Here is a 72,089-nt window from a genome sequence, read left to right as displayed (position 1 = left end):
ACTGGGCTTTGCTCTACCCTCTGAACGGTTCATACTGGGATAGTGGTGCCCATGGTTCAGTCCTCTTTTTTTGCCACAGCGATATCCACTTTCTCTCTGTCTGTCAGTGGTGATTCTCTGATCAGAAGTTTACATAGACTAAGTTGACTGTGCCTTTAAACAGCTTAGAAAATTCCAGAATATTATGTCATGGCTGTAGAAGCTTCTGATAGGCTAATTGACATAATTTGAGTCAATTGGAGGTGTACCTGTGGATGTATTTCAAGGCCTACCTTCAAACTCAGTGCCTCTTTACTTGACATCATGGGAAAATCAAAAGAAATCAGCCAAGACCTCAGAAGAAGAATTTTAGACCTCCACAAGTCTTGTTCATCCTTGGAAGCAATTTTCAAACGCCTGAAAGTACCACGTACATCCGTACAAACAATAGGAAGCAAGTATTAACACCTTGGGACCACGCAGCCGTCATAACGCTCAGGAAGGAGACGCATTCTGTCTCCTAGAGATGAATGTACTTTGGTGCGAAAAGTGCAAATCAATCCCGAAACAACAGCAAAGGACCTTGTGAAGATGCTGGAGGAAACGGGTACAAAAGTATCTATATCCACAGTAAAACGAGTCCTATATTGACATAACCTGAAAAGCCGCAGCAAGGAAGAAGCCACTGCTCCTAAACCGCCATAAGAAAAGCCAGACTACAGTTTGCAACTGCACATGGGGACAAAGATCGTACTTTTTGGAGAAATCTCCTCTGGTCTGATGAAACAAAAATTGAACTGTTTGGCCATAATGACCATCATTATGTTTGGAGGAAAAAGGGGGGGGCTTGCAAGCCGAAGAACACCATCCCAACCGTGAAGGACGGGGGTGGCAGCATCATGTTGTGGGGGTGCTTTGCTGCAGGAGGGCCTGGTGCACTTTACAAAATAGATGGCATCATGTTGGAGGAAATGTATGTGGATATATTAAAGCAACATCTCAAGGCATGAGTCATGAAGTTAAAGCTTGGTCGCAAATGGGTCTTCCAAATGGACAATGACCCCAAGCGTACTTTCTAAGTTGTGGCAAAATGGCTTAAGGACAACAAAGTCATGGTATTGGAGTGGCCATCACAAACCCCTGACCTCAATCCCATAGAAAATTTGTGGGCAGAACTGAAAAAGCGTGTGCGAGCAAGGAGGCCTACAAACCTGACTCAGTTACACCTGCTCTGTCAGGAAGAATGGGACAAATTTCACCCAACTTATTGTGGGAAGCTTGTGGACGGCTACCCAAAACGTTTGACCCAAGTTAAACAATTTAAAGGCAATGCTACCCAATACTTTTTGAGTGTATGTAAACTTCTGATCCACTGGGAATGTGATGAAAGTAATAAAAGCTGAAATAAATCATTCTCTCTACTATTATTCTGACATTTCACGTTCTTAAAATAAAGTGGTGATCGTAACTGACCTACGACAGGGAATTTTTACTAGGTTTAAGTGTCAGGAATTGTGAAAACTGAGTTTCTATGTATTTGACTAAGTTGTATGTAAACTTCCGACTTCAACTGTAAGTTTCTTTGCCATAGATGAATAGTGTAAACTTTTAATTATATTTGCTGACACCCTGTATTTGCTGACACATTGGCACCAGTAGAGCAGATATCGAGCTATATAAACCACCCCTCCGCAAACACTCCTTCTCCGATATTGATTACAAGGCAGTACCTATTTAAATGAAGTTAGAGAATATCATGTTGCCATTGGTGTATTAAAATTACAAGTATTTGACATGGGGGGGGGGGGGGGGGGGGGGGGGGGGGGGGGGGACCAGTCATTTTATGATCAAACTTTATCAATGTAGAAGCAACAGTCCTTTTTCAGACTTTGGTCATCATACTGTATATTGATCTGTTTTCATCCAGATATCATCCAATTTCATGAAAAACTTGATTTGGACTGTTCATGGAATTTGAAGGTTATATGTTGTTCTCAGGTATTTTGTTTCCCACAATTATTTTTCCGTATTGCATTGACACAAGCCTATCTGCACAATGGGTTTTTCAGTTGAGATGTATACTCTGTCTCCAACCAAAGAGTGACAGAGATGTTTACAGCATTTTTGGAAGAAGCTTGCTCCTAGTGTTTGAGTAGTAGTTCCTACTATAGGTGTCTGTCTGTTACTGCAGATGAGAAGTTCTGTTAACACCAACCTCCTCTCCTTCTCCTTCTCTATTTCTCCTCTTTCTTTGTCTGTTGAGTTATGGGAGGGTGTGCGTAACAAAAAATCCTCTAAAAATGTTTGGACAGGCAAGAGGAACAAAGAGGCATTGTGGCTGTGTCAGACTCACAGCCACTGATACGGGACAAATGGGAAAGGAGGCTCCTTGGGGGATGTCCATTAAATCACATTCACAACCTATAACAACCCCCACCTCCCAACTCAGGAGGCTGGCCTTCTAGGCAGAGTTGCAAAGAAAAGCCACTTTCAGACTGGCCAATAAAAAGAAAAGATGAAGATGGGCAAAAGAACACAGACACTGGACAGAGGAACTCTGCCTAGAAGGCCAGCATCCCGGAGTCGCCTCTTCACAGTTGACGTTGAGACTGGTGTTTTGCGGGTACTATTTAATGAAGCTGCCAGTTGAGGACTTGTGAGGAGTCTGTCTCTCAAACTAGACACTCTAATGTACTTGTCCTCTTGGTTAGTTGTGCACTGGGGCCTCCCACTCCTCTTTCTGTTCTGGTTAGAGCCAATTTGCACTGTTCTGTGAAGGGAGTAGTATACAGCGTTGTATGAAATCTTCAGTTTCTTGGCAATTTCTTACATGGAACAGCCTTAATTTCTCAGAACAAGAATAGACTGATGAGTTTCAGAAGAAAGGTCTTTGTTTCTGGTAATTTTGAGGCTGTAATCGAACCCACAAATGCTGATGCTCTAGATACTCAACTAGTCTAAAGAAGGCCAGATTTATTGCTTCTTTAATCAGAACAACAGTTTTCAGCTGTGCTAACATAATTGCAAAAGTGTTTTCTAATGATCAATTAGCCTTTTTAAAGTGATAAACTTGGATTAGCTAACACAACGTGCCATTGGAACAAAGGAGTGATGGTTGCTGATAATGGGCCTCTTGTATGCCTATTTAGATATTCCATTAAAAATCAGCTGTTTCCAGCTACAATAGTCATTTACAACATTAACAATGTCTACACTGTATTTCAGATCAATTTGATGCTATTTTATTGGTGCTTTTCTTTCAAAAACAAGGTCATTTCTAAGGGACCCAAACTTTTGAACGGTAGTGTACATGTACTGTAGGTAGAGTTAAAGTGACACCACACTGCCAGGTCTCTGACCTCCTCCCTGTAGGCTGTCACATCATTGTTGGTGATCAGGCCTGCCAATGTTGTGTCAATGGCAAACTAAATGATTGCGTTGGAGTCGTGCCTGGCCATGCAGTCATGAGTGAACAGGGAGTACAAGAGGGGACTGAGCACGCCTCCCTGAGGGGCCCCGTGTTGAGGACCAACCTGGAGGATGTGTTAGTACCAACCCTTACCACCTGGGTGCGGCCCGTTAGGAAGTCCAGGATCCAGTTGCAGAGGGAGGTGTTCAGTCCAAGGGTCCTTAGCTTAGTGATGAGTTTTTAGGGCACTATGGTGTTGAACTCCAGTCAACGAATAGCATTATACTGTAGTCAATGAATAGCATTCTCACATAGGTGTTCCTTTTGTCAATCAATCAATCAATCAATTTTATTTTATATAGCCCTTCGTACATCAGATAATATCTCGAAGTGCTGTACAGAAACCCAGCCTAAAACCCCAAACAGCTAGAATGCAGGTGTAGAAGCACGGTGGCTAGGAAAAACTCCCTAGAAAGGCCAAAACCTAGGAAGAAACCTAGAGAGGAACCAGGCTATGAGGGGTGGCCAGTCCTCTTCTGGCTGTGCCGGGTGGAGATTATAACAGAACTATGCCAAGATGTTCAAAAATGTTCATAAGTGACAAGCATGGTCAAATAATAATCATGAATAATTTTCAGTTGGCTTTTCATAGCTGATCATTAAGAGTTGAAAAACAACAGGTCTGGGACAGGTGGCGGTTCCATAACCGCAGGCAGAACAGCTGAAACTGGAATAGCAGCAAGGCCAGGCGGACTGGGACTCGCGGACTCTCATGCATGCTTTAGTGTTGTCCAGGTGGGAAAGGGCAGTGTGGAGTGCAAGATTGCATCATCTGTGGATCTCTTGGGGCGGTTTGCAAATTGGAGTGGGTTTAGTGTTTCTGGGATAATGGTGTTGATGTGAGCCATGACTAGCCTTTCAAAGTACATCATGTCTACAGACGTGAGTGCTACGGGTCGGTAGTCATTTAGGCAGATTACCTTAGTGTTCTTGGGCACAGGGACTATGGTGGCCTGCTTGAAACATGTTGGTGTTACAGAATCAGTCAGGGACAGGATGAAAATGTCTGTGAAGACACTTGCCAGTTGGTCAGCGCATGCTCGGCGTACACGTCCTGGTAATTCGTCTGGCCCCGTGGCCTTGTGAATGTTGACCTGTTTAAAGGTCTTACTCACATCGGTTACGGAGAGCGTGATCACACAGTCATCCGGAACAGCTGATGCTCTCATGCATGCTTCAGTGTTACTTGCCATGAAACGATTATAGAAGTAATTTAGCTCGTCTGGTAGGATCGGGTCACTGGGCAGCTCGTGGCTGTGCTTCCCTTTGTAGAATGTAATAGTTTGCAAGCCCTGCCACATCAGACGAGCGTCGGAGCCAGTGTAGTACGATTCAATCTTAGTCCTGTATTGAAGCTTTTCCTGTTTGATGGTTCGTCGGAGGGCATAGCGGATTTTTTTTTAAGGTTCCGTGTTAGAGTCCCACTCCTTGAAAGCAGCAGCTCTACCCTTTAGCTCAGTGCGGATGTTGCCTGTAATCCATGACTTCTGGTTGGGGTATGTACAAACAGTCACTGTGGGGGGATGTCATCGATGCACTTATTGATGAAGCCAGTGACGGCTGTGGTGTACTCCTCAATGCCATCGGAAGAATCCCGGAACATATTCCAGTCTGTGCTAGTAAAACAGTCCTGTAGCTTAGCATCTGCTTCATCTGACCACTTTCTTATTGATCGAGTCACTGGTGCTTCCTGCTTTAGCTTTTGCTTGTAAGCAAGAATCAGGAGGATAGAATTTTGGTCAGATTTGCCAAATGGAGTGCGAGGGAGCTTTGTACACGTCTCTGTGTGGAGTAAAGGTGGGCTAGAGTTTTTTTCCTCAGGTTGCACATTTAACATCCTGGTTGAAGTTAGGTAAAAAGGATTTAAGTTGCCCTGCATTATAGTACCCGGCCACTAGGAGCGCTGCCTCTGGATGAGCGTTTTCCTGTTTGCTTTTTTATTTTACTAGGCAAGTCAGTTAAGAACAAATTCTTATTTTCAATGATGGCTTAGGAACAGTCAATTAACTGCCTTGTTCTGGGGCAGAACGACAGATTTTTACCTCGTCACCTCGGGGATTCGATCTTACAACCTTTCACTTACTAGTCCAACACTCTAACCACTAGGCAACCTGCCGCCCCTGTATGGCTGTATACAGCTCATTGAGTGTGGTATTAGTGCCAGCATCGGTTTGTGGTGGTAAATAGACAGTTACAAAGAATATAGATTAAATCTCTCTTGGTAAATAGTGTGGTAAAGAGCTTATCATGAGATACTCTACCTCAGGTTGGCAAAACCTCGAGACTTCATTAGATTTCATGCCCCAGCTGTTGTTACCAAATATAGAGAGACCACCACCCTTTGTCTTACCAGAGGCTGCTGTCCTATCCAGCCGAAAAAGCATAAAACCAGCCAGCTGCATGTTATTCATGTCGTCGTTCAGCCACGACTCGGTGAAACATAGGATAGTACAATTTTTAATGTCCCGTTGGTAGGATATATGTGCTCGTAGTTGATCTATTTATTATCCAATGATTGTACGTTGGCTAATAGGACCGATGGTAAAGGCAAATTACCCACTCGCCGTCGGATCCTTACAAGGCACCCAGACCTACGTCCCCGATATCTCCGTCTCTTTCTCCTGTGAATGACGGGTAGAGGGCCTTGTCGTGTGTCTGGAGTAACTCCTTCGCGTCCGACTCATTAAAGAAAAAATCTTATTCCAGTACGGGGTGAGTAATCGCTGTCCTGATATCTACAAGCTCTGTTCTGTCATAAGAGACGGAGTAGAAACATTATGTACAAAATAGGTTACAAATAACACGAAAAAACACACAATAGCACCATTGGTTAGGGGACTGTAAAACGGCAGTCATCTCCTCTGCAGCTTGCAGGGTGCTGCTATTATGTTACCCATAGCATCAACATCACAATGCAGAACATACAGTATGTGGCTACAGCTTTGATGCTATTGTACCTATGACGTTGTTGCTAAGGATCAATGTGGTGTCAACAGAGAATGTGACAAGAGTTCCATCCCTCATGTCAGGGTGCCATGGAATTCTTCATACACTAGACTAGAGGAATGAACTGGCCATTCATTATCACTGATATTCATCACTAAAATATTCACTACCATGGTATTCAGTTACAACATCATCTTGTTATCTCTCACTCAGTTTCTGTCTTTTTTCTTCTTAATTTTCCCTCTGTCAAACCAAAACACATACAAACACACACACACAACGCACACACACAGGCTGTGGGGACTGTAAGAGTCATGGGAGAGAAGATGGGGCATAGTTGTTATTTTATTTGGACCCTGCGGACAAGCATATGTAGCATGAAGCACAGTAGAGGCTCTGTTTTAGGGGGGATAGTGGATGGGGTCAATGTCCCCTCAATTGTTTAACATCCAGTAAAGAAATGTCTTTACTTGAATTAGGTGTGCTTCTTGAAAGCAAGGAAAACTTTATAAATCCGACATACTTCTTATTTACCTTCCACTGGCACCTGTAGAGTCAAACTGTAAAAGCTAGCTTAACCCTCTCACCACAGGCTCAGATAAATAAAAACAGTAAGTATGGTGAAAAGGACACTAGGTATATGTGACCGACCGCCTTGATTCGGTCTTATGTAGCAACATTTGAAATTGTGTTTTTTACATTGGATGAAAGCAGAGACACAGACCTACAAAATGATATATCATACACGGCATTTGAGGAATAATGGGAAAGTAATTCTGCTTTGAAAGTTGATAAACTTGTAACCTTTGAATGTTTCGGTACACCTACTGAAGAGCTTTTCTTTGTCTATTAAAACCTTTTTTGTAAGAACATAGTATATGGGATTGATTTGCAGAAATTTAGCTTAATTCATTTGATTAATATTATGGTGTTTCTATTCCAAGAAAAATGAAAAACGAAGCCTCAGGGTTTCCGTTAGGAAAATATGGCGTTGTACAACGTGACCTGTCGCTCTATGGTCCTCGGTTCTGCACTTGTTAGATGGCCCTCTGACCTGCAACCGTTTTGTACAGTTATATATGTTCCCTTTCTTGTAGTGTATCTTATTGCCCGTTTTACTATCATCCTGGGCTTATAGATCGAGTCAATTGTTCATCAGATGAATCGCATGTCGGCTAAAGCGATTTAATTCATGAATGCATTTGAACGTTTTTAATATTGTGATAAAGAGCAAAACTCCTCAAGAGAATTAACATTACAGTTACACGAACTGGCAGGTTAATCACACAATTGTAAGAGAACTGGTGAAGAAAGTTACCACTCTACAAACACATTTCTTTACCGGAATCTCTAAATGAAAACGCTGGCAGATCCATAACATTTCCTTCTACAGTATTAGATCTAATTACATTTAAAGGATTCTAAATTAATATCTAAGGGGCTTTAATACAATTATAAGCAACAATTTGTTTACCTTCAATATTTGTTACAATATTTCTGTCATTCAGTGATGTTAATTCCCATAGTATTTCGTCATGGATCCATAACGAAATAAACATCTGCATTTTGAAAGAGTATTTTTATCATTATTTTAGTAACAAAAGCATAAAGATGTTGATGACGAAAAACAGTACTGTACAGTATATGCTTGATCCAACATTTTGCGGTTGCATGAGGTTGCCCACACGCACTTTAAACATTGATAATAAAGCATTTAAAGCATATTGAAGAGAGAACCCGCCTGCATATGTTTATTAGGATACTGTGCAAGTAAACAAGTAAACATAGTCTACAGTACATATAGTAGTAAACATAGTAAAGTGCCTAATTCCTTACATAAGGGAGAGCGGCCATGTCTAGACTTTCTCTGTGACTTCAAGTACTCATTAACTCGGTCTTTAATGCTTTTTCGGGCTACATCAGTCATGGACAGAAACTTCTGACACACAGTATTAATGATAAACACCGGGAGGTTTACTGGTAAGCCACATTTGCCTCAGGATCCATCCCAGTTGGTATTCTGTGTCCACTTGTGGTATTCCTCTTCAGTTACACACCCCTGGAACAGCAAAACAGCATAACGGTCCAGACGGCCCTTGCTGTGTCTGGTGAGCAGTTCATCAAGTTCTGGTGTCAGAAGAGGAATGGAAATGTCAGGGTGAACCAAAAACCTGACAAACCCGCCAGGTATGATGACTCTGCCTGTCGGAGGTGGAGTTCCAGAGCTTACAGGTGTGTCTGGCATGGATTGTGACTCCATCTCATTCCTCGCCCTCTTCAATGCATCATTCTCTGCCTGACTCTCCGCCAATGACGAGTGACTCTCCATCGATACTTCCTGGCTCTAGAACAATGCATCAGCTGTCCTCTGTATCTCTACGCTCAGATAATGTTTCTATTTCTTCTGGTCTGCCTTCAATGATTCAATCTTGGTTATCAGAGTTTGAATCTGACCCATGTGCACTGTCATCAGATGAGCAGAATGGTACCGCCCTGAGCCACCATCAATTACAGTGGCCTATGAAACCCTGGAACGGGTAGCACCATAGAAAGAAGCTGGTGGTTACAGTCCTAACCCTGGAACGGGTAGCACCATAGAAAGAAGCTGGTGGTTACAGTCCTAACCCTGGAATGGGTAGCACCATAGAAAAAAGCTGGTGGTTACAGTCCTAACCCTGGAACGGGTAGCACCATAGAAAGAAGCTGGTGGTTACAGTCCCAACCCTGGAACCGGTAGCACCATAGAAAGAAGCTGGTGGTTACAGTCCTAACTCTGGAATGGGTAGCACCATAGAAAGAAGCTGGTGGTTACAGTCCTAACCGTGGAACGGGTAGCACCATAGAAAGAAGCTGGTGGTTACAGTCCTAACCCTGGAATGGGTAGCACCATAGAAAGAAGCTGGTGGTTACAGTCCTAACCCTGGAATGGGTAGCACCATAGAAAGAAGCTGGTGATTACAGTCCTAACCCTGGAACGGGTAGCACTATAGAAAGAAGCTGGTGGTTACAGTCCTAACCCTGGAATGGGTAGCACCATAGAAAGAAGCTGGTGGTTACAGTCCTAACCCTGGAATGGGTAGCACCATAGAAAGAAGCTGGTGATTACAGTCCTAACCCTGGAACGGGTAGCACTATAGAAAGAAGCTGGTGGTTACAGTCCTAACCCTGGAACGGGTAGCACCATAGAAAGAAGCTGGTGGTTACAGTCCTAACCCTGGAACGGGTAGCACTATAGAAAGAAGCTGGTGGTGTCAGTCCAAACCCTGGAACAGGTAGCACCATAGAAAGAAGCTGGTGGTTATAGTCCTAACGATGTCTATTTCGCCTGATCTCTTTGGTCGCAGTTTATTTTTTAGATAAACAGCTCGTTTTTGAATGGTAACTGTATTAAGGGTGGAGTTTGGGTCGGGTGAGGAGTAGTGGAAAGGTATGACTTTCAGGTTACATTAGGCCACTAGTATACAGTAGATCGACGATTATCACTTTGATTATGCTGTAACAACATATTGTAGCACCATGACTAGGATATCTATTCACTTAAGTGAGCCGATTAGTGCTTTCAGGAGGAACGGAAAATCTATTGAAGACATTTCAAAAATACTGGAAGACTTGGGGATTTTGGTCACGGACAGTGCTATTCGCAAAAACTATTATCAGATGCCTGTGTTACACCAAAAGCGAAAGCCCTGGAAAATGAACAGGTACAGTAGGCTACAATACTGTAAAGTAGGCCTAATAATGCAAAAAATAAAGTGCCTTGCAAAAGTATTCACCCCCCTTGGCGTTTTTCCTATTTTGTTGCATTACAACCTGTAATTTAAATGGATTTTTATTTAGATTTCATGTAATGGACATACACAAAATAGTCCAAATTGGTGAAGTGAAATGAAAAAATAACTTGTTTCAAAAGATTCTCAAAAAAAAAAATGTAAAAGTGGTGCGTGCATATACAATCATCCCCTTTGCTATGAAGCCCCTAAATAAGATCTGGTACAACCAATTACCTTCAGAAGTCACATAATTAGTTAAATAAAGTCCACCTGTGTGCAATCTGTGTCACATGATCTGTCACATGATCTCAGTATATATACACCTGTTCTGAAAGGCCCCAGAGTCTGCAACACCACTAAGCAAGGGGCACCACCAAGGAAGCAGCACAATGAAAACCAAGAAGCTCTCCAAACAGGTCAGGGACAAAATTGTGGAGAAGTACAGTTCAGGGTTGGGCTATAAAACAATATCAAACTTTGAACATCCCACGGAGCACCGTTAAATCCATTATTAAAATGTTTTAAGAATAGGTTTCACAGATGACTCCTTCCGATGACTCCTTCCTGCCCCCAGTCCACCTGGCCATGCTGCTGCTCCAGTTTCAACTGTTCTGCCTGCGGCTATGGAACCCTGACCTGTTCACCGGACGTGCTACCTGTCCCAGACCTGCTGTTTTCAACTCTCTAGAGACAGCAGGAGCAGTAGAGATACTCTGACTGATTGGCTATGAAAAGACAACTGACATTTACTCCTGAGGTGCTGACCTGTTGCACCCTCGACATCCAATGTGATTATTATTATTTGACACTGCTGGTCATCTATGAACATTTGAACATCTTGGCCATGTTCTGTTATAATCTCCACCCGGCACAGCCACCCTTCATAGCCTGGTTCCTCTGTCGGTTTCTTCCTAGGTTCTGGCCTTTCTAGGGAGTTTTTCCTAGCCACTGTGCTTCTGCACCTGCATTGCTTGCTGTTTGGGGTTTTAGGCTGGGTTTCTGTACAGCACTTTGAGATATCAGTTGATGTAAGAAGGGCTTTATAAATACATTTGATTTGATAGGGTTTGAGGCAGAGAATCCCAGTGGAAAGAGGGGAACCGGCCAGGCAGAGACAGCAAGGGCGGTTCGTTGCTACAGTGCCTTTCCATTCACCTTCACACTCCTGGGACAGACTAAACCTACCTATCTTTCCAAATCGGAAAGATAGGTAGGAGCAAGCCCATGTAATGCTTTGTAGGTTACCAGTAAAACCTTGAAATGAGCCCTAGCCTTAACAGGAAGCCAGTTTAGAGAGGCTAGCACTGGAGTAATATGATCACATTTTTTTGGTTCTTGTCAAGATTCTAGCAGCCGTGTTTAGCACTAACTGAAGTTTAGCCGGAAAGTAGAGCATTGCAGTAGTCTAACCTAGAAGTGACAAAAGTATGGCATCACTTTCGGACAGAAAGTTTCTGATTTTGCAATGTTACGTAGAAAAAAGCTTGACGCAGTCTTTTTATGTTCGTCAAAAGAGAGATCAGGGTCCCGAGTAACGTCGAGGTCCTTTGCCGTTTTATTTGAGACGACTGTACAACCATCAAGATTAATTGTCAGATTTAACAGAAGATCTTTTTGTTTCTTGGGACCTAGATCTAGCATCTCTGTTTTGTCCGAGTTTAAAAGTAGAACATTTGCCGCCATCCACTTCCTTATGTCTGAAACATAGGCTTCCAGGGAGGGCAATTTTGTACATCAAAATGTACAGCTGTGTGTCATGCTCATAGCAGTGAAGTTAACATTATGTTTCCGAAACGACATCACCAAGTGATAAAATATATAGTGAAAACAATAGTGGTCCTAAAACAGAGCCTTGAGGAACACCAAAATGTACAGTTGATTTGTCAGAGGACAAACCATCAACAGAGACAAACTGATATCTTTCCGATAGATAAGATCTAAACCAGGCCAGAACTTGTCCGTGTAGACCAATTTGGGTTTACAATCTCTCCAAAAGAATGTGGTTGTCACGTTCCTGACCTGTTTTCTGTTGTTTTGTATGTGTTTAGTTGGTCAGGACGTGAGCTGGGTGGGAATTCTATGTTGTGTGTCTAGTTTGTCTGTTTCTATGTCAGCCTAGTGTGGGTTCTCAATCAGAGGCAGATGGTAGTCGTTGTCTCTGATTGAGACTCATATATAGGAGGCTTGTTTTGTGTTGGGATTTTGTGGGTGTTTGTTACCTGTCTCTGTGTTTGTGTTCTGCACCAGATAGGTCTGTATCGGTTTTGCACATTTGTTATTTTGTATGTTTGTAGTGTTTTACTGTTTCTTTATTAAACATGTTTAACACTAGCCGCGCTGCACTTTGGTCCTCTCCTTCACCCCTGGAAGAAAACCGTTACAGTGGTGATCGATGGTATCAAATGCAGCACTAAGGTCTAGGAGTACGAGGACAGATGCAGAGCCTCGGTCTGACGCCATTAAAAGGTAATTTACCACCTTCACAAGTTCAGTCTCAGTGCGGTCTAAAACCCCGCTATGATGCGGGCTAAAACCAGACTGAAGCTTCTCATATACATTGTTTGTCTTCAGGAAGGCAGTGAGTTGCTGCACAATAGCTTTTTCTAAACTTTTTGAGATTAATGGGAGATTTGATATAGGCCGATAGTTTTTTCTATTTTCTGGGTCAAGGTTTGGCTTTTTCAAGAGAGGCTTTAGTTGGAATAGGGTCCAGAATGCAGCTTGAAGGTTTAGAGGCCATGATTATTTTCATCACTGTGTCAAGCAATATAGAATCAATTTCTCACCAGGGACCAGGCTCATATTTGATTTTTGATGGTAAGTTTAGCTATTAAAAAGCTAAAGGTACATAAAATATTGTAGTCTACACCTCATGGACTGCTATGTGTTCCACAATAATTCACTTTTGCCTCCTTTTTCAGGTATCATGGCTTGAGATTTCTTTGAGGAAGAAATTATCAAGAGATATGCTGGACCCTATGTCAGAGAAGTGTTTCTGGGACCACATAGTTTCTTTCAAGGTAGGATTATAGCGATATTTTGTTATGTTTAGGCCTATTTGCATGTATATTTCTAGTATTGTACCTAATGTTGGTTGTTAGGCTAAATGTCTTTTTTCTCCAAATGCAGACAATGACCCAAAACACACTGCTGCCCGGGTTTGCATTACAAATGAGGGCATAAACTGGGTCAAGATGCCAGCAGACTAAGTAGACCTTTATGTAGTAAAATAAATATAAATAAATAAATCAAAGACCTACAACACCTACGGTAGGCCCACTGTATATCTGAAAATATTTTTTCATCTCTACATGTAGGTCTCCTGATTTAAACCCGATCTAACCCGATCTTGTTTGGCATCAACTGAAAACATTAATCCGTAAATCTGCCAAGCCTACAAGCAAAGATGAACTGTTGAAGGCCATCAAGACCTTTTGGCTTGAGAAGTTGACGATACAACAATGCAACCAATACGTTGATCATCTCAGCAAGGTTTTACCCGTGGTCGTGAAGCTGGAACTAAAATGTAGTTTAAATAAACATCTGCATTTTGAATGTATTTTTTCTAGTTATTTTATTAATGAAAGCATAAAGATATTGATGAAGAACTGTTTGGGCTACACCTGCTACAGTACACTTGTGAAAAACAAGTGTTTGAAACCCTGTTTTCAAAATGCCTCCAGCTGTCCATCACTACTGTAAATAAACACACAGCATCTTGTTTACATTCTTTATTGTAACCACAATGTCACAAAGAATTTGTATCTACCTTTCAAATTACTTTTAGAGTTTGTGATTTAAAAATGTGCGTTTTTCATGTCATTTTTTTGTTAAATCCAGTTCGGATTTAAGTATAACTTTGCATGACTGACACCTTTAGTGAGAGGTCTAATGCTTTAATATTTAATCATTTCTGCCCTTTGAATTCATACAGTATCTAAGGGGCATTTTTCGTTGGAGCAAATCTGCTCTGTGAGAATATCTAATAAAAATAATAATCACTTTGTAAATAAGGATGCATTATGAAAGCAAAATGCGAAAGAGACAGAGGTAATATTTTTCCTTTTAGAGACTATAATACATGGCATCCCGGTTGTTTTAGTTTCTTTTAGAATAAAAACCTTAGTGTAACAACAGTTTTAGTAAGTAATACACTACAATCCAGTTACAACTTCTTCTGGCCGAGTAGAAACAAAATAAGTGTCTCTTTTCGGGTGTGCGTGCAGGACAGAGGAATAGCAATTCTTACACTATTGTTCTAAATTCAATCACCTTCATCCTCCTCATTCAGTTCATTGGAATTACATTTGGAAGTCGTGCACAATTATCAGTTTCTATTTGGTTTATATCGCCCATTCATTGTCAGTTAGAGATATATTAGTGCCTTGGGACCCACGAGCATAATCAGTGCTCTAACTCCCCCTTGCAGTGGTCTGGAGCATTAAAGCAGTCACGCAGGGCAACGTATTAAACCACAAATGACCTCTAAATCCCATGGCATAATCTCAAAACTTTTAATTGAGGAACCACTGTAACGTTAGCTAGCGAGCCAGCCAGCTAACCTTAGCTAGCTAGTTAACATTACACTTTAACTTGAAATGAAAACAACTTTCTGACAAAATTAGAAACGTGAAATAGCTGAAAATGTAGCTAGCTAGACTATCTTACCCGTATACATGGATGGAAGCTTCTCGCTCTCTGTCACGGATGCCATGGTTGCCATTAGTTTGAAGATGTAATCCGGAGACAGGTGTTTTCTCCATCCCCTTAGCTATCATGCTCTAATTCCACTGATTTCTAAACTCAGTCCTCCAGAAAGTGGAGAATAACAAGTATGCAGTTTTACTACGGATATATATATTTTTTAAAGCAGCGTTAGACAGGATTACCTACACATACTGACCAGCTCAAATAGACAGAAGCTCGCTACATGGCAGACCAATCTGAACTCATCTCTCGGCTTGTCCAGCCCACTCATTATCTCAGCCAATCATGGCTAGTGGGAATTTTGCTGTCTTTATCTGTGGCTTAACCAACTAGGCTCGTAATTTAACAATTGTATTCATATTTACAGATGGCTTAGCAGTTTTTTATTAAGGCACATGAAAGTTCACATGTTCCAGAAGGCATTTCTGCCAAAAAAACGCATTTTGATTAAAAAATCAGTTTATGTTCAAATGGCTCTCCTGTGAAGTAGTGATGCGTGACATGCATCTAGTTTCATGAAAATAGTCACGTGTCAACAGATTGTAGTCGGTTCTCCCCTTCAAACCTTGTTTTGTACAGGTAATTGTGCAGTTTGTCAACTACGGCCCACTTTAATGCTAGATATCCTAATTTATGAACAGGGTAATTGCACTCAGAAGGGGATAAACTTTGAATGACAAATGCAACTGGATGCAGATGTTGATCCTTGTCTTCTTGGCACAATACTCCAACTAACCCTTCACTGCTTCCATCGACATATGACTGTTGAGGGTTTGCAAAAGCCAGCACCGGAGCTTTAGTGAGGCTTTCCTTCAGTTTCTCAGCCATTTCAGGGGTTCAGAGGGCTTGAAGTACACTTCATCTGTTTTTTCCTTGGGCTTTCTTCCTTTCTTGGCTGAGGGAAGGTAACCATGCAGGAGTTGATTCAAAGGGTAACTTACTTTTGAGTAGTCTTACACAAATATTCTATAATACCCACAGAATCCGAGAAAAGAATGTAGAGTAGACACAGTGTCTGGTCTCGGCTATGTGGTTACTGCTTCGATCTTCGATGGGTCTGTAGCCACTCCCTCCTGGGATACTATGTGTCCCACATAGTCAACTGACGTTCGGCAGAATTGACACATGTCCAAAGACAACTTCAGTCCTTTTTATTTCAAGCAATCCAACATCTTGGGAAGCCTCTCTTTTCGTGTTCTTCCATTGTCTTTCCGAACACTATCAGGTCATCTAAGTACACTAGAACTTCAAGTAGGTTCACGTCTCCAATGGTCTGTTCTTTAACACGTTGAAAGTTGCTGGTGCTCCTGACACACCCTGTGGCATCCTCTCAAACTGATAGAATCCAGCAGGACATATGAAAGCAGTCTTCTCTTTGTAAAAATCCACTTCTGAGATCCAACACGCTTAACCATTTGTTTCCATTCAAACTGGGCAGTGCATCTTCAATTCGTGGAACGGTGTAGTGGTCATAAACTGTACATCTGTTGAGTGTTCTGTAATCCACACACATCCGTATGTTTACGTTCTTCTTCCTCACCACTACAATTGACAACGCATAGGGGCTTCTTGACGGAGAGATGATTTCAGCATCTTTCAGGTTCTTCAGATGATTCCTTATGTCTTCCACATCAGCTGGGGACAGCCGTCGAGACCTCTCCCTAAACGCTTTTTTCGTGTCATCAATATCAGTTGGGATCTCTTTCAGCCTATTTGATAACAGAATGAACTCATAGTGTGCTCAAGAAACCACTTTCTTTCACTTTGCAGGCCATCATCAGCCTTCTCACCACAGAAGTGTTTGTACCAAACAGTATAGAGACTTTACCTTTCATGGCCGGGCCTGGACAAACCAACACAAGTGCTTCTATGGTCTCTGTTACCCCCACTACTGATACTGAAAACTCCAACTTAAACAACAAAAAGCCATCATAGGGGTATTGCTCTGAGCTAAGGCTTCACGGGGACAGCAGGCTGCTCCTTTACTGGGTCCGGCTGTAGTTTCCCATTGACTGTTTCTGGCTAATGAGACACTTGTTGACTTTCCTACGATTTTCTTTGCCCTCGCAGTCTCATTTCAAGTGTCCATCCTCTCCACATGTATAGCATAAGATACCAGGTCGGCTTTCATCCTTAGTGGAACCTTGAGATGGATCAGCGTTCTTCCTTCTGCCTTTGAATGCGGAATCTGTCTTCTGAGAGAGTGTGTCAGGCTTACCTGTGGTGACAGCAGCAGAACTAAGACGAGTCATATCAGTTTTCAAACCATTCAGTTCTTCCTTCAGCAGCTCCATGACTTCTGTCGGTGCAGCAACAACTGGAGTGACAGCTGATGACATCACAACACATGTGGGAACAGTCCTGTCTTGAATCATATCTTCCTTCTCCCTTACCTCGTGAAGCAGCTCAGAGAAGGTTGGTGGATCACACAGCTTTTAGGTCATCCGTATGCAAAGCTCAACCATGTCAAGTGACAGTGCACCTCTCACAACCTGTTCAATGCATTTGCTATTCATCTCAGACAGTTCAATTCCAACTTCGCAAAACACACTGTGCAGCAGTTTGTTCAGTGTAAGCAAATATGCAGAAAGTTTCTTTCCCTCATTCTGGAACATATTTCTGAACCTTGCCATAAGATCAGATGCACTTTCAGATGCAGATTCCAAATGCAGTTTCAAGAGGGTTCATGTAATCATGATTTCCAATCTTCAAAAACATCACAATGTCAGCATCAAATCAAATGTTATTGGTCACACAGAACACGTGTTTGGCAGATGTTATTGCGGGTGTTGTGAAATGCTTGTGATTCTAGCTCTGACAGTGCAGTAATATCTAACAAGTAATATCTAACAATTACACAACATTACCCACAAATTTAGTAAAGGAATGGAATTAAGAATACATAAATACACTACCTGTCAAAAGTTTTATAACACCTACTCATTCAAGTGTTTTTCTATATTTTTACTATTTTCAACATTGTAAAATAATAGCGAAGACATCAAACTATGACATAACACATAAGGAATCATGTCGTAACCGAAATAGTGTTAAACACATCTAAATATATATTATTTTTTTAGATTCTTCACATAGCCACATTTTGCCTTAATGACAGCTTTGCACACTGGGGGGGGGGGGGGGGGGGGGGTCAATGCAAATTGTTCTGGTAGCCATTTGATTAGCTGTTCAAGAGTTTTATGGCTTGGGGGTAGCAGCTGTTAAGAAGCCTTTTGGACCGAGACTTGGTGCTCCGGTACCGCTTGCTGTGAGGTGCCATGCGTAGTAGCAGGAAGAACAGTCTATGACTAGAGTGGCTAGAGTCTTGGCAATTTTTAGGGCCTTCCTCTGACACCGCCTGATATTTGAAGTCCTGGATGGCAGGAAGCTTGGCCCCAGTGATGTACTGGGCCGTACGCACTACCCTCTGTAGTGCTTTGTGGTTGGAGGCAGAGCAGTTGCCACACCAGGTGTTGATGCAACCAGTCAGGATGCTCTCAATGGTGCAGCTGTAGAACCTTTTGAGGATCTGAGGACCCATGCCAAAAATGTTCAGTCTCCTGAGGGGGAATAGGCGTTATAGTGCCCTCTTCACAACTGTCTTGGTGTGTTTGGACCATGTTAGTTTGTTGGTGAAGTGGACACCAATGAACTTGAAGCTCTCAACCTGTTCCACTACAGCCCCGTCGATGAGAATGGGGGCGTGCTCAGCCATGCAGTCATGGGTGATCAGGGAGTACAGGAGGGGAATGGCAAGCACCCCTGAGGGGCTCCCGTGTTAAGGATCAGCGTGGCAGATGTGTTGTTACCTACACTTAACACCTGGGGCTGCTGTAAGTCCAGGATCCAGTTGCAAAGGGAGGTGTTTAGCCCCAGGGTAGCTTAGTGATGAGATTTGAGGGCACTATGGTGTTGAATGCTGAGCTGCAGTCAATGAATAGTATTATTACATCAAGTTCAAGTCGGAAGTTTACATACACCTTAGCCAAATACATTTAAACTCAGTTTTTCACAATTTCTGACATTTACTCCTAGTACACATTCCCTGTCTTAGGTCAGTTAGGATCACCACTTCATTTAAAACAATTTAAATGTCAGAATAATAGTATAGAGAATGATTTCTTTGAGCGTTTATTTCTTTCATCACATTCCCAGTGGGTCAGAAGTTTACATACACTCAATTAGTATTTGGTAGCAATGCCTTTATATTATTTAACTTGGGTCAAAAGTTTTGGGTAGCCTTCCACAAGCTTCCCACAATAAGTTGAATTTTGGCCCATTCCTCCTGACAGAGCTGGTGTAACTGAGTCAGGTTTGTAGGCCTCCTTGCTCGCACACGCTTTTTCAGTTCTGCCCACAATTTTTTTATAGGCTTGAGGTCAGGGCTTTGTGATGGCCACTCCAATACCTTGACTTTGTTGTCCTTAAGCCATTTTGCCACAACTTTGGAAGTATGCTTGGGGTCATTGTCCATTTGGAAGATCCATTTGCGACCAAGCTTTAACTTCCTGACTGATGTCTTGAGATGTTGCTTCAATATATCCATAATAATTGTCCCTCCTCATGATGTAATCTATTTTGTGAAGTGCACCAGTCCCTCCTGCAGCAAAGCACCCCACAACATGATGCTGCCACCCCCGTGCTTCACAGTTGGGATGGTGTTCTTCGGCTTGCAAGCTTCCCCCCTTTTACTCCAAACATAACGATGGTCATTATGGCCAATCAGTTCTATTTTTGTTTCATCAGAACAGAGGACATTTCTCCAAAAAGTATGATCTTTGTCCCCACAGTTGCAAACTGTAGTCTGGCTTTTATGGCGGTTTCGGAGCAGTGGCTTATTCCTTGCTGAGTGGCCTTTCAGGTTATGTCGATATAGGACTCGTTGTACTGTTGATTTAGATACTTTTGTACCTGTTTCCTCCAGCATCTTCACAAGGTCCTTTGCTGTTCTGGGATTGATTTGCACTTCTCGCACCAAAGTACGTTCATCTCTAGGAGACAGAACGCGTCTCCTTCCTGAGCGGTATGACGGCTGCGTGGTCCCATGGTGTTTATACTTGCGTACTATTGTTTGTACAGATGAACGTGGTACCTTCAGACGTTTGGAAACTGCTCCCAAGGATGGACCAGACTTGTGGAGGTCTACAATTTTTCTGAGGTCTTGGTTGATTTCTTTTGATTTTCCCATGATGTCAAGTAAGGAGGCACTGAGTTTGAAGTTAGGCCTTGAAATACATACACAGGTACACCTCCAATTGACTCAAATTGTGTCAATTAGCCTATCAGAAGCTTCTAAAGCCATGACATCATTTTCTGGAATTCTCCAAGCTGTTTAAAGGTCACAGTCATCTTAGTGTATGTAAACTTCTGACCCACTGGAATTGTGATACAGTGAAATAATCTGTCTGTAAACAGTTTTTGGAAAAATGACTTGTGTCATGCACAAAGTAGATGTCCTAACCGACTTGCCAAAGCTATAGTTTGTTAACAAGAAATTTGTGAAGTTGTTGAAAAACAAGTTTTATTGACTCCAACCTAAGTCTATGTAAACTTCCAACTTCAACCTAAAGTGTTCCTTTTGTCCAGGTGGGAAAGGGCAGTGTGGAGTGCAATAAAGGTTGCTTCATCTGTGAATCTGTTGGGGCGTTATGTAAATTGTAATTGGTCAAGGGTTTCTGGTGTCATGGTGTTGATGTGAGCGTGACCAGTCTTTCAAAACACTTCATGGCTACAGACGTGCGTGCTACGGGTCGGTAGTCATTTAGGAAGGTTACCTTGCTGTTCTTGGGCACAGTGACTATGGTGGTCTGCTTGAAACATGTTGGTATTATATACTCGGTCAGTGACAGGTTGAAAATGTCAGTGAAGGCACTTGCCAGTTGGTCAGCGCATGCTCAGGATACACATCCTGGTAATCCATCTGGCCCTGCGGCCTTGTGAATATTGACCTTGTGAATATTGGTCTTACATCGGCTATTGAGAGCATGATCACACAGTTGTCCGGAACAACTGTTGCTCTCATGCATGCTTCAGTGTTGCTGGCCTTGAAGCAAGCATAGAAGTAATTTAGCTTGTCTGGTAGGCTCGTGTCACTGGTTAGTTCGCGCCTGTGCTTCCCTTTGTAGTCCGTAAAAGTTTGCAAGCCCTGCCACATCTGACGGGCGTTGGAGCCGGTGTAGTACGATTTTATCTTAGTCCTGTATTGATGCTTTGCCTGTTTGATGGTTCGTCGGAGGGCATAGCGGGATTTCCTATAAGCATCCGGGTTAGAGTTCCACTCCTTGAAAGCAGCAGCTCTACCCTTTTGCTCAGTGCGGATGTTGCCTGTAATCCATGGCTTCTGGATGGGGTTTGTACGTACGGTCACTAAGGTGACAACGTCATCAATGCACTTATTGACAAAGCCAGTGAAGGATGTGGTGTACTCTTCAATGCCATCGGAAGAATCCCGGAACATATTCCAGTCCGTGCTAGCAAAACAGTCCTGTAGCTTAGCATCTGCGTCATCTGACCACTTCTGTATTGATCGAGTCCCTGGTACTTCCTGCTTTAGTTTTTGCTTGCAAGCCGCAATCAGGAGGATAGTGTTATGGTCAGATTTGCCAAATGGAGGGCAAGGGAGAGCTTTGCACACGTCTCTGTGTGTGGAGTAAAGGCGTTTTTTTCCCCAAGTTTTTTTCCTCTGGATGCACATGTAACGTCATGGTAGAAATGAGGTAAAACGGATTTAAGTTTTCCTGCATTAAAGTCACCAGCCACTAGGAACGCAGCCTCTGGATGAGCATTTTCTTGTTTGCTTATGGCTTTATACAGCTCATTGAATGTGCCAAAATCGGTTTGGGGTGGTAAATAGACAGCTACGGAAAATATAGATGAAAACTCTATCGGTAAATAGTGTGGTCTTCAGATTATAATGAGATACTCTACCTCAGGCGAGCAAAACCTTGACTTCCTTAATATTCGATTTTGTGCACCAGCTGTTATTTACAAATAGACACAGACCGCCACCACCCCTTGTCTAACCAGAGGCAGCTGTTCTATCTTGCCAATTTATTGAACACCCAGCCAGCTGTATGTTATCCATGTCGTCGTTCAGCCACGACTCGGTGAAATGTAAGATTTGACAGTTTTTAATGTCCCGTTGGTAGGATAGTCTTAATCGGATCTCATCCAATTTATTATCCAATGATTGCACATTGCCTAATAGGACTGATGGTAGAGGCGGATTAGCCACTTGCTGTCGGATCCTTACAAGGCACTCTGACATATGTCCCCAATATCTCTGTCTCTTCTTCATGCGAATGACAAGGATGTGGGCCTTGTTCAGTGTCTGAAGTAAATCCTTTGCGTCCTACTCGTTAATGAAAAAATCTTTGTCCAGTACGAAGGTGAGTAATCGCTGTCCTGATATCCAGAAGCTCTTTTCGGTCATAAGAGATGGTGTTAGAAACATTATGTACAAAATAAGTTACAAATAACACAAAAAAACACACAACAGCACAATTGGTTAGGAGCCCGTAAAATGACAGCCATCTCCTTCGGCGTCATGGTTACCTAGAACTAGTTCTACTGTACTGTTGCAGCTATAAGCACTTCACTGCACCTGTTATAAACAACTGCAAATCTGTGTAAGCGAGCAATAATCTTTGACTTGATAAAAATGTTGAGGCTTGAATTAATTAAGGTATTAGCAATTAAGCATGTTGGCTTCGAAGTACTGCATCTCTCTTCCCATAACAAAAGTGATTACCTGGAACTAAAACTCTGGGGCCACAACATCAAAGCCACAAAATTGGTCTAGATTAGAAGAAGTGTGAAGTAAATACTGAGATAATGATACCCAACTTGAATGCCCATGCAAACTAATGGCTATCACTGTTCTGCTTCATGATTTGGCTGCTCTAGCAATGAAGGAGTTACCTGGGCAATCTCAACTGCAGTTAGTTACCAGAGCTTAATAAAACAATAGTAGCACCAGTCATATGAATAGCACATATAAGCATAAAAAATAAGGAAATTAAACATTGAGGATAGATTATTAAGAATAAAGATAATTTGATGTTTCAGCTTTGTTTCAGGTGTTACATCCTTTACTGAAAAAAAGCAGGTACCTGGTGCAAAAGTTTAGTTGATCTGGACCATATGTGCCACTTGAACCTATTACAAAATAATCAAGAAAGTACATGGTTAATATGACTGTGTTGAGTATACCATGACCTAAATTAAATAGCATTTGGGATGTCCTCCATGGTTGCATAAGGTGTTTCTAGATGTAAAAAGTAGAGAACATGCCTAGTAGGCTACACCAAACTCTCATACTGTACGATTTATGCACAAAAAAAAGTTTTTTAATGGACTTAACCTTAGGGCTTCCAACCATAGCCACGGGAAGCACTTTGGGGCTGCTCTAATACAGGACTAGTAAAGGCCCAGTGCACTACTTTTGTGAAAAAAATGAAAACTGAATGTATTAAAGTGTTTACCAACATTTCTAACTTGATTCTAGACCACTTCAGTTTTTACATAGAAATAAGTTGCATTTGCAAAGTATTTCAAGAAACTGGAAAACATATATCAAGCAAGTATTTTTATATTCTACAAGTATTATCAGATTTCTGTTTTGTACAGATAATTAGAATGACAATCACATGGAAAGGGACAGTGCAAAAACATCTCTTACAAATTCCAACTATTGAATCCTGCGAGATACTGTTCTTAATTATACAACTACCTTTTTTGCCAACGCAGAGATTGTAACGATTGTCTATTTCGTCCTCCTCATCGGACGAGGAGAGGCGAGAAGGATCGGACCAATATGCAGAGTGGTAAGTGCTCATGATGATTTATTAAAACCGAACTGAACACTGAAATACAAAAACAATAAATGATGTGCAGAAAACCGAAACAGTACCGTGTGGTGAAAAAAACACTAACACGGCAACAAACACCCACAAATCGCACGTGAAACCCCGGCTGCCTAAGTATGATTCGCAATCAGGGACAACGATTGACAGCTGCCTCTGATTGAGAATCATACCAGGCCGAACACAAACCAACATAGAAAAACACACAGACAACCCATCCCAACTCACGCCCTGACCATACTAAATAAATACAAAACAAGGGAAAATAAGGTCAGGAACGTGACAGAGATGCTGCTAAAATGTATCTACATCGGTCTACTAATACTAGTAATGTAATTGAAATGCTTGTTATTGTTGATACCACACAACCCGCACCCTCCCCTGCCCACGAACAACTTCTATAGATACAGTTCAACACAACATCCCCACCTGTTGATCTTAGTACTTCCACACAATACCCTGCTGCATTGGACGTTCAAGACATTCAACTGCATGTCTTAAGCCTTCGCTCAACTACCGAGCAATCCGCGGCATTTAGATGTGCGAGCTGTTTAGAGTAGACATTGGCACCGCACCGCACTGCAATATAGTGTACAGCTACACAGTGGTGGTGTCAAGCAATCTTTAAGTCATACAGCAGATTCTCAATTGGATTGAGGTCTGGGCTTTGACTAGGCCATTCCAAGACATTTAAATGTTTCCCCTTAAACCACTCAAGTGTTGCTTTAACCTCATAATTAGGGTCATGGTCCTGCTTGAAGGTGAATCTCCGTCCCAGTCTCAAATCTCTGGATGACTGAAACAGGTTTTCCTCAAGAATTTCCCTGTATTTAGCGCCATCCATCATTCCTTCAATTCTGACCAGTTTCCCAGTCCTTGCCGATGGAAAAACATCCCCACAGCATGATGCTGCCACCACCATGCTTCACTGTGGGGATGGTGTTCTCGGGGTGATGGGAGGTGTTAGGTTTGCGACAGACATAGCATTTTCCTTGATGGCCAAAAAACTACTTTTTAGTCTCATCTGACCAGAGTACCTTCTTCCATATGTTTGGAGAGTCTCCCACATGGCTTTTAGTGAACACCAAACGTGTTTGCTTATTTTATTCCTTTAAGCAATAGCTTTTTTTCTGGCCACTTCTGTAAAGCCCAGCTCTGTGGAGAGTGCGGCTTAACGTGGTCTTATGGACAGATACTCCAATCTCCGCTGTGGAGCTTTGCAGCTCCTTTAGGTTTATCTTTAGTCTCTTTGTTGCCTCTCTGATTAATGCCCTCCTTGCCTGGTCCATGAGTTTTGTGGGCAGCCCTCTCTTTGCAGGTTTGTTGTGGTGTCATATTCTTTCCTTTTTTTAACAATGGATTTAATGGTGCTCTGTGGGATGTTCAATGTTTCTGATATTTTTTTATAACCCAACCCTGATCTGTACTTCTCCACAACTTTGTCCCTGACCTGTTTGGCGAGCTCCTTGGTCTTCATGGTGCCGCTTGCTTGGTGCTGCAGCTTGCTTAGTGGTGTTGCAGACTCTGGGGGTATTTCGGAACAGGTGTATATATACTGAGATCATGTGACACTTAGATTGCACACAGGTGGACTTTATTTAACTATTTAACTCACTTCTGACGGTAATTGGTTGCACCAGATCTTATTTAGGGGCTTCATAGCAAAGGGGTGAATACATACGCAGGCACCACTTTTCAGTTTTTTATTTTTTAGAATTTTTTGAAACAAGTAATTTTTTTCATTTCACTTCACCAATTTGGACTATTTTGTGTATGTCCATGACATGAAATCCAAATAAAAATATATTTATATTACAGGTTGTAATGCAGCAAAATAGGAAAAACGCCAAGGGGGGATGAATACTTTAGAAGGGCTATGTATTGCACTTTGTGACATCAGATGATGTAAAAAGGGCTTTATAAGTACATTTTATTGATTGATTGATATTGTAGCCTAGCCTACACATTCTTTTCAGCAGATTAGAACTTTGTATAGTTTATACATCGTTCAGGGTGTAGAGATAGCCTGTTGGTTACCCTGTACCTTGACATTTTTAGTTAATCACTGAAACCTAATGAGGAAATTGGATATTTGTGCGCTCAGCATCAGGTTGCGTTCATTTCAATAATTAATCTATTGGACCGGGCACAGCATGGAGACATTGGAAAAAAGTAAATTAACAGCGATTTCTTCATGCACAGATTGATAAGTGACCTCGTTGTTGACTAAACAAATTGTTAGACATTACGAATAATTTTTCAATTAAAGAATGACACTTGTTTTGATCAACTATATGATTTGGGAATGTTAGTTCAATAGCCTAGTACGACTGTTTGTATATGCTCGCTAAATGGCTTGTTATTTTCCAAGAGCCTCGAGTCATTGGCTCAGATAAGGGCTGTGCTAGTCATATCTTGTCATCTCAGCAACTGTCATTATGGAAATGTCGAGGAATTCCTTAGAAGTATGCAAATAAGCAGTGTCATTTTCTAAGAGTTGGTTTTGCATAGACCTACTGTGGGCCTGTAGTGTTGTATAGATTTTTGTGACCATTTGCCTAGCCTATGCAGAGAGGCTTTTGTCATACATTTTTATCTCAACAATTTTTATCTCAACATTTGCATTCAAACTCAGTTTGTTAAACCTTGGAATGGTGTTTTTTGGTGTTTTGGTGGGGCTTCATGTACCACGTTATTTAATCAATACAAATATTTAATTTGATGTGGATGTTTTGGGTCTTTGCCCATAACTTTGCACATTTTAATGTAAATGTTTGAGGACAGGGTTTTGCTCTTTCTGGATTCCATTAGAATGACATCACAGAGAAAGAGACAGGGCAACAACTCTTACAATTCCAACTATTGAATCCTACAAGATACTCTTCTTAATTATACAACTACCTTTTTTGCCAAAGCAGAGATGATGAACAATTTTAATTGTCTATATTGGTATGTTAATACTAGTAAAGCCACTACTTTTGTGAAAAGATATTGATAACAAATTATATAGTATTATTATTTATTTTTTCAGTGCTTCCCGCGGCTATGCTTCCAATGCAAAGTATTGCTGTGAAGTTCTGGCATGCATGGAATGTAATTGAAATGCTTATTATTGTTGATGGCACACAACCCGCACCCTGCCCACGAACGACCTCTATAGACGCAGTTCAACACAACATCACCACCCGTTGATCTAGTACTTCAACACAATACCCCTGTGCAATGAGCGTTTAAGACGTTCATCTGCATGTTTTAAGCCTTCACTCAACTGCGGAGCAATCCGCGGCATTTACAAGCGCGAGCTCTTCAGAGCAGACATTGGCACCGCACTGCAATATAGATGGAATTGTAATAATGGAATACCACTGGGTACTGTTTTCTGTCTTGTTGCAGTTATCCTTCCAAACAGGTAAGACATAATATTGGTCAACATTGTCTCTCTGCCAACAGTTGTGGGGGTAGTTGTTGTTTTACATAAGTTTATTTTAACCACTTGGTGATTGATCACACTTCACGAACATGATCACCATGGTCACTGTACTAAATAGATTTGTTGCCACTGTTTTGCTCATTATTATATATATATATATATATATATATATATATATATATATATATATATATATATATATATATATATATATATATATATATATATATTGGTGCGCCATAAACATGCAATTTCTACAGTTAAGAATTGTATTGTAGCCTAGCATACACTTTTTTTCAGCGGATTAGAACTTTATCGTTCAGGATGTAGAGATACCCGGTACCTGGACATTTTTAGTTAATCACTGAAACCTAATGAGGACATTGGATATTTGTGCGCGCAGCATCAGGTTGCGTTCTTCTCAATAATGAATCTAGTGGACCGGGCAAAGCACGGAGACATTGGAAAAAAGTAAATTAACAGCGATTTCTTCATGCACAGATTGATAAGTGACCTCGTTGTAGTCTAAAATACTTGTTAGACATTACAATTAGGAATATTTTTTCAATTAAAGAATGACACTTGTTTTGATCAACTACATTCTTTGGGAACGTTAGTTCAATAGTCTAGTAGGACTGTTTGTATATGCTCGCTAAATGGCTTGTTATTTTCCAAGAGCCTCGAGTCATTGGCTCAGATAAGCGCTGTCCTAGTCATATCTTGTCATCTCAGCAATAACTGTCATTATGGAAATGTCGAGACATTTCTTAGAAGTAGGTAAATAGGCAGGGGCATTTTCGAAGAGTTAGTTTTGCATAGACCTGTGGGTCTGTAGCGTTTAATATAATTTTTGTGACCATTAGCCTAGCCTATACAGAGAAACTTTTGTCATACATTTTCAAATCAACAATTTTATATCAACATTTGCATTAAATCTCAGTTTTTTAAGCCTTGTAATTGTGTTTGTGTTAGGGCTTCATGTACCATATAACACATTTTTTTATAGAACTTACAACATGCCTCACCAGTGAATTTAATGTCTCACCTATAATTACATGCCTTACTTATAGATTTCATTTAAGGTTTATTGAGCAATATTGAGTTGTCAATGGAAGGCCTAACTCTGCTTGTAATTGCTTACATGGTTGAATAATCAATCCAAACAACACCCACTTGAAATCAGGCAAAGGCAGATAAATAATGTCAGTTATCCTGTGAAGTGATGCTTCCTGAAATAGAGGAATGCTTTCGTCTATAGAGTGGAGTAGAGTGGAGGGAATTTCCCTGCACAACTTGGTCAAAGCATTTCGTATTATTCTGTACGTAAATCCGAGACACTCCACTTGTAAAAATATAAAAACAGAACACCAATCTTCACTTCTATTACACTTTGGTAACTTAGGATTGAACATTAACACGTCGGCCCATTCCTAATTGGACCTTACTTTACATATGGTTACATTAATCAAATCAAATGGTATTTGTCACATGCACCGAATACAACCTTACAATGAAATGCTTACTTACAAGCACTTAACCAACAATGCTTTAAGAAGTTTTAAGAAAAATAAGTCTTAAGTAAAAAACAGAAAATATAAGTAACAAATAATTAAACAGCAGCAGTCAAATAACAATAGCAAGGCTATATACAGGGGGTACCGGTACAGAGTCAATGTGCGGGGCCACCGGTTAGTCGAGGTAATTGAGGTAATATGTACATGTAGTTAGAGTTAAAGTGACTATGCATAGATAATAAACAGAGAGTAGCAGCAGCGTTAAAGAGGGGCCTGAATAGCCCTTTGATTAGCTATACAGGAGTCTTATGGCTTGGGGGTAGAAGCTGTTAAGAAGCCCTTTGGACCTAGACTTGGTGCTCCGGTACTGCTTGCCATGCGGAAGCAGAGAGAACAGTCCATGACGAGGGTGGCTGGAGTCTTTGACAATTTTTAGGTCCTTCCTCTGACACCGCCTGGTGTAGAGGTCCTGGATAGCAGGAAGCTTTGCTCCCATGATTGGGAGTCCCAGTGAAGCACTGGGCCGTACGCACTACCCTCTGTAGTGCCTTGCAGTTGGATGCCGAGCAGTTGCCACAGCAGGCAGTGATGCAACCAGTCAGGATGCTCTCGATGGTGCAGCTGTAGAACCTTTTGAGGATCTGAGGACCCATGTTTAACAGTATAACTTTATGGCGTCCCCTCGCCCCGACCCGGGCGCGAACCAGGGACCCTCTGCACACATCAACAACTGACACCCACGGAGCGTCGTTACCCATCGCTCCACAAAAGCCACGGCCCTTGCAGAGCAAGGGGAAACACTACTTCTAGGTTTCAGAGCAAGTGACGTAACTGATTGAAACGCTATTAGCGCGTACCCGCTAACTAGCTAGCCATTTCACATCCGTTACACATGCCAAATATTTTCAGTCTCCTGAGGGGAAATAGGTTTTGTAGTGCCCTCTTCACGACTAACTTAGTGTGTTTGGACGATGATAGTTTGTTTGATGTGGACACCAAGGAACTTGAAGCTCTCAACCTGCTCCACTACAGCCCTGTCGATGAGAATGGGGGCATGCTGTGGGGGCATGAACAGGGAGTACAGGAGGAGCCTGAGCATACACCTCTGAGGGGCCCCCGTGTTGAGGATCAGCGAGGCGGATATGTTGGTACATACCCTTACCACCTGGTTTCGGCCCGCCAAGAAGTCCAGGATTCAGTTGCAGAGGGAGGTGTTCAGTCCCAGGGTCCTTAGTTTAGTGATGAGCTTTGAGGGCAGTATGGTGTTGAACGCTGAGCTGTAGTCAATGAACAGCATTCTCACGTAGGTGTTCTTTTTGTCCAGGTGGGAAAGGGCAGTGTTGAGTGCAATATAGATTGCATTGTTTGTGGATCTGTTGGGGCGGTATGCAAATTGGAGTGGGTCTAGGGTTTCTGGGATAAAGGTGTTGATGTGAGCCATTACCAGGTTTTCATAGCACTTCATGGCTACAGACGTGAGTGCTACGGGTCGGTAGTAATTTAGGCAGGTTGCCTTAGTGTTCTTGACCAAAAACTAATGTAGGGTGGATTGGTGGGCATATGCTGCAAATGTCTATCAACCTAAAAGTCGCGAGTTCGAATTTCATCACGGTCAACTTTAGCATTTGAGCTAATTAGAAAGTTTTTAGCTACTTTGCAACTACTTAGCATGTTAGCTAACCCTAACGTTTTACCAAACCTTCACCTAACCTGCTGCCTGAACGTCTATCAACCCAAGGGATGCGAGTTTGAATCTCATCACGGACAACTTTAGCATTTTAGACAATTTTGCAACATTTCAATTTTTACTTCGTTTAACTACTTTGCAACTACTTAGCATGTTCGCTAACCCTTCTCCTAACCCTAAACTTAAACCTTTTAGCTAAACCCTTCACCTAACCTTAACCATTTTAGCTAATCCTTCTCCTTCCCCTAACCCAAACCTTAATCCTTTAACCTAACTCCTAAACTTAAACTTAACCCTAACCTTAACCTTAACCCTGACCCCTAACCCTAACCTCTAGCCTAGCTAACGTTAGCAGGCTAGCAAACGTTAGCCACCTAGCTAGAATGTAATACATATCATTCATTTAGCAAATTTGTAACATATTGCACGTTTTGCAAATTAATAACATATAACACGTTTTGCAAATTCATTACATATTGTACTTTTTGCAAATTCGTAACATACAGTGCCTTGCAAAAGTGTTAATCCCTCTTGGCGCTTTTCATATTTTGTTGCATTACAACTTGTAATTTAAATGTATTTTTATTTGGATTTCATGTAATGGACATTCTCAAAATAGTCCAAATTGGTTAAGTGAAATGATTTTATTTTTTATTTTTAAGAAATTAAATTTTTTGGGGGGGGTAGTGCATGCATATGTATTCACCCCTTTGCTATGAAGACCATAAATAACATCTGGTGCAACCAATTACTTTCAGAAGTCACATAATTAATTAAATAAAGTCCCCCTGTGTGCAATTTAAGTGTCACATGATCTGTCACATGATCTGAGTATATGTACACCTGTTCTGAAAGGTCCCAGAGTCTGCAACACCACCAAGCAAGCAGCACCATGACGACCAAGGAGCTTGCCAAACAGGTCAGGGACAAAGTTGTGGAGAAGTACAGATCAGGGTTGGGTTATAAAAAAATATCAGAAACATTGAACATCCCGCGGAGCACCATTTAAATCCATTGTTAAAAAAAGGAAAGAATATGGCACCACAACAAACCTGCCAAGAGAGGGCCGCCCACCAAAACTCATGGAACAGGCAAGTAGGGCATTAAGCAGAGAGGCAACAAAGAGACCAAAGATAACCTTGAAGGAGCTACAAAGCTCCACAGCGGAGATTGGAGTATCTGTCCATAGGACCACTTTAAGCCATACACTCCACAGAGCTGAGCTTTACGGAAGAGTAGCCAGAAAAAAAGCCATTGCTTAAAACCTCTAACGCCTCACAAACCCGGATCCGGGAGCACCCCCATCACAAAAGCTGACTAGCATAGCCTATCCTAAAGTTACAGGGATATCATCAAATAAAATGTTCATGAAATCACAAGTCCAAGACACCAAATGAAAGATACAGATCTTGTGATTCAAGCCATCATCTCTGATTTTTAAAATGTTTTACAGGGAAGACACAATATGTAAATCTATTAGCTAACCACGATAGTAAAAGACACAACTTTTTTTGTCCACCATTTTTTTCCTGCATAGGTAGCTATCACAATTTCGACCAAATAAAGATATAAATAGCCACTAACCAAGAAACAACCTCATCAGATGACAGTCTGATAACATATTTATTGTATAGCATAGGTTTTGTTAGAAAAATGTGCATATTTCAGGTATAAATCATAGTTTACAATTGCAGCCCCCATCACAACTGTCACTAAAATGACTAGAATAACTACAGAGACCATCGTGTATTAGCTAATTACTCATCATAAAACATTTCTTAAAAATACACAGCGTACAGCAGATGAAAGACACAGATCATGTGAATATAGCCAATATGTCAGATTTTCTAAGTGTTTCACAGCGAAACACACAATATAGCGTTATCTTAGCTTACTACAATAGTCAGTCACACAGCAGCATTGATTCAAGGCAAAAATAGCAATAACGTTATAAACCACCAAACGCTATTAATTTTTTCACTAACCTTCTCAGAATTCTTCAGATGACAGTCCTGTAACATCATATTACACAATCCATATAGGTTTTGTTCGAAAATGTGCATATTTAGCAGCACACACCGTGGTTATACAATGTGATCAGTAGCAACAGGGCATGCATTCTGGCCGGCGCCATCTTGGAAAGGCACCTACTCTTATCGAAAGCTATTCATAAACTTGACTAAAAAAATACAGGTTGGACAGCAATTGAAAGACAAATTAGTTCTTAATGCAATCGCTGAGTTAGATTTTTTAAATTAACGTTATTAGACATACAGTGTGCGTTACAGCCAGACTAGTGCCGCAATAATGGCCGACAAATACGTCCACATTTTTCCACATAAATACGGAATAACATCATAAATAGCTCTTACTTTTGGACGAGCTTCCATCAGAATCTTGGCGAAGTGGTCCTTAGTCCAAAAGAATTGTTGCTTGGTTGTAAAAAGTCGTGTTCAAATTCGGAAGTAGCAGCTAACAAGTAGCTATACCAAACAGCATGCCCAAAACGTTATACTCAATACTAAGGAAATTCCAAAAATAGCAACATACTCGCATAAACTGATATAACTCGGTTTAAAATAACTTCGTTATGATGTTTCTAACACCTGTAACGAATTAAATTACAGACGGATATTTCTAAGGTCAATAACTGAGCGTTCCAAAATACCATTCTGAGGTCTTGCTTTGCGTAACAAACCCAACACCTCTCATCACCCCGAGAACACCATCCCATGGTGGTGGCAGAATCATGCTGTGGGGATGTTTTTCATCGGAAGGGACTGGGAAACTGGTCAGAATTGAAGGAATGATGGATGGCGCTAAATACAGGGAAATTCTTGAGGAAAACCTATTTCAGTGATTTGAGACTGGGATGGAGGTTCAACTTCCAGCAGGACAATGGCACTAAGCATACTGCCAAAGCAACACTCGAGTGGTTTAAGAGGAAACATTTAAATGTCTTGGAATGGCCTAGTCAAAGCCCAGACCTCAAAAAGCCCAGACCCCAATCCAATTGTACGCCAACGGATCCCATCCAACTTGAAGGAGCTGGAGCAGTTATGCCTTGAAGAATGGTCAGAAATCCCAGTGGCTAGATGTGCCAAGCTTATAGAGACACACCCCAAGAGACTTGCAGCTGTAATTGCTACAAAAGGTGTCTCTATAAAGTATTGACTTTGGGGGGTGAATAGATATGCTTAGATACGTTTTTATTTTTTTGTGTGATATTTCTTGTTTGTTTCACAAGAAAAAATATTTAGCATCTTCAAAGTGGTAGGCAAGTTGTGTAAATCAAATGACACAACCTCCCCCAAAATCTATTCCAATTCCAGGTTGTAAGGCAACAAAATAGGAAAAATGCCAAGGGGGTGAATACTTTCGCAAACCACTGTATCATACTAAATGGGTGATGGACATCCACAAATTAATACATACCATACAAAACGTAACAAGCAATGCAATATGGGGTGTCTCAGATTTACGAACATAATAATACAAAGTGCTTTGAGTCCAGGTTGTTCTGCATGGTGGGCTTTGGCTGGTTGGTGGTCTGTTAAAGAGAACAGCGCACAGTACGTTGTACCTGGCGAGTCTTTGTCCTGGACGCAATGCCCAGGTAGGCCAGTTCTACCTACATCTCACCTGTGCAGGGGTTGTCTGCTCTGCAGTTTATTTTGTGTTGCCTGTGGGTGATTTTTCTTTTCCACTGTTCTAACCCATCCTCTGCCAAATTCTATTTAGGCTTTATTCAAAGTGTTCTAGTTGACTATTTCATACCGTAACATTTCTGTCGGGTTGAGAGCCGAAGGGCACATAGGGAATGGGACGGGAGATAACTTGTTTGGCGTTCAAGACAAAATCAATATGACACTCCTCCCGTGCTGATATTGCTGCAGTTAGATTTCAAGTTGTGCCAAGAATTGTACATGGTGCATTGTTTTACATCTTTGCCAAAGCGATAACTCACCTGTCATTTTTCAGTCATAAAGTGTTGTCAATATGTTGCTAGGAGTGCTATGATAATGATTTGTATTAATATCAAAGTGCATGCAAAACAAGCTCTGAGGGTCTTGTCTACCCGTCCTCAGTGTTGACATACATTTCTAGCAGAGGAGGCTGGTAGGAGGAGCTATAGGAGGATGGGCTCATTGTAATGGCTGGAATGGAATACATTAAATGAATGTTGTTTCCGTATGTTTGATGTTTGATACCGTTCTATTTATTCCCTTCCAGCCATTACAATGAGCCTATACTCCTATGTCTCCTCCCACCAGCCTCCTCTGATTTCTAGCCGACTATTACTGTTGAAGTCCCTGCAGTGCACTCTTTGCTGTTAATGATAGGCACTTGTACTTACTTATTTACGCCATTCTGTTAAACGTGTGTTATATGACACGGAGTGAGGACTGTGGCGTTTTGTGATTACGTTTTCAGTGACTATGTGCATGATATCCAGAGCCTATTTGATCTATACTTTAATGACCATCCCAACCATGTTACTACAGGTAGCGCCAGACCCACCATCACCCCCAGAGGCCTCCACCTGGTCATTCCACTCAACATCCCCTTCAGCCTGCTTTGCCAGGGTGACCAGGTGGTGCAGTGGAAGCGGGAGGATCGCCCCAAACTGAGGGGCGAGGAGCGGACTAATGGGTCGTCCGTCCTGAAAATTCCCAGAGCTCAGCCTGGCCACATGGGCCGATACATCTGTCTGGAGGAGAGAACCGGAGAGCAGAGCTCTATCTACGTCTACGTCAAAGGTGTGTTTCTTTCTGAGTCAACATTCATAGCCCTGTTTACATGTGTGGGCATGTATGTGGGAGCTTTTATGTGTATAAGGCAGTGGCTCTCAATCCTGGTCCTGGGGACCCAAAGGGATGCACATTTTGTTTCTTCCCCCTAACACTACACACCTATCTCAAATCATCAAAGCCTGATGACGAGTTGATGGTTTGAATCGGGTGTGTAGTGTTAGGGCAAAACAAAAAAGTGCACCCCTTTGTGTCCCCAGGATTGAGATCCACTGGTATAAGGGTATGAGTGAGTGCGTGAGTGAGAAAGAGTGGGTGGGAGAAAGTGTGCATACAAGAAAGGTAAGCCTCTGAGAGGCTTGTGAACATTTATTTGAGGCAGAACAAGTAATGAAATCTTTTTTTGGAGGGGCACTGTGTGTGGGTATGTTTGTGCATGAAGGTGTTTACTGGATTGATCAGTCTTTGGATCAGTCTTTGGATCGTGCCATGTCCATATGGCAGTGCATCTGGGCTCCTGAGTGGCGCAGCGGTCTAAGGCACTGCGTCTCAGTGCAAGAGGCATCACTACAGTCCTTGGCTTGTATCCAGGCTGTATCACATCCAGCCATGATTGGGAGTCCCATAGGGCGGCGCACAATTGGCCCAGTGTCTTCCGGGTTTGCCCGTGGTAGGCCGTCATTGTAAATAAGAATTTGTTCTTAACTGACTTGCCTAGTTAAATAAAGGTTAAATAAAAAAAATAACTGCTTATTTCTTGGAAAGTGCCTACAGTGTGTGTGTGTGTGTATATGTGTGTCACTAATTGATTGATTGTTGGCTAAAGATCAAGCTGGATCTGTCTCCATGTTTGAATAACATAATTAGCACTATCTCCTAATCTCTTCTCTCAGTACTATACATAGAGCACGTGTACTCTGGACATCGTTCCATATATCTGAGACTGTTTTCATACCACACTGTTGATTTAAAGTCATTTTTTTTGGGCAGATCCTGATAATGTCTTTAGAAAGACCATTGTGTTCAGTATCCTGACTCGTGCGGGAGACAGTGCCTCCATCCCCTGCCTAGCAACCGACCCGAGAGTGGTCAACCTGCGCTTGGAGCCATGCCATGGCGGTGCCCTCCCTAATGATCTCCACTATGCTGCCAGCCTGGAGCGGGGCATGGTTATCTATGACACTAAGAAGGCCTTTGAGGGCTGTTACATCTGCACTGGCAGACTGGGCGGTGCCCTCGTTAAATCACACAGCTATGATCTGACTGTGCGACCAGGTAAAATAACATTAACTGTGCGTGCATCTGTGCATGTAGGCACTAACACAATCACTCCTGTGTTTGTGTTCTGGGATGTGAAGTACTGTATCCGTGACATAGTTTATTTGATATTCTGACATGTTTTACTCAGTCCCAGATGTGCCCCCTGTGATTGAGTTGCGTGGGCCCAAGAGGGTGGTCCTGACGCGGGGCCAGAATCTCACCCTGACCTGCAGCACCACCAACGTCAACGGAGACATCAAGCTGAAGTGGGTCGCTCCGCCGGGCACGGTGAGAACCCTTTGCCCTCTCTCTGAGGGGTTGGCCAGGGAGGCTGGAGGGATACCTATAGGACAGCTCTCCAATAGACTGATTGGAAAATAGATTTTTACTGAAATAGAGCAAAAGTTAAATGTCTTTTTATATTTTCTAGAGAGTCCAAAATGTTCCAAGTCTGAAACATCAGTATCTTGAGAAATTAGTGTGATGTTCAGTTGGCTGTGTGTGTATGTTTACTGAGTCTCAGGGTCCTGAGGTGTGTGCGTGTGTGTGCGTGTGTGTGCGTGTGTGTGCGTGTGTGTGCGTGTGTGTGCGTGTGTGTGTGTGTGTGTGTGGTGTGTGTGTGTGTGGGTGTGTGAGGTAAGCCCTCCTGTCCCCCTGCCCGGGGAGGGAAGGAATGCAGCCCAGACCAGACAGGGTTAATCTCTATAGATCTCTGGGTGTTGATTGACAGGATGCCGTGTGGGCTTCGTATCCACAGCAACCGGCAGTGGAGAATGGCTCACGCATCCTGACTGAGCCCATCACACACGTTCGCAGCGCTACACTCCAAGTCAACTCTGTCGGGACACAGAATTCTGGGAGATATCGATGTGAGGGTCAGAATGAGAGGGGGATCAGCTCTGAGTCAATCTGGCTGGACGTCTATGGTGAGTATATGGCATTGCAGTGCACTTCTGATCTATATTGAAATTCTCCATTTGAATGGGTTGTATTATGTATTTCCTTAACGTGAAACTATCGCAACACTAATTTGAAAATCTAAGTGGAAATGGAGTGGTTTTGTTAAGAAGAGTCAAAGGTATTTTCATGTGGGTGACTGTCAATGTGTCTGACCTGTGGGTTATTGTATGTCTTCCAGATAGAGGTTTCATCAACCTGGCTCCGTCAGATAACAGTTCTGTGCGTGTGCGTGCTGGGGAGAGTCTGTCCCTGCATGTGGACATGGAGGCCTATCCCAAACCACACACGTTCTCCTGGAGCTTCTCAGGCCAGCAGCTGAGGAACACCTCTGATCATGTCATCACCAAACAGAACCACCAACACAGGTACACACACATGCAAACAAACACACACACTCATCCACCAGGTTTCCGTTAGGATAATTTGGCGCTGGACAAGTGACCGGTAAGATTTAATTTATCAGACATTAAAGAATTGACCTGTCATCCATATGCATTGGGTGCGTAACCCATTAGGCCATCCACCCACGCAGCCCGTGCCATCAATAAATTACAGATATTGGCCTGCCAAGACAACTGGGACCATCACCTGACAAGAATCTCCAGGGGACAATGACGCAATCCCCCAAGAATGTTCAAGGGACCTTGACACATCGTCCCAACAACCGGTAACAAACAGGCTGACCTCGGTCGCCAGTTGAACAATGTTTCCTCGACACATTGGTGCGGCTGGCTTCCGGGTTAAGTGGCGGGTGTTAAGAAGTGTGGTTTGGCGGGTCATGTTTCGGGGGACGCATGACTCGACCTTCGCCTCCCGAGCCCGTTGGGGAGTTGCAGTGATAAGACAAGATTGAAATTGGGGAGAAAAATAAGGTAAAATACCCCCCCAAAATTATATATAATAAAAATACACTGAGACAACTGGGACCATCATCTGACAAGAACCTCCAGGGGACCATGATACAATCCCCCAAGAATGTTCAGGGGACCTTCACACAACGTCCCAAGAATGTCCTGGGGATGTCCGCGGGACCAACCGGTAACTAGACAAAACCTCCAGGGGACCATGACTCAACATCCCAATAATGTTCTAAAAACATCCCCGGGAATGTCCCTGGGACCAACCGGGAACTAGAAAAAACCTTTAGGGACCATGACTCAACGTCCTAAAAACATCCCCGGAACAAACCTGAGAACGTTTCATTGGGACCATCACGTGACATCCTAAGGACTAGTAAAATTAATGACCTAAAAAGTTCCTGCCATGTTCCTGACATGGTCTTCAGTGACATCCTGGTAACTTCAAGGAAACTAAACAAAGGTCCCCCAAAGAACGTTCCATTGGGGCTATTACACGATTTCCTGAGGACTAGTAAGATGAAAGTCCTGAGAATGTCCTAAAAACGTTCCTGACATGGTCCTCAATGACGTCCTGTGAACTTACAGGGAACTAGACGAAGATCCCCCAGAGAACATTCCCTTGGTACCATCAAATTATGTTCTTAGAACCTTCCCAGAATGTTAGTGGGATAACATAGTGGGAATGTTGCCGAATGTCATCAGGACGTTCCCTGTTTGCTGGGTAGGTCTATTGATGTAATAATATAAAGGAAGAGAAGTTTAGGCCTAGCCCCAGAGAGATAGAGATATGCCTGTGGCATGCTACGACACTGACATTAATTAATTTATACTTGTCTGATGGGTTACTCTGTCTGTTATACAGATATAAGCGTACAGAAAGAGGCTAATTCATAAATTGTCAATTTTAATATTTTTTTGAAAGATGAGCATCATATTTTTATATTATAGGAGTCCTTCTGGTAAGCCTAAAACGTTCTTCCTCACCTCATTCAGCTGTCGGAGTCATTTGGAGCACCGGTGCGCACTGTCTTCATATCATAGACCTGCAGTATATGGTGTCTCCGAGGGGTCTTTGGCCTGGTTTGCTAACTATCTCTCTCAAAGAGTACAGTGTATAAAGTCAGAAAATCTGCGGTCTCAGCCACTGCTTGTCACCAAGGGAGTACCCCAAGGCTCGATCCTAGGCCCCACGCTCTTCTCAATTTACATCAACAGCAGGCAGGCAGTAGGAAGCTCTCTCATCCATTTATATGTAGATGATACAGTCTTATACTCAGGTGGCGGCTCCCCGGATTTTGTGCTAAATGCTCTACAAAAAAGCTTTCTTAGTGTCCAACAAGCTTTCTCTGCCCTTAACCTTTTTCTGAACACCTCCAAAACAAAGGTCATGTGGTTTGGTAAGAAGAATGCCCCTCTCCCCACCGGTGTGATTACTACCTCTGAGGATTTAGAGCTTGAGATAGTCACCTCATACAAGTACTTGGGAGTATGGCTAGATGGTACACTGTCCTTCTCAGCACATATCAAAGCTCCAGGCTAAGGTTAAATCTAGACATGGTTTCCTCTATCGTAATCTCTACTCTTTCACCACAGCTGCCAAACTAACCCTGATTCAGATGACCATCTTACCCATGCTAGATTACGGAGACGTAATTTATAGATCGGCAGGTAAGGGTGCTCTCGAGTGGCTAGATGTTCTTTACCATTCGGCCATCAGATTTGCCACTGATGCTCCTTATAGGACACATCACTGTATTCTATACCCCTCTGTAAACTGGTAATCTCTGTATACCCATCGCAAGACCCACTGGTTGATGCTTATTTATAAAACCCTCTTAGGCCTCACTCCCCCCTATCTGAGATATCTACTGCAGCCCTCATCCTCCACATACAACACACGTTCTGCCAGTCACACTCTGTTTATTTCCCCAAAGCACACACATCCATGGGTCGCTCTTTTTTTCAGTTCGCTGCAGCTAGCGACTGGAACGAGCTGCTAAAAACACTCAAACTGGACAGTTTTATCTCAATCTCTTCATTCAAAGACTCAATCGTGGACACTCTTACTGACAGTTGTGACTGCTTTGTGTGATGTATTGATGTCTCTACCTTCTTGCCCTTTGTGCTGTTGTCTGTGCCCAGTAATGTTTGTACCATGCTTTTGCTGCTACCATGTTGTGTTGCTACCATGTTGTTGTTATGTTGTGTTATTACCATGCTGCGTTGTCATGTGTTGCTGCCTTGCTATGTTGTTGTCTTAGGTTTCTCTTTATGTAGTGTTGTGTTGTCTCTCTTGTCGTGATGTGTGTTTTGTCCTATATTTATATTTGATTTATTAAAATTTTTTAATCCCAGCACCCGTCCCCGCAAGTGGCCTTTTTGCCTTTTGGTAGGACGTCATTGTAAATAAGAATTTGTTATTAACTGACTTGCCTAGTTAAATAAAGGTTAAATAACATAAAAAAATCTATAAAAATAATAGGCTATTAGCCACACCACACCAAATCTTCACAAACGTTTCTACAATTCATTAGGGTAATGTCAAAAGTATGTCAAGCCATTGTTTTTTTGGAAAATACAAACAGGATAAATTATATTTCGGTAAACACAACATTACAGTTGGAACTTATTTTGGCCAAAGAAACTGGCTCAACAAAATTAAACTATGCACTTACAAACTGGTTTAAACCTTCACAAAAGTTTTGAACAGGCTATATTGGAGCAATTACCAAGAAAGGCTTGTGCATACTATACCCAACAAATGACAGCAATGGGTTAATGATATTTATTTTACAACATGCCTACTTATAACCATCTACAGAGCACACAATTAAAAAGACAGATCGAACTTAATTTAGCCAATGGAAATGTCTCAACAGAATGAAACAAAACACGTTTAGCATATTTTAAATAACTGGGTTAATAAATAGGCCTACAATAATAACAATGATTTTTTTTAAATGAAATAATGATAAAACAAATTATTATAAATTAATGAAAAATTGCTTCCTACCTGAAGAGTGTGTTGCACAGTAGCCTACATTTGGCCGCGCCAACATTCTTCTCATCTTTGTTCACTACAACATTAAAACTTTTCCATACGGAGGACTTTACCTTTGTAGCAGAGCTCCAGATGAACATTTTCTCCTAGTGGCACCAGCCCATGATTTGGTTTTACCAACCTCAAAAATGGTGCCATCACACAATAGAAAAAAATAGTAGGCCTATCATCTTATAAAGTAATTCACAGTGTAATAGACTACTGAGATGGTATTGAAGAAATATGTTGTTTCATTATCTTGTGATGTTGGGATTCAAAATATGTGAATGTGCAACCTAATCCAGTGATTGTCATGCATTGTGGGTAGACAATGATGCAATTGTTGTTATATTTTACTTTTCAAATAGAGCTCCAGAATTTTCAGATTATTTTTTTTTTGCTTGCATCCTTATGTGCTCTAATATCATAGGCTAATTTATTTTAGGCTAATTCACCACCTGAGTAAGTGGAAAATCAAAACACATTAGCAATATCACTAACTCTAAAGATAATACCCACTCATAGTAACCATGTATTAATTTAACAGTACATTTAATGTCCAAAAAAATGTCCAATGAGGCCTATGCACTCCCAATGGCCAATGCACATTTCGCTAGCTCCCTATCTGTAAAAATAGTTGCTATTGAGCTTATAATTGAAGAGTTGAGAAATAGAAAGTATACCTACAGAAAGCTGAGAACATCTTCACTCCATCTGTGACAACAGTATAGCTGTTTTTTCCCAGCAACTGTATATTCAAATGTTATACAAACAGAACACTTTTCTTTCTCCCAGAGATTTTTTATCCTCAGGAAAGGAGAGAGAGATAGAGTGGCTCGCTGGACACAGAAACAGGCCCCAGCGAAACAGGTACAGGGGCAGGCAGGCACACACTTTCATGACAGGAATCATGAGGATAATGAACTTTACTGTTTGACCTAATCATGTTTTTAACCTCCTAAAAAATATGATGTTTTTAGTGAGGTGAATTAATGTGCAGCCCGCACCGATGCAACCAATTCATTTTTTTACTTGCACAACCAAGTCGAAGGGTCGCAAAATGCAACTAAATGGTCACAGTCTGGAGCCCTGCCTTGTAGACTTTTCACTATAGGTGTACTCTCTAACTTTTGTTTTACTCAATGAAAAAGGCCTCCATCTTCGCAATCAACATTAGGCTAGGCCAAGGTTCCTCTCTCGCTTTCTCTCCCTCCTCAGCCGCAGGGCTATCCCGGAGAATTTGGGCGGAATAAAGAAATCTGCCAAAATCTGCCAAAATCCGGCAATTACTGGCTAATGGAAACCCTGACACACACACACTCTTGCACAGCTAACCTTGTGGGCACATACAATTCAGTCCCATTCAAAATCCTATTTTCCCTAACATATACCCTAACCTTAACCCTAAACCTAGCTCCTAAATCTAATTCTAACACTAATTCTAACCTTAGCCCTAAACCCCTAGAAATGGCATTTGACATTGTAGGTACCAACAAAATGTCCCCAGTTGGTCAAATTTTCATTAGTTTACTATTATCGTGGTGACTTCTGGTCCCAACAAGTATAGTTAAACACGTCCACACACAAATACAAAAAAACACACTCTCCTTGCCCTGGGTCTATCACATGATGAATATGTTCATTACACCCTCTCACTGAAATGTAACACCTTTGGTACCTAACTGGCCCTGGGTCATTGAGAGATGATTACACTTTTATGCAACAGCCAGCCTTTCCCTGGCCCTGCTTTACCACACTCCAGAGCTGCCTGAGAAATTCAGTAAAAATTTATTAGTGCTTCTGGGCTTTTTGTGTGTGCTGTAATACTGTGCAGTTAAACTGTGGGGAAATAACCGGCTTTCTGGTGGTAAAGAATCATTGGGCAGTTGCTGAACCAAGCCTGGTACTGTGTTAATCATGAGGTGGTTTACTTAAATAAATCAGCTGCAATAACACCAGTTGCTTTTTACATTTTTGTGGTTGATTTAATCACCAGGTACAACAGTGAGCTCAGGCTGGTGCGTTTGAAAATGTCAGAGAGTGGAGTCTACACCTTTTATGCCTCCAATGGTGATGCAACAATCAATCAGTCATTTACCGTCTACGTTATCAGTAAGTCATGACATTATATTATCTTAAGGTGCCCTGGAGCCACACATACATTACATTGGGAAATGGGCAGTCTGAGACTTCACTTCTGCATACTGTCAATATGATGCAATTCATCATTAACATGATATGGCATTTATGACTAGATTTTCACAGACCATTTGGCATATGTGTTAAAGCCCAACACTTCTTTCGCCCCCCTCCCCCAACCATCAACACTGCAGTAATCCAGAGCATCACAGTTGATTTATATGCTATATATACCCACCTGGCATCAACACTAACATGTTTGTGCTCAGGTAAACCAGAGATTGTATCTCATGATGGCCCAGTTGATGGACAGGTGCGATGTGTAGCTGAGGGATACCCTGCCCCACAGATCACCTGGTACTACTGTGAACAGCCTTATATGAGGTGAGATCACTGGGGTAACACACACACATACTCCCAATGATATGCTATGATTGGTCTGTGTTGATAGATCAAGGGAATTTAGAAATTTAACTGTAATGACTTAAAGGGATAATTCAGGATTTTGGCAATGAAGCCCATTATCTACTTCCTCCAACGTTGCTCTTCCTAATATTTCTATATATCTTAATTCCATTATTTTACTTTTTAGATTTGTGTGTATTGTGGTGTATTGTTAGATAATACTGCACTGTTGGAGCTAGGAACACAACAATTTTGTTACACAATAATATCTGTTAAATATGTGAATGCAACCATTAAAATTTGATTTGATTTGAGAAGACGCCTTTTCAGACCTTAGTGAGAGGGTTTCAAAATTGTCTAATTGTCTTGACCTTCCCAGAGAATAAGCAGAAGTGGGATTGAACAGGTGTTATTTGTTGGTGGACGGAAGTGATCAGGGTTTGGAGAGAGGTGATTTGTGATTGGTTTGTTGGCTTGAAATGAGATGAACATTATGATTTGGGGATTGGACAGTATGTTCTCGGAAGTTATTTATAATGATGATGGCAACACCAATCCCAGGAAACACTGATAATGAGTCAGAGGCGATTGGCTAATCATTATCCAATCACTTTCAATTAGGATCAAATCAACTTAGAGAGCTGTCCAACTCAAACAAACATGCTTACAGTTACCCTTGCCATGTGTATTTGATTTTTTTGTAATTAAGGTACTAGGTGATGGTATGAAATGTTTTTGGAATGCCTCAATGTTTAAAATCAGCCTTTATTGGCCCACACATCCAACTTTATTGGCACACACAAATAAATAGTGTCTCACACTCTATATATAAACTCCCAGTAATTTATACCCAGTAAATTACTGGGAGTTTATATATATAGAGAGTGTGCGACTCTCTCTATTTATTTTTTGATAGCTTGCAGTTTATTTTCCGTTAGTCAGCAGCTCCACACTAAATAATGTTCTCTGAGTGTGCTCCAGCTCATGTTATTTATTAGACTATTAACACACACATACTGTACACACATACTGTACACACATACTGTACACACAAACTCTACACACATCCTGCACACACATAAAGAACACACATACCGCACACACATACTGTACACACATACTGTACACACATACTGCACACACAAACTCTACACACATACTGCACACACATAAAGAACACACATACCGCACACACATACTGTACACACATACTGTACACACATACTGTACACACATACTGCACACACATACACTGAAGAAGCTCTGAGATGTTCTTTAAGTGTGACTTGGCCTGTCAGTATGTGGAAAACAGCTGCTGTTTTTGGTACGGTGCTGTGAAATGTGGAGCCTTGCATGGGGCACTCTTTACTTCTTCCAATCATTGTGCTCTACTTTAAACAACAGACAAATCCCTTTCAACATTATATCTGTCATCATAATGTAACTTGATGATATTGGATAACGCATGTTTTCACTCTGTGGACTTTGTGTATCTCTAAGGTAATGTTGTTTTAGCTGATGTGGAGGATCGTATGGGTTCCTTTAGTTTGCGCTGGAAGACTGGCATGGATGGGGATGGATTGATTTAGCCTGGGACAGTGATGTTTTATCTGGGAACATTGATTTAAGACCAATGTATGTTCGTATGCGTCATGCCCCAGTGCTGTACAGACTCTCTGTACCTGGCTGTTATTTTGAAGTGCACTTATGGTGAACATAATTGGGGAAAGAGGGGATGGTTGACTCTAAATGACTTGCATTTCAATAAAAAATTCCTCACTTTTAAATGTCCATGATCTAATGTGAACCCTTAGTCTCCCGTTTGTATACTCAGTACATAACAGTACATTCATCCGTTTTACAATAACAACTGCTGTGTTTAGTGCCACATGAAACAATGGACTCAAAGCTACTGAAAACAACACCCAAATTCAGTTACACTAGTTTGGTAGACAGTTTGTCCCATTGTCCCCCTCAGGTGCTCCCACCAGATGAACGCCACTCAAGAGGAGCAGGACATTGTCACGGTGACGTTGTTGAGTCCTTCCTTTGGGAAGACGGAGGTGGAGAGCAGGCTGAACATCACCACAGGAAGATTCCACACGCTGGAGTGTGTGGCCACCGTGGAGGGAGAGCAGGACTTCACACTGTTCTCTATCAGTGGTGAGTTGTGGTGACACACACACATACACACACATACAGTTACTGGGAAGGTGCTGTCTGTACGTCTGTGATAGGATTGAAGCTCATCATCCTGCTATGTGTGTGCGTGACTGTGTGTGTCAGCAATTATTCCTGGATAAACACTTTCAAAACACATGCACACACAACCGGTAAAAATGTGTTGTTTTAAGAGGTGAATGTTGCATAGCCTTGCCTTGTCTCACCTCGAGCAGAGCACTTTGCAGACTCCATGAGAAAAACACAGGCACCTCACTTTCCTGACTCTACCGGCTCAGACAACTTATCTCTATGGACCCATTCCCTGAAACTTAGCATTCAGTCTTTTTCATATTGGCCCATTCATAAACTGTCTTCATAAAACATTCATAAAATGTCTTCCTTACCAGCCGATAGCTGTGTTTTGTGAATGTGAACAATGGACTATTTGTGTACCTCACAACCGTTGGCCTGAGGAGGACTCAGGTGATCTACTGTACATAAACCTGCCATAAGGTTCCTAGAGTACTAAAGTAACCCCCCTCCTCTCTCTTTCTCTCTCTCTCGCACACACATGCATACACACGCACACACCCACCCACACATACACACACACACACACAGTGTGTTGTGAAATCTGTGAATGTAATGTTTTTAAAATTGTATTAACTGCCTTAAGTTTTCTGGATCCCAGGAAGAGTAGCTGCTGCTTTGGCAGCTGCTAATGTGGATCCATAATAAATACAAATACACAAGCAGTATACACAAGGAGTTGGAGTTGTTGGCGGAAGGGGGGATGCTTGGTGGTCCTGGTGTCAGCTAGCCTGTCCGTGTGTTTTTAAATTGATGTGTTTGGTGTTAATCCCTAGGATATCCCTACCTTGGGATTAGAATTAAATACAGTGTCAACAAACCTAGAGAGGACACAGTGACAGGAAGGTGTCTGTGTTTGGTTGTTGTTCCTCTACAGACTGGCTATCCCATTCAGGCCTCTCTCATTATATATATTTTATAGACAATACCTAATATGAAATATTGATAAATTAATGTCGTTAATGCAGTACTAACTAAACTACATTACAGGAACTACATTACTTTCCATCTGTAATTTGTACAGATAAACCCAATAACATTTAGGTCAGACAGCTCATTCCTTCTCCCATTATGTCTAACCTGAGGTGCAGAGTTACAGCTGTTTCTCTTTATGTGGATCAAGGTTGTTGAAGTTATACGCACCATCAACACTCACCCAAACCATTTCTCAATTTGGTTCATCTGAATGTTTATGAACGACTTAGATTTTGACATAGATCTTACCCATTGATAGAGGTTCAAGATTAAACACTGATATAGGCCTGGAGTCTCTTATGTAAACATAGGCAGAGCGACATACCACAAATGTGTGTGATTTGTGATAATGTGTCATCACTTACTGGCATACATGGTCATTAGTGGTAGGGTATAGAGTACTTTTGGACCACAAATCCAGCTATCTAGAACATCCTGTTTATATACTGTGGGATGCGCTAGTGGAGTATGACGGCAGGTGAAGCAAGAGTGAAAAGAGAGTTGTCTTGGAGTGGGTATGAAGATAAGATTGGTATGATGTAGAGGAGGGGTAGCTGCCTGGACACAGTGGGCATGTGGGTGGGCATTATGGACGAGGAGTGTGTGTAGCCGTGCTCCCGAGTGGCGCAGAGGTCTAAGGCACTGCATCTCAGTGCAAGAGGCGTCCCTACGGTCCATGGTTCGAATCCAGACGGTATCACATCCGGCTGTGATTGGGAGTCCCATACGGCGGCGCACAATTGGCCCACTGTCGTCCGGGTCTGGCCGGGGTAGGCCGCCATTATAAATAATATTTTTTTCTTAACTAACTTGCCTAGTTAAATAAAGGTTAAATAAATAAAAATAATAAATAAAAAGCCAGGCAGGCCAGACCTCGGGGACCATGTGCCCAGGCTTTAGCGCTCCTCTCTGCAGAGCAGGACAGACCTCGGGGAGCATGTGCCCAGGCTTTAGCGCTCCTCTCTGCAGAGCAGGACAGACCTCGGGGACCATGTGCCCAGGCTTTAGCGCTCCTCTCTGCAGAGCAGGACAGACCTCGGGGACCATGTGCCCAGGCTTTAGCGCTCCTCTCTGCAGAGCAGGCCAGACCTCGGGGACCATGTGCCCAGGCTTTAGCGCTCCTCTCTGCAGAGCAGGACAGACCTCGGGGACCATGTGCCCAGGCTTTAGCGCTCCTCTCTGCAGAGCAGGACAGACCTCGGGGACCATGTGCCCAGGCTTTAGCGATCCGCTCTGCAGAGCAGGACAGACGTGTGGAGACGTGCAGGGAAGTCTGGCGCACAGTGGGAGTCCTGGCAGCACTGAGTGTTTAGACGCTGTGGGAATTTTGGACGCAGCCCTTCATGGACCCAGGGAGTTGTAGGGGAATAAAATAGGGATGGAGGGAGAGCTTTAAAAGCCACTAACAGGTTTACAGAGGATTAGTTCCTGCATACTCTGCATTCTCAGATGATTTGAAATGGAGAGAAAGCCTCTTATGGCTAAAGAGCTTATTACACCCCAGTGTACAGAGCTAGCAAAACAATAACACATCACAAACCGCTACACAAAGGAACAGAAGACTCATTATACAGATAATATACATAACAACAACAGCAGCAGCAGCACCACCACATCATGCTGCACAGCATTACTGCATGCTGCACAACTAGAATGGGAATTAAGGAATTGAGTAATAAATAGTATACAAAATAATTAACAAAATACAGAAAACACAGTTTGATTCAAGTAATATGATTTGATTACCTTTGAGTGATCACTGAAAGACAACAATGTAGGACATATGATACTGCACAGTGCTAAAGGCCAATATGTTGCCTAACATTAAAACTGATTTGTCTATCAGTGTTCCTCACTGATATCTCTCTCTTTTATCTATCTGTCTGTTATATATCTATCTCCAACGTTACACTGATATCTCTCTCTGTTATCTATCTCTCTGTTATATAGCTATCTCTAACGCTACACTGATACTGTATGTATGTCTCTCTCTCTCTGGTGTGTGTCCCTGCAGAAAGAACAGTTCCCCATGAGCTCTTCACACCTCTGCTGATTGGCATAGTGTCAGCAACCGCCCTCCTCATCCTCATCCTCATAGTGCTCTTCTACAAGTACCTGCAGGTAACTACCCAAACTCACTGCCTCTACTCGGGTAACTATCCAAACTCACCTCTTCTCATACATCACAGCCACTTCTACAAAGGGTTACACACCTGTATAAACTTTGAAAATTACACTCAGTAAGTCATAGGCAAAGATAAGGTACAGTAGCTCACCTTTAAAAACATATTCGCATTAACTCACAGAGGTCAACTAACTCTATGCTGAAGTACCACGATTGATGTGAGTTTAATGGTGTCCTCTGTACTTATCCTAATATAACTCTCTGCTGGCCTCACAGAAACCCAAATACCAGATCCAGTGGAAAGTCATTGAAGGTATCCACGGAAACAACTACGTGTATATTGACCCTACCCAGCTCCCATACGATCACGAGTGGGAGTTCCCCCGGGACAAACTGCGTTTCGGTGAGTTCCTTTGCTATCATCACATCAGAAAAAGCACTGGTAATCCCCAAGCAGGGAGGATGCCCCAGACATCTCTTACAGTATACTGTATGTATAATCTCTAATCCAGAACTGTATGATATACAGTTTGTTTTAATATTATCTAGGTCTATTTTATGTGTTTCAATCGATAGCAGCAGGTGTTGAAATAAGTGTTTTTTGTTTTGCTATTTGGAGCCAGCCAATGTATCTTTGTTGTGACATCATACCTTATCCCCAGGGCCTGTCTCAAAATGATGGATTTACACTCTATTTGCTCACCAGTTGGTCACACTTTTACAATAGCCCTGAGCATACACTAACTGCATGATGTATTTAATGTAGCTGCTTTCTTTAATAAAGAACACCAACCCCTCCCTCTAAGCAAACGTTCTGTTGACATTTTGGAGGGGTTTTTTTCTCATCCGAACCACCCCAAACAGGATCCTGCATATCCTGGTAACAGGTGGCGGAGCCAGGATGTGGGAGAGGAACAGGATGGAGTAACATTGGTCTGTCTGTCTGTGTTTCCATGCAGGGAAAACTCTGGGCTCCGGAGCCTTCGGGAAGGTAGTGGAGGCTACTGCTTATGGAATGTCCAAAGCTGATACAGTGATGACAGTGGCGGTCAAAATGCTCAAACGTAAGACGTCACAAATTATAGTAAAAATGTTGATATAGCAATAAAAAGAGACATATTTTGGTGATAGATGTGTGTATTTTAAGGTGTCTGACTGATCAGACCTGGTCAGGTCACACTGTCAGAGAGAACCCCTGCCCCTAACTATGGGTGCTAAACACCCGGATATTTGACTAAATGTATTTGACTAGCTATTGACCGTGTGTGTATGTTTGTGTGTGTGTTTGCATTGATGTACACTATACAGTGCATTCGGAAAGTATTCAGACCCTGTGACTTTTCCACATTTTGTTACGTTACAGGCTTGTTCTAAAATGTATTAAATAGATTTTTTCCCTCATCAATCTATACACAATACCCCATAATGACAAAGCAAAAACTGTTTTTTATAAATGTTTGCAAATTTCTTGAATAAAAATTGAAATACCTTATTTACATAAGTATTCAGACCCTTTGCTCAGGTGCATCCTGTTTCCATTAATCATCCTTGAGATGTTTCTACAACTTAATTGGAGTCCATCTGTGGTAAATCCAATTGATTGGACATGTTTTGGAAAGGCACACACCTGTCTATATAAGGTTCCACAATTGACAGTGTATGTCAGAGAAAAAACCAAGCCATGAAGTCGAAGGAATTGTCCATATAGCTCCAAGGCACAGACCTGGGGAAGGGTCTGCAGCATTGAAGGTACCCAAGAACACATTGGCCTCCATCATTCTTAAATGGAAGAAGTTATGACCCACCAAGACTCTTCCGAGAGCTGGCCTCCTGGCCAAACTGAGCAATCAGGTGAGAAGGGCCTTGGTCAGGGAGATGACCAAGAAACCGATGGTCACTCTGACAGACCTCCAGAGTTCCTCCAAAGGTCAACCATCAACCACTCCACCAATCAGGTCTTTATGATAGTGTGGCCAGACGGAAGCCACTCCTCAGTAAAAGGTATATGACAGCCCACTTGGAGTTTGTCAAAAGGCACCAACTGACTTCAGACCATGAGGAACAAGATTCTCTGGTCTGATTAAAACAATTTTGAACTCTTTGGCCTGAATGCCAAGCATCACGTCTGGAGGAAACCTTGCACCATCTGTACGGTGAAGCATGGTGGTGGCAGCATCATGCTTTTGGGATGTTTTTCAGCGGCAGGGACCGGGAGACTATTTAGCATCGAGGGAAAGATGAACAGAGCAAAGTACAGAGAGATCCTTGATAAAAAACCTGCTCCAGAGCACTCAGCAACTCAGACTGGGGGCGAAGGTTCACCTTCCAACAGGACAATGACCCTAAGCACACAGCCAAGACAACACAGGAGTGGCTTTGGGACAAGTCTCTGAATGTCCTTGAGTGGCCCAGCCAGAACCCAGACTTGAACCAGATCGAACATCTCTGGAGAGACCTGAAAATAGCTGTGCAGCGACGCTCCCCATCCAACCTGACAGAGCTTGAGAGGATCTGCAGAGAAGAATGGGATAAACTCCCCAAATGCAGGTGTGCCAAGCTTGTAGCGTCATACTTAAGAAGACTCAAGGCTGTAATCACTGCCAAAGGTGCTTCAACAAAGTACTGAGTAAAGGGTCTGAATACTTATGTAAATGTGATATGTAAGTTTTTTAGCATAAATGTTCATTGTCATTTTTGGCTATTGAGTGTAAATTGATGATGGAAAAAAAACTATTTAATAATTTTTAGAATAAGGCTGTAACATAGCAAAATGTGGAAAAGGGGTCTGAATAATTTCTGAATGCCCTGTATATACAAAAGTATGTGGACACCTCTTCAAATGAGTAGATTCAGCTATTTCAGCCACACACGGTTCAGACAAGTGTATAAAATTGAGCACACAGCCATGCAATCTCCATAGACAAACATTGGCAGTAGAATGACCTTACTGAAGAGCTCAGTGACTTTCAACGTGGCACTGTCATAAGTTGCCACCTTTTCACCTCACCTTTCGTTGGGAGCTTCATGAAATGGGTTTCCATGGCCTGAGCAGACGCACACAAGCCTAAGGTCACCATGCACAATGCCAAGCGTCGGATGGAGTGGTGTAGAGCTCGCCGCCATTGGACTCTGGAGCAGTGGAAACTCGTTCTCTGGAGTTATGAATCATGCTTCACCATCTGTCAGTCCGACAAATGAATCTGTGTTTGGCAGATGCCCGTAGAACGCTACCTGCCGAATATATAGTGCCAACTGTAAAGTTTGGTGGAAGATGACTAATAGTCCGGGGCTGTTTTTCATGGTTCGGGCTCCTTAGTTCCGGTAAAGGGAAATCTTAAAGCTACAACATACAATGACATTCTAGACGATTCTGTGCTTCCAACTTTGTGGCAACAGTTTGGGAAAGGCCCTTTCCTGTTTCAGCATGACAATGCCCCTGTGCACAAAGCGAGGTCCATACAGAGATCGGGTGTGGAAGAACTCGACTGGCCTGCAAAGAGCCCTGACCTCAACCCCATCGAACACCTTTGGGATAAATTGGAACACTGACTGAGAGCCAGGTCTCATCGCCCAACATCAGTACCCAACCTCATTCAATGCTCTTGTGGCTGAATGGAAGCAAGCCCCCGCAGCAATGTTCCAACATCTAGTGGAATGCCTTCCCAGAAGAGTCAAGGCTGTTATACAGCGAAGGGGGGACCAACTCCATATTAATGTCCATGATTTTGGAATGAGATGTTCGACGAGCAGGTGTCCACATTCTTTTGGTCATGAATGCTTGTTACACTAAACCAGCCAGAGGCCATACTTCCTGTGATGTTTTCTTTGATGATGACTTTGAAGCACTTTTAAATGATCATGTTCTGGTGGTTTTCCACAGCCAGTGCCCATGCCACTGAGAAGGAGGCTCTGATGTCAGAGCTGAAAGTTCTCAGTTACCTGGGAAACCACATGAACATTGTCAACCTGCTGGGAGCCTGTACTGTTGGAGGTAAGGAGCAGTATGTCTAGAGGACTGTAGCGCTTATTCTCATTCTAATCTATGCTACTATCAATCTGGGAACTACAGATGGCAGAGGTTTTTGAGATACAGTAATAATCTGAACAATCCTCCCTTTTATCACCAAGGATTGTATGACTTGTTGGCGAAATATCAGCCTTTCCCTGTTAGTTAACACTATCAACGTTTCTCTTTACTGTAGCAATTGTGTTGAATCCACTCAATATTAGCCACTTTCAATGCAACATACCGAAACAAAACGAACTATGCAAAAGATGTTGTTGTCGGCACAACGCATCGGAGTATGATTCTTCTGCACATGACTCAGCCCATACTCAGCCCAATACTCTACACAGACCGTTTCAGCATTATCAATCAGAGCTGCAGTAGGCAGCTTGCCAAATATGGATCTGCGCCATTTACTTTGAAATGGACTGAGTTTACAGCTGTCTTGGTGAGTAGATGCACTTGTTTTGAGATCATGGCAAGAGCTGGATGTAGCCACATGTGCACATTTTGTTCATATCCTTTGCTAGTTAGTGAGTTATTAGCCCAGTTATAGATCATTTGTAGTCAACAATAGGGGAGTGATTGCTTCCTACAAAACGTGTACATTTCTAGACATCTTTGAAAAGATTAAGAGGTAAAGAGCTTTTTTTTGTTTTAAAGGGGTAGTGTTGTATTTTGAGACAGTCTTGAATAATCTAAGTAGCCAATTGGCAGATGGTAGCATAATTTGTCTGATTCTCTGTTATAATGGTATGGGAATAATAATACATTTTATTTTGTAAAGTGGTTTCTTGCATCAAACACAAAACTACATTTTCAGTCACCTCCTTGTCTGAAGGACAAGTGGATTAAAAGGTTGATTTCAAGCCTTGCATGTTTTTTTTTCTCATGGAATGTAGGCCTACATTGAACACCACACGTTGGCTGCTACTAAAGGCTGAATGATAGAACAGCTATTTCCATGTTAAAATATTATGGGATGCATTTTCTCCATAGTTTTTTATGGTAGGCCACTGGAAGGCCTGGTACGCCAACATTAGGATCAAATAGCCACAGTAGCCTACTTGGTCACAGTTAAAACTAACTTAAAGCAGGTACAGCCTCAGTGTTCAATGTAAACGCGTGCTGAAGTTGCACAGAATTTCCACAACCTTCAAGTTTGCGCTCAGCAGACCAGAAGTTTGCTCAGGGAACATTGCTTGTTGGGCGTAAGTATTGTTTACTATTCGTTGTATTAATGTTTATGATATAGGAGTGGTGCTCCTGAAACTTGCCGTACTTGTAGGAGTGGTGCTCCTGAAACTTGCTGTACTTGTTTGGGTGTCTATATTTCAAGGTGTTTTGTTTGTCTTGTTTGTCTTTAGTGTGTTGTTTCTTGGTGGATGACATTCATGTGACTGACCATGGCTATTTGTCTCCTTGTCTTCAGGCCCAACCCTGGTGATCACAGAGTATTGCTGCTTCGGTGACCTCCTCAACTTTCTGAGAAGGAAGAGGGAGACGTTCTTTTGTGACACGTTAGGGGAGGACTGCTACTACAGGAATGTCATGCTGCAGAGGGAGACAGCTACAGCTTTGTCAGATGGGTCAGTGTGGACTCATTATGTTTACAAGGAGAGGGTGGTAGTTGGGTGGTATATACTGTCATTTTCACTGCACAGTTTATACTGTATATATGTACTGTTGCTTGTGTCATCTCAACTGCTCACAAAAGTAAATACCACTGCCGTTGTTCTCCCACCCACTGGAAAATTCCCCAATTTAACTAAGCACACAGTACTTTCATGGTCTATAAGGCAGGACACGCCTACACTAAACCAACTACTCTTTGTTGTTATTGAGAAAAATGCTTACAGTAAATGTAAATGTCTCTGGAGATTCAGAAATGTTTGTTAGGGAGTATTTCTTACCTAGTGTGTCGTAGTTATGTGTAGTATTTGATGGCGACTGAACTGAGACCAGACTGCTTATTTCCTCCTTGCAGAGACAGCAGGAATGGATACATGGATATGAGGCCTTCTGTCGCTGGTGTCCTGCCCAATGGCTTCTCCTCAGAGAAGAGAATCTCGATACGCAAACCAGGCAAGACATCCACTTTTATTTTTATTGATCATTTTCACATATGTCACTTGAGAAAGCTAATTTATACAACCTGCAATGTGCAGTATCTCCCTCTATACATAGTTAAGCTTCCTTAATACACAATGTCGCTCCTTCTACGTACCCCTCAAATTATCTTGCTCTATCACTATGTTTCTCTCAGGTGGTTCCAGTAGTGAGCCTGATGTTGTGAGTGAGATGCTCCATGAGGACAGTCTCTCTCTGGACACTGAGGATCTGCTCAGCTTCTCCTATCAAGTGGCCAAAGGCATGGACTTCCTGGCTTCCAAAAATGTAAGCCCTTAATTTCCTCACAGAAGCTCTCCTCTCCTAATATAGCTCCTGAAAGCCCCCACCACTAGCTATTCAAAACAACAGGTCTATTTTCACTCTGCAATTAAATCCAGCAAGTTAAATCCATGATGGTAGATAATGTCCAACCATTCTCTAAATATTTTCATTCTGTAAGTACTGTACATTCACGTAGACCAAGAAAAGCACTATTTCCACTGATATTGTTTGTTCTATGTATCAGATTAAATTTAGATACACGCTAAGCCACACACACACACACACATTAGATCCATCTTCTTTATTTCCAAACAATGCTAGGATCACATTTCCATAGCTGGTCAACAGGTCCAGAATGCATGTTGAGCATTCTGCTGAAAAATGTATAACCCATTGAGGCAAGCGGACACCAGACTACAGACAGGCCCTGTATCAATCAGTGTGTGTGGAACAGATTCGGGGAAGAACATTTACTGTCACCATGTATTAGTAGTGTTTAAAAGTTTTATGTTATCTTATGTTACCTTATGTTATCTTATTACGTTACATGATGTTTTATTATTTGTGTGTGTGTGTTCAGTGCATCCACAGAGACCTGGCTGCCCGGAACATTCTGCTGACTCAGGGGCGAGTGGCAAAGATCTGTGACTTCGGCCTGGCCCGTGACATCACCACAGACTCCAACTATGTAGTCAAAGGCAATGTAAGTCTGGCCCATCGCTTACTACTGTAGATCTCAATGTGATGTATAGATACAGCATGGATATTTTGCAGTGAAAACCATCAATGGAATAGTCAAGCACAGGCACAGCATTGATATAAAGCCTCTCAAAACCAGTGTCAGCTATGAGCCCAGGGGCCATCATGGGCTAGAACTGTATGTTCCAATTCCATGGCATGTGAAGTGCAGTATGTATGTATGTACACTGAGTGTACAAAACATTAGGAACACCTGCTCTTTCCCTGACATAGACTGACCAGGCAAATTCAGGGCCAGCATCCCTGTGGAATGCTTTAGATATTAGGAAGGTTTTCCTAAAGTTTTTTTACACTCAGTGTGTATCTGATGGATCTCACATTGTAATGTGCACTCTGGCAGGTGTGTGGTTATGCATTCCTTTAAATGTCATTGAATTCTTTCAAATGTCACTGGTATGGGTCACCAGATATGTGTCTCAAACATTCAGCACCTTAGGGGAGTTTTAACCTACTCTTGAAACTAAGGAAATACAGTACCTCTCCTCTCATACAAGAACAAGCAATTTTGAACATTTCTGATCCAAAATTCAAGATTAATCAACAGAATCTGCATTAATTATTTGCTCTCTCTAGTTCTACACTCTTCACAGCTGTAGACAGCTGAAGTGATAGAGATGATGGATTACTTCAAAGATGTCGAGATATTTGCTTTGATGCATTTTCTGAATACATGAAGTGCATCTGACATATTAGACTGGCTGTGATGGTTTGTGTTCCATGCAGGCTCGCCTCCCAGTCAAGTGGATGTCTCCAGAGAGCATCTTTGAATGTGTGTACACATTTGAGAGTGACGTATGGTCCTATGGCATCTTGCTCTGGGAAATCTTCTCACTCGGTACGTACGTCCACGTTACCCTCTGTGTGTGTGTGTGTCCGTGTGTGTGTTTTCATTGATTTTTATTATCTTATTTTCTTCATGGCCTACAGGAAGCAGTCCATATCCTGGGATGCTTGTGGACTCAAAGTTCTACAAAATGATTAAGGAAGGATATAGAATGGATGCACCAGAGTTTGCACCGAGTGAAATGTGAGTGTGTGTGTGTCTAAGTATCTTGAGAAAGACAGTGTGTGCGTCGGTGTACTATACAGGGGTGTGAATATGTGGGATTTAAGCAGATTGCATATTTGCTGAATTTCACCATAAACTTCACCATGAAAGCTAAATTATTATTTAGTTCGTTATTAGATGTTAGCTACATACATTCCATTTTCAGGAGAATACACTTAGAGAAAAGCATGTAAAGTGTCACTTTGTAAGAGGGGGGAGAGACGAGAGGTAACAGGTGTATGTGCTTGGTGCCATGCCTGCGCCTGTGCTAAATATGTGTGTTGTGGTTTCAGGTATGAGATAATGAGGTCGTGCTGGGACTCGAACCCCTTTAAGAGACACTCCTTCAGCAAGGTGGTGGAGAGGATTGAACAACAGCTGTCAGACACCACCAAACACGTAGGTCACAGATCTCCTCTAACCTGCTTGTTTACACATGTTGACAGACTATGGATTTAAGGTATTCACAAGAGTTTAACAGCAGTAAATTCCATAATCCATATTCTTGAGATTTTTTTTAAGTGCCAAAAGGTCCCACCTTGAGATTGTGCTGTATTTAATAGTAGCAAACAGTGCCTTGCAAAAGTATTCACCCCCCTTGGCGTTTTTCCTATTTTGTTGCATTACAACCTGTAATTTAAATAGATTTTTATTTGTATTTCATGCAATGGACATACACAAAATAGTCCAAATTGGTGAAGTGAAATGAAAAGAATAACTTGTTAAAAAAATTACAAAAATAAAAACTGAAAAGTGGTGCGTACATATGTATTCACCCCCTTTGGTATGAAGCACCTAAATAAGATCTGGCACAACCAATTACCTTCAGAAGTTACATAATTAGTTAGATTGCACACAGGTGGACTTATTTAAGTGTCATATGATCTCAATATACACCTGCTCTGAAAGGCCCCAGAGTCTGCAACACCACTAGCAAGGGGTACCACCAAGCAAGCAGCACTATGAAGGAGATCTCCAAACAGGTCAGGGACAAAGTTGTGGAGAAGTAGAGATCAGGGTTGGTTATAAAAAAATATCCAAAACTTTGAACATCCCACGGAGCACCATTAAATCCATTATTAAAAAATGGAAAGAATATGGCACCATAACAAACCTGCCAAGAAAGCCCCACACACCAAAACGCATGGACCGGGCAAGGAGGGCATTAATCAGAGAGGCAACAAAGAGAACAAAGATAACCCCGAAGGAGCTGCAAAGCTCCACAGCAGAGATTGGAGTATCTGTCCATAGGACCACTTTAAGACGTACCATCCACAGAGCTGGGATTTAAGGAAGAGTGACCAGAAAAAATAAGCAAACATGTTTGGTGTTTGCCAAAAGTCATGTTTGGTGTTTGCCAAAAGACTCCCCAAACATAAGAAGAAGGTACTCTGGTCAGATGAGACTAAAATATTGCTTTTTGGCCATCAAGGAAAATGCTATGTCTGTTTCAAACCTAACACATCTCATCACTCCGAGAACACCATCCCCACAGTGAAGCATGGTGGTCGCAGCATCATGCTGTCGGGATGTTTTTCATCGGCACGGACTGGGAAACTGGTCAGAATTGAAGGATTGATGGATGACGCTAAATACAGGGAAATTCTTGAGGGAAACCTGTTTGTCTTCCAGAGATTTGAGACTGGGACGGAGGTTCAACTTCCAGCAGGACAAAGACCCTAATTATACTGCTAAAGCAACACTTTAAGGGGAAACATTTAAATGTCTTGGATTGGCCTAGTCAAAGCCCAGGCCTCAATCCAATTGAGAATTTGTGGTATGACTTAAAGATTTCTGTACATCAGCGGAACCATTCCAACTTGAAGGAGCTGGAGCAGTTTTGCCTTGAAGAATGGGCAAAAATCCCAATGGCTAGATGTGCCAAGCTTAGAGAGATATACCCCAAGAGAATTGCAGCTGTAATTGCTGCAAAAGGTGGCTCTACAAAGTATTGACTTTGGGGGGTGAATAGTTATACACGCTCAAGTTTTCAGTTGTCTTATTGTCTTATTTCTTGTTTGTTTCACAAGAAAAAATATTTAGCATCTTCAAAGTGGTAGTTATTTAAATCCAATGATACAAACCTTCCAAAAATCCATTTTAATTCTAGGTTGTAAGGCAACAAAATAGGAAAAATGCCAAGGGGGTGAATACTTTCGCAAGCCACTGTACTATACAAATTCAATAAAATATTACCTGCCTTCATGTTTTAGTAACGTCCCACTGGGCAGACACTGGTTGAATCGTTTCCACATAATTTCAATGATGTATTGTAGTGGTGTATTCATTTTATATGATGTACTGCTTTATATTTGTTTGATATGTAATTTAAGTGCGTTAATGTGTTTGGACCCCAGGAAGAGTAGCTGCTGCCAAGGCAGTAGCTAATGGGGATCCCTAATAAATACAAATACAATACAATGATATTATGTGGAACCAAGTTGATGTCTGTGCCCAGTGGCGTTAGCCTACTGCTCTATCCTTTTGTAAGGCCACTCAGTGGTTGAAGAATGTGAGTCCTCTGACAGTCTCCCCACCTCTCTTTGAAACCTGACAGAAGTGCTTTTAAAATACCACCTAACAATCAAAGAGTCCCAACTGCTGAACACTGCTGACCAGTCATCTGTTCAGGCATTCCAGCATGTGTCACAGAATGTTAGGACTGATCTAGTTGTTTTGACTGAGTTAATGAATTACCACAGGGCCACACTGTAAACCACTATGTGCTGTCATTACTCAAAACTTTTGATGAAACCTATTGCACTTAATGTATCTAAGTACACTAACACTTGAAGTCGGAAGTTTACATACACCTTAGCCAAATACATAAATAAACTCTGTTTTTCACAATCCCTGACATTTAATCAGAGTAAAAAATCCCTGTCTTAGGTCAGTTAGGATCACCACTTTATTTTAAGAATGTGGAATGTCAGAATAATAGTAGAGAGAATGATTTATCTCAGCTTTTATTTCTTTCATCACATTCCCAGTGGGTCATAAGTTTACATACACTCAATTAATATTTGGTAGCATTGCCTTTAAATTGTTTAACTTGGGTCACACGTTTCGGGTAGCCTTCCACAAGCTTCCCACAATGAGTTGGATGAATTTTGGCCCATTCCTCCTGACAGAGCTGATGTAACTGAGTCAGGTTTGTAGGCCTCCTTGCTCGCACACGCTTTTTCAGTTCTGACCACAAATTTTCTATAGGATTGAGGTCAGGGCTTTGATGGCCACTCCAATACCTTGACTTTGTTGTTCTTAAGCCATTTTTCCACAATTTTGGAAGTATGCTTGGGGTCATTGACCATTTGGAAGACCCATTTGCGACCAGGCTTTAACTTCCTGACTGACGTCTTGAGATGTTGCTTCAATATATCCACATAATTTTCCATCCTTATGAAGCCATCTATTTTGTGAAGTGCACCAGTCCCTCCTGCAGCAAAGCACCCCCACAACTTGATGCTGCCACCCCCGTGCTTCATGGTTGGGATGGTGTTCTTCGGCTTGCAAGCGTCACCCTTTTTCCTCCAAACATAACGGTGGTCATTATGGCCAAACAACAGTTCTATTTTTGTTTCATCAGACCAGAGGACATTTCTTCAAAAAGTACAATCTTTGTCCCCATGTTTATTTTTATTTATTTCACCTTTATTTAACCAGGTAGGCAAGTTGAGAACACGTTCTCATTTATAATTGCGACCTGGCCAAGATAAAGCAAAGCAGTTCAACACATACAACAACACAGAGTTACACATGGAGTAAAACAAACATACAGTCAATAATACAGTAGAAGAATAAGTCTATATACAATGTGAGCAAGTGAGGTGAGATAAGGGAGGTGAAGGCAAAAAAAAGGCCATGGTGGCAAAGTAATTACAATATAGCAAGTAAAACACTGGAATGGTTGATTTGCAGTGGAAGAATGTGCAAAGTAGAGATAGAAATAAATGGGTTGCAAAGGAGCAAAATAAATAAATAAATAAATACAGTAGGGAAAGATGTAGTTGTTTGGGCTAAATTATAGATGGGCTATGTACAGGTGCAGTAATCTATGAGCTGCTCTGACAGCTGGTGCTTAAAGCTAGTGAGGGAGATAAGTGTTTCCAGTTTCAGAGATTTTTGTAGTTCGTTCCAGTCATTGGCAGCAGAGAACTGGAAGGAGAGGCGGCCAAAGGAAGAGTTGGTTTTGGGGGTGACCAGAGAGGTATACTTGCTGGAGCGCGTGCTACAGGTGGGTGCTGCTATGGTGACCAGCGAGCTGAGATAAGGGGGGACTTTACCTAGCAGGGTCTTGTAGATGACCTGGAGCCAGTGGGTTTGGCGACGAGTATGAAGCGAGGGCCAGCCAACGAGAGTGTACAGGTCGCAGTGGTGGGTAGTATATGGGGCTTGGTGACAAAACGGATGGCACTGTGATAGACTGCATCCAATTTATTGAGTAGGGTATTGGAGGCTATTTTGTAAATGACATCACCGAAGTTGAGGATTGGTAGGATGGTCAGTTTTACAAGGGTATGTTTGGCAGCATGAGTGAAGAATGCTTTGTTGCGGAATAGGAAGCCAATTCTAGATTCAACTTTGGATTGGAGATGTTTGATGTGAGACTGGAAGGAGAGTTTACAGTCTAACCAAACACCTAGGTATTTGTAGTTGTCCACATATTCTAAGTCAGAGCCGTCCAGAGTAGTGATGTTGGACAGGCGGGCAGGTGCAGGCAGCGATCGGTTGAAGAGCATGCATTTAGTTTTACTTGTATTTAAGAGCAATTGGAGGCCACGGAAGAAGAGTTGTATGGCATTGAAGCTCGCCTGGAGGGTAGTTAACACAGTGTCCAAAGAAGGGCCAGAAGTATACAGAATGGTGTTGTCTGCGTAAAGGTGGATCAGAGACTCACCAGCAGCAAGAGCGACATCATTGATGTATACAGAGAAGAGAGTCGGTCCAAGAATTGAACCCTGTGGCACCCCCATAGAGACTGCCAGAGGCCCGGACAACAGACCCTCCGATTTGACACACTGAACTCGATCAGAGAAGTAGTTGGTGAACCAGGCGAGGTAATCATTTGAGAAACCAAGGCTGTCGAGTCTGCCGATGAGGATGTGGTGATTGACAGAGTCGAAAGCCTTGGCCAGGTCAATGAATACGGCTGCGCAGTATTGTTTCTTATCGATGGCGGTTAAGATATCATTTAGGACCTTGAGCGTGGCTGAGGTGCATCCATGACCAGCTCTGAAACCAGATTGCATAGCGGAGAAGGTATGGTGGGATTCAAAATGGTCGGTAATCTGTTTGTTGACTTGGCTTTCGAAGACCTTAGAAAGGCAGGGTAGGATAGTCTGTAGCAGTTTGGGTCAAGAGTGTCCCCCCCCTTTGAAGAGGGGGAGCTGCTTTCCAATCTTTGGGAATCTCAGACGACACAAAAGAGAGGTTGAACAGGCTAGTAATAGGAGTGGCAACAATTTCAGCAGATAATTTTAGAAAGAAGATTATCTAGCCCGGCTGATTTGTAGGGGTCCAGATTTTGCAGCTCTTTCAGAACATCAGCTGACTGGATTTGGGAGAAGGAGAAATGGGGAAGGTTTGGGCGAGTAGCTGTTGCTGTTGACCGGGGTAGGGGTAGCCAGGTGGAAAGCATGGCCAGCCGTAGAAAAATGCTTATTGAAATTCTCAATTATAGTGGATTTGTCGGCGGTGACAGTGTTTCCTATCTTCAGTGCAATGGGCAGCTGGGAGGAGATGTTCTTATTCTCCATGGACTTTACTGTGTCCCAGAACTATTTTGAGTTTGTGTTGCAGGAAGCAAATTTCTGCTTGAAAAAGCTAGCCTTGGCTTTTCTAACTGCCTGTGTATATTGGTTTCTAGCTTCCCTGAAAAGTTGCATATCACGGGGGCTGTTCGATGCTAATGCAGAATGCCATGGGGTGTTTTTGTGTTGGTTAAGGGCAGTCAGGTCTGGAGAGAACCAAGGGCTATATCTGTTCCTGGTTCTAATTTTCTTGAATGGGGCATGCTTATTTAAGATGGTGAGGAAGGCATTTAAAAAAAATAACCAGGCATCCTCTACTGACGGGATGAGATCAATATCCTTCCAGGATACCCCGGCCAGGTCGATTAGAAAGGCCTGCTCGCTGAAGTGTTTCAGGGAGCATTTGACATTGATGAGTGGAGGTCGTTTGACCACTGACCCATTACGGATGCAGGCAATGAGGCAGTGATCGCTGAGATCTTGGTTGAAAACAGCAGAGGTGTATTTAGAGGGCAGGTTGGTTAGGATGATATCTATGAGGGTGCCCGTGTTTACGGCTTTGGGGTGGTACCTGGTAGGTTCATTGATAATTTGTGTGAGATTGAGGGCATCAAGCTTAGATTGTAGGATGGCTGGGGTGTTAAGCATGTTCCAGTTTAGGTCACCTAGCAGCACGAGCTCTGAAGATAGATGGGGGGCAATCAGATTACATATGGTGTCCAGAGCACAGCTGGGGGCAGAGGGTGGTCTATAGCAGGCAGCAACGGTGAGAGACTTGTTTTTAGAGAGGTGGATTTTTAAAAGTAGAAGTTCAAATTGTTTGGGAACAGACCTGGATAGTAGGACAGAACTCTGCAGGCTATCTTTGCAGTAGATTGCAACACCGCCCCCTTTGGCCGTTCTATCTTGTCTGAAAACGTTGTAGTTAGGGATGAAAATGTCAGAATTTTTGGTAGTCTTCCTAAGCCAGGATTCAGACACGGCTAAATCATCCGGGTTGGCAGAGTGTGCTAAAGCAGTGAATAAAACAAACTTAGGGAGGAGGCTTCTAATGTTAACATGCATTGAACCAAGGCTATTACGGTTACAGAAGTCATCAAAAGAGAGCGCCTGGGGAATAGGAGTGGAGCTAGGCACTGCAGGGCCTGGATTCACCTCTACATCACCAGAGGAACAGAGGAGTAGGATAAGGGTACGGCTAAAAGCTATGAGAATTGGTTGTCTAGAACGTCTAGAACAGAGAGTAAAAGGATGTTTCTGGGGGCGATAAAATAGCTTCAAGGAATAATGTACAGACAAAGGTATGGTAGGATGTGAATACAGTGGAGGTAAACCTAGGTATTGAGTGATGATGAGAGAGATATTGTCTCTAGAAACATCATTGAAACCAGGTGATGTAATCGCATATGTGGCTGGTGGAACTGAAAGGTTGGATAAGGTATAGTGAGCAGGGCTAGAGGTTCTACAGTGAAATAAGCCAATAAACACTAACCAGAACAGCAATGGACAAGACATATTGACATTAAGAAGAGGCATGCTTAGTCGAGTGATCATAAGAGTCCAGTGGGTAGAGGTTGGTTGGGGTCCCGGCAATTCAGACAGCTAGCCGGGCTATAAGTAGCAAGCTAGCATAGGATGGAGGTCTGTTTTTAGCCACCTCGTGCGTTTCCGTCGGTAGATTAGTGGGGTTCCGTGTGGTCGGGGGGATCAATCCAATTGTTAAAATAGATATAGTTATAGTGACCCAAGAAAAATTGTCCGATAAACTTATTCAGATAGCAGCCGATAAGACAGCTAACAATTAGCGGGCCCCAGATGAGCGTTCAGGTAACGTCGCGACGGAGGTGCCAGTTAGATAACTCCCTCGGGCAGATAACGTCAGTAGTCAGTCGTGAAGGCCCGGTGGGGCTCCGCATTGGCAGTAAAACGGGTCCGGATAGGTGATTGTAGCCCAGGAGTGGCTGATGGAACTCTTCAGCTGGCTAGCTCCGGAATAATTGATGTTTGCTCTGGGATCGACGTAAGCCAATAGTTACACGGGTAGCAGCTAGCTAGCTGTGAAATCAAGGTGTAAATGTCCAGAGCTTGCGGTTGAAATCTGGGGATATGGAGAAAAATAGGTCCGGTATGTTCTGGTCTGTGTCGCGATCTACAAAAGTGGTGATAGATTATCGAGCTAAAGGAATAGCTGATGACCACAAACCGTGGATAGCTGTAATACTAACGTTAGCCAGTAAACTGGCTAGCTTCTGGGTAGCTTCAGGCTAGCTTCAGGTTAGCTTCCGGTTAGCTTCTGGCCAGGCTCTATTGTGGATTTTCAAATTTGAGGTAAATAATATATATTTTTTGTAATTGGTGAGGCGGGTTGCAGGAAAGCGTTTTGAAGTTGAGTTTTTGGAAAATAAAATATATAAAAGATATGCGAAGAAAGGTGTAAATATATATATATATACGGGACACAACAAGACGAGGACAAAAGGATGTCTGACTGCTATGCCATCTTGGAGATGAATGTGCAATTGCAAACTGTAGGCTGGCTTTTTTATGGCGGTTTTTGAGCAGTTGCTTCTTCCTTACTGAGCGGCTTTTCAGATTATGTCGATATAGGACTCATTTTACTGTGGATATAGATACTTTTGTACCTGTTTCCTCCAGCATCTTCACACGGTCCTTTGCTGTTGTTCTGGGATTGTGGCTGTGTGGTCCCATGGTGTTTATACTTGCGTACTATTGTTTGTACAGATGTATGTGGTAAACTTCCGACTTCAACTGTACTTAGTGTTTTTGTAGTCATTACTCAAACTGATGGAGTCACTGCGACCCTGTAGGGGTTGAGTTGTATCGGCTTTAAATTTGGAGGAATGGCCCCACTAAGCCACGCCTCCAATATATTTTCCTTGTGTGCCTTATCTTTTTGAGTGAATTGTAGAATGACCTCCCATGACTGTATTTGTTCGTGACAGAGACCCATGGTTGTTGAATTCATTCATTTTCAGTCCTGTGGCCTTCACCGAGTAAGTCCCTAGGCTAATATTATCATTATAATTAAACTGTTATACATTATACATTATACATTGCATATTTCACAAGGCCTTATTTTGAGGCCTAGCTTTACCCTAATACTGTCACGATCGTCGTAGTGAGGAGACCAAGGCGCAGCGTGATGATAATACATCTTCTTTTTAATAACGAAGAAGACTGAACAAACTATACAAAATGAACGTGCACGCTAAATGACACGAGTGCAGACATGCAACATCACATAGACAATAACCCACAAACCAAACTGGCAAATGGCAACCTAAATAGGATCCCCAATCAGAGACAATGATAAACAGCTGCCTTTGATTGGGAACCAATCTAGGCCACCATAGACCTACATATGTCTAGACATACAAAAACCCTAGACAATACAAAACAATAATATCCACCCTCGTCGCACCCTGACCTGACCAAAATAATACAGAAAACATAGAATACTAAGGTCAGGGCGTGACAAATACAGTGGCTTGACATTCATGGTTTACAAGTAGGTCTGCAAGTAGGTTAGAAAAATTCTGTATTTCCAGGAATATCCTAACTGGGATTTTTGGAATATAATTTACCAGAATTTTTCAACCCTACCTGCAAATCACTTTATGCTGGCTTGCAAAGTGATGTGTAATTCTTATTGGAATCCAGCCAGAGTTGGGATATCCAACAATTTACATTTTTAATTTCCTGAAACCTGCACTCATAATGACTGCCAGGGTTAGGAACAGTGTGAGGAGACTACCTAAACCATTTTAACAGTAAGAACCATTTCTGTAACAGGTGCAATAAATGTAACTAAATTAACTAAATTATTGGATTAGTTTAGGAAAATGTATGTTATTTATCTTTGTGTAGCATAAGATTAATCAATCACTCAATGTACATGAAAAAAACACAGATGTTAAAACTATTTAAAAAAATCTACATGTTGGGAAAAAGTGTATTTGTTATCTTAACTGACAAAAATGTAGTTGATGTGACTTCTCATTTAGTTTTGAGTCAGTATCTCATAAACTTTTTCAGTAATAATTACTTTTCGTTGACTTTGAGTTCAACTTACTACAAGTATTTAAGTAAAACATACTTGGGGTTTACAGTCTACACAGTCCAAACAGAGTACAAAGAACATGCCTGTGGGTTTCTCCACCCCAACTACCCAGGGCCACATGTTTAGGCTACCACCAGACTAGTCAGACTAGCAGTTAACACACAGCAATGTGTCAACCCTCAATTAACACACGCGTCACACACATCACGCGCCACACACACATGCTTGCACCCCACACACACACACACACACACACACACACACACACACACACACACACACACACACACACACACACACACACACACACACACACACACACACACACACACACACACACACACACACACACACACACACACACACACATACAGTAGCCACTGAACATCTCGTGACAGTTAGGAAGTGATGAATAGGATTGATCACTTGTGACATAATCACCTCTTTCACTGTATCATGATGACCTCTCCTCATGAACTCAGCTCACCTCTCACTTCTGAAACATGCCAGCGATTTAGATAACACCGAGCAGGCCTTCTCTTCTCACGCCTTCCCCTTCACACCTTCAGACCAGAATGCTGCATGTTTCTCACTCAGTAAGCAGAACTGCAATGAAAACACCCCTCCAGCACTACATAATATATTGTATGAACTCTCTCTCTGTTTCTCTCTGTTTCTCCCTCTCTCTATCTAGATCTATCTGAACTTCAGCTCCAGGTTTCCGGTCACAATGGGGCAACAGGTTACCAGTGTGGACCAGGGGACGCAGAATGCCAACATCCTTTGCCTCAACTCTGTGGGCAGCAGCAACGCCTCCAATCAGCCCCTATTGGCCAGCGCCAGCGATGACATCTTTCTGGGGGAGATGGCCACCGGGCTCAGGGTCCACCAGGTGTAAGGCCCCACCCACGATGGCTGCCCCATAAAGTGCCTGTTCAGTGCCATCCCGAACACCCACCACACCCTATTCCAATCATATACTGTGTCTAGCTATTAGCCACCCCCTCCCAACCTTATGCCTAGCAGTTAGCCTCCCCCTTCAGACCGAGGTTTAAAGAAGGATCCTCTCGAAACCTCTGCTCCTGGCCGCCATAGGGGGTACCATTCCTTGATCATTACTGCATATCAATTTTGATGTGCTGTTTGAAATGGACAGTATAGTTTATAGCTCCATAGTAGTGCTATTTTCAGAGGACTTTCCTCAATGTTGCTGTTACTGTATCTTATATGTTTCATACAATGTTTTTGTTTGTTTCACATTTCCGTTGTCAATGTATTAAACTGAATTACTATGTTGTTTTGTTTTAAATATATTTTTTTCTAAAACGAAATAATGTAGCATTTATAATGGTTGAAATACAATTATCGTTGGAGGTGAAAGTACTTGAAATGTAACATCTTTCCAGATGTAGGCATCATGTAATGAAGATTTCAGTTGACCTTTTTTTCTGTTGCATCTTTAAAAAATATAATGTTAGTATTATTCCACAAGTTCAGTTTTGGTGGTTATGTGAAGGAGAGACATTTCTAGGACCAATGGCTGAAATTATATTCAGTAGGTTAAATCTCAAAACGTCTCAATCTAATGAACCGATAAGCATGGTACTATGACTGTTTATATGTGTATATATTGACCTTGTGTATGACTCGTAATATGATGATGACTCGTGTATGATGACTCGTGTATGATGTGAAAGGTAGCATTAGCTTAGATTCAGCAAAGGTTGCTTGCTGGAGAATCCTTGTAAATATGTAAATATGTTGCTTGTGTCGGCACCTCTTCTGTCTTTTACAGTATGTGACCCTTGTTTACATTTGTCATCAGACAGGTACTGCCATATCACTATGGGGTTTCTTTAGTTTAAAAACTGTCACCAAAGATGGGGAAGGTTGAAACAGTGCATGGTTAGGATGAGCATACTGTATAAGGGAAAGGTGATTAGCCAGTGGATGCTTTCTATTCTTAAAGATTGTTAAAGAAGGCTTTCTGTTTTGAGACAAAAGTCAATGATGCTCGTTTCAAATGCCAATGTGAAGCTTGCAGAACAAACCAAAAACTGTTCTGAGAAAAAGCCAATGGGAGGAATGCTGCTCAGATGAATAGCCAATTTGGTGTTCGATGTTAGAGCTGTCTAATCAAACAAGGTTGTGACATGTCTTATAGCTCCTTACAGTCCTGTGGGCAGTTCCCTCAGTGCTCCCATCCCATCCACCAGTAGCTAATTTCTCAGCCTTCCCTCCGCTCTTTATGTCCAGCTGCTTCCTCTGACGGAAGTGTCACTTCCACCATCTCTCAGCCAGAGCTCTGTATCACTTCAGACTCCCATCACTAGGACTTCCCTCTTCCCACACTGAGATATTGTTGTGAAGAGCACCTGGAAATGCACAGACTGAAAGTGTGTGCGTCCGTGTGTCTGTGTGTGTAGGTGCCACAGTATGAAATGTATGACATTTACCCATCTCGCTTTCAACCCTGTCTCCTTCTCAAAGCTGCCTCTTTGTAAATATGTGTGTGAATACAATGTAAAGTAATGTGGATGCTGTCTTAAATGTTTTATTTTCTATTAATATGGTATATTTAATGCACACCTCTGCTATTCTGTAATATAAAACATTTCCTACCACAAATAGATACACAGAGATACATCCATTAAATATATACTGTACATCTTCTTCTTTGGAGGTAAGCTGCTTGTTTTTCTGTTTTCTTGTGACAACTGTAGATGTCTTTGTTTGGACATTGCTGTAGATTCCTTGTGTAGTGTCATTTTCCCCTTGGCTAACCATCACATGCTGTCTTCTACAAGCAGGCCAAAACATTTGTTCTTTATTTTCAAATGCTTTTGTACAGCTTTGCTTTGAAAATCAGGTTTGTTTTCAGCCCCAAACAGGAACACTTCATACTTTCATGGCAATAGCAGATATTGTTCTAATTTGGCTAATTACAAGCAAGGACGAGTAGAGCTGTAGGGCAATGACTCACATCAATGCAATGCTCATTCCCCATTCCCCCTTCTGTCACATGGAATTGGAGACCTCAAAATAGGTAATTACACACTAATAATATAGTAGTTACATGTTTATCTGTGTCATTCATCACACTGTTAAAGATAGCACAACCAAAATATTGTCTGATTATCCCTAACAAGGTTACGCTGGAAAAGTTGATATAATATGATGCTTGTTTTCAAACTTTCAGGACATTTGTATTTTCCTCCTATTCAAAGATACGTTTATTTTGTATATTTGTTGTATATTTATTTTACAAGAGACAAAGTTGTTTGTTGTGCACATTTGCAATGTGTTGCTATCTCTTGTGTTACTGTAATATAAATAAAAGATACCCTTAAAATAGTTTTGTTAATCATGATTTGTATTAGTAATATGTGACTTTTTCATGTTATTATTTTCATGTGTGCAGTTTAGTACATTTTGAAGACATTCCTGTCTTCTCCTTTGATTCAGTTTGATAATTTGGTGGAGTCATTTTATTTAGATTGACATAGATCTGAGGGTCATATTGTCAGCCATCTGTGTCAAGCCTCTGAGCAGGTGATGCCTCAGGTCACTGTCAGTCTCCTCCCCATGATAGTGTACAGTCATACTAGTCTACAGTCACTGACTGTATCTGTTTATAAAATCATGTTTCCTGCTCCCGAATTGTCAGGGTCTTTGGCTTGGATCCAGCTTGGGACATCTGGCTTTAGGGGAACGCCGCTAGGACAGTGGCTTGTCCAGCAGGCCAGGCCGGTGGACAGACAGACGGAGGGCCCTTGTGTGTGTCACTGTGTGGGCTGAGCCCATTGTTCTAGCATCTACAGTATCTGATAAGAGGGACAGGAAATCCCACCATTGATGCAGAATGGTTGATTGAATACGTTTGTGAGTGTAACGATTCTCGTCTGGTGAAGGAGAAGAGGACCAAAATGCAGCGTGGTAAGTGTTCGTCATAATTTAATTGAAAACTGAACACTACACAAAATAACGAGGAGAAAACGGAAACAGTTCTGCAAGGTGAACAGACACTTAAACAGAAAATAAACACCTACAACCAAAATGGGGAAAACAGGCTACCTAGTATGATTCTCAATCAGAGACAACGATCGACAGCTGCCTCTGATTGAGAACCATACCAGGCCAAACACAGAAATATAACAGCATAGAAAAAAGAACATAGACTACCCACCCCAACTCACGCCCTGACCAACCTAACACAAAGACATAAAAAAGGAACTAAGGTCAGAACGTGACAGTGAGACAGAGTGGTCGCTTAAAGTAAAGAGCAGCTGAGAGGGAGAATAATCTTTTCTGTAATATTTCATCACATTATTTGAAGATCATTGCGAGACTAAGACTGGACTTTTACAGCAAAAGCTACTTACACTTGTGCTACTGTACTGTTGGACTAATATGAAATGTCCTGCAACAACAGGGTGATCAAATGAAGATCTTACATCTGTATATGGCCCAGTTGAGATTTTCATATGTTATTACTCTCACAATACAGTCCAATTAGACGCAGTGTATTGCACCCTTTTTTTCTTTCTTTATCCGTCTCCTTTCTCACCCTCTGTCTCAGTAAGGTTTGAATTCTGTCCAGGTCCTCATTCCAGCACAATAGTCTCATTTGTTTTCTAATAGCCTCTGGTAAATTATACTTCTGTCCAAGATGGAAAAACAAACACCCAGTTGTATCGTGGCAGTTCCATTGCTTTTTCTCTGGGGTGATCTAGTTACAAGGGCCAAGTGCCAAAACGATGCAATATATTAATACACATGATATGGTGTGTGTGTGCGTGTTTACGTGTGTTTGCATGCGTACGAGTGTGCGATTGTGCGTGCATGTGTTCATGCTTACATGTGTGTATTTGTGTGTACTTCTTTAAAACAATCCCCTGAATGTTGTGCTTTGTCTGC

The 72,089-nt window shown here is 42.1% G+C and overlaps 1 protein-coding gene across 2 annotated transcripts; it reads left to right on the top strand.

Moving 5' to 3' along the window:
- Positions 1–26,940: 26,940 nt before the first annotated feature.
- Positions 26,941–70,526, top strand: LOC129869625 (mast/stem cell growth factor receptor Kit-like). Of its 2 annotated transcripts, none has more exons than XM_055944210.1 (21): positions 26,941–27,144; positions 34,872–35,126; positions 36,108–36,392; positions 36,526–36,665; positions 37,135–37,303; positions 37,516–37,702; positions 43,234–43,349; positions 43,646–43,760; positions 45,760–45,944; positions 49,024–49,130; positions 49,411–49,537; positions 50,094–50,198; positions 53,015–53,125; positions 54,573–54,729; positions 55,128–55,225; positions 55,407–55,537; positions 56,115–56,237; positions 57,017–57,128; positions 57,221–57,320; positions 57,635–57,740; positions 67,867–70,526. In XM_055944210.1, exons 1-21 carry the CDS (start codon positions 27,090–27,092, stop codon positions 68,068–68,070), a joined length of 2,988 nt encoding a protein of 995 aa, XP_055800185.1. In that variant the 5' UTR covers positions 26,941–27,089; the 3' UTR covers positions 68,071–70,526. The 2 variants fall into 2 exon arrangements, with proteins under 2 accessions (XP_055800185.1, XP_055800184.1); XM_055944209.1 differs by having other exon boundaries at positions 37,108–37,303.
- Positions 70,527–72,089: the final 1,563 nt, after the last annotated feature.

The sequence above is a fragment of the Salvelinus fontinalis genome, chromosome 14 (genome assembly GCF_029448725.1).
Source record: "Salvelinus fontinalis isolate EN_2023a chromosome 14, ASM2944872v1, whole genome shotgun sequence".
NCBI lineage: Eukaryota > Metazoa > Chordata > Actinopteri > Salmoniformes > Salmonidae > Salvelinus > Salvelinus fontinalis.
The sequence above is the reverse complement of the archived record's forward strand: the minus strand, read 5'-3'. Positions and strand labels throughout refer to the sequence as shown.

Coding starts and splice junctions, on each gene's coding strand:
- LOC129869625 (XM_055944209.1), top strand. CDS start 27,090: ATGGAATACCACTGGGTACTGTTTTCTGTCTTGTTGCAGTTATCCTTC. Junction 43,761..45,759: donor TGTGAACAGCCTTATATGAG/GTGAGATCACTG, acceptor TGTCCCCCTCAG/GTGCTCCCACCAGATGAACG. Junction 50,199..53,014: donor GGCGGTCAAAATGCTCAAAC/GTAAGACGTCAC, acceptor GGTTTTCCACAG/CCAGTGCCCATGCCACTGAG.